The following is a 70,825-nucleotide window of genomic DNA, read 5'->3' on the forward strand; positions in this document are numbered from 1 at the left end:
CCCATAATATGGACTGTGGCAAATCTCACCAGGAATTTTTAGGGGTCAGGATTTCAGAAAATACAGCACAACAGAAGGTGCAGCAGATTGAAAAGCCAACTCATCAACAAAAAAGGCAAATCATAGTATCACAGCATAGCTTGGGTTGGAAGGGACCATTAAAGGTGATATAGTCCAGCCCCCTGCCATAGGCAGAGACACCTTCCCCTAGACCAGGTTACTCCAAGCCCCGTCCACCCTGGCCTTGAATACTTGCAAGGATGGGCCATCCACAGCTTTTCTGGGCAACCTCATACAGTATTCTATCACCCTCATTGTAAAAAAAAATCTCCCCAATATCTAATCTAACCCTGCCCTCTGTTAGTTTAAAACCATTATCCCTTGACTGTGCTAAAAGGCTTGTCCCCACCTTTTTTATAATCCCCACTTAGATACTGAAAGACCACAATAAAGTCTTCCTGGAAACCTTGCTATCCACGTATCTGGGGACAAGGAGGAGAAAAAAATGACCGATGCCCCAACCATCATGATGCCCCCAGTGCCTGGCGACTCCCTGCAGCCGTGGAGGCACAGGGCACGGGAAATCCCAGCCTGGGAGTGAGCGTGCGGCGCACGGAGCCCCCGGCAGCCGCCCAGGGATGCCGCACGGGCCCGGGGCCCCGACGGTGCGGCCCCTCCTGCCGCCAGCCAATCAACACGTCCTCCGCTCCTCTCGCCCCGCCCCTCCTTATTATGCGAGAACCCGCGGCTGTGATTGGCCGAGGGCGCCGCCCGTCCCCCGGGCCCGCGCCCCGCCCCCGCCGCTCTGCCTGTGCTCCCGGCGGCGGGCGCGGAGCGGGCCGGGCGGCAGCGCCGGGCGGCGGCGGCGATGGGGCCGTGCTGAGCCTCCGCGGGTGCCCATGAGGCGCCGGGCAGAGCCGAGCCGAGCCGGGCGGGCTCCAGCCATGCATCCCGGTGCGCCCACGGGCACATGGGGCAGCGCTTGAACCGCTGCCTCGATGTCCCCGTCGCGTTGCCGCCGCTGAGGCGGAGGCTGCTGCTGCTCTTCATCATGCTCTTCCTCTGGCTCTACATGTTCTACTCGTGCGCCGGCTCCTGCGCCGGGCTGACGACCCGCGGGTCACCCGCGCCTCCCCGGGCCGCCCCGCCGCTGCCCCCGCTGCTGCCGGGAGAGCCGGGCGAGGAGAGCAGCCTGGAGGAGCAGCGGGCAGCGCCCGACGCCGGCAGCCCCATCTCCAGCTTCTTCAACGGCTCCGGTACCAAGCGGCTGCCGCAGGCCATCATCATCGGCGTGAAGAAGGGCGGGACGCGGGCGCTGCTGGAGTTCCTGCGGGTGCACCCCGACGTGCGCGCCGTCGGTGCCGAGCCCCACTTCTTCGACCGCAACTACGAGCGGGGACTCGCCTGGTACAGGTACGGGCCGGGCCGGGGCGGCCCCGCAGCGGGACGGGGCTGAACGGGATCCCAGCCGTCCTGCGCTCGCCGCCCCGGTGCGGGGATGCGGCTGCCCCGGGCTCCGGAGCAGGTTGGGGAGCGTCGGAGGCGAAGAGTAAATGCTCCGCTAAATACTTTCCCCCGAAAAATCAACCCCTAAAAATATAATAAAGCCAGAGCGCAACTTGCGGTCTCCGTTAGCCCAGGCGGCGGCGGAGCGTCTGCAGGTTTTGCGCGAGCCAAACCCTATTTAATTTTTTTATAAAGGTTACATATTAATTTAATATTTTTAAACACTCTTATTCCGCTGTACTTCCCGGTCTTTTGCTGGAGCAAAAGTACTTTTCCTCCAGCTCAGGGTGTTGCTGAGGGATGACTGGCGTGTCTCTCGGGTCTGCACGGGCTGGCGGGCGGTGCGCTCAGCGACCGCGTGTTTGCGGGGTTTTTGACCCGTTTGGTTCGGGTTTTTTTTGTTTGTTTGTTTTTTGGGGTTTTTTTTGTACCCATTGGGGTGGGACTTGACCCGTTTTCTCTTTTTCCCTTTTTTGTGTGGGGGAGGCGAGGTGGGGAGGATTTACCCATTTGTGAATTTTTTTGCAAGTTTGGAGGGGATTTGACCCGTTCCGGGAGCGCTGCCTGGGTCTGGCAGGCGGCAGCTCCACGTTCCAGGTAAAACTTCCTCACTCGCTGCCTGCATTCAGTCTCCGTTAACTTTCTCCTTCCCCGTAATCATCTGTGGAGCTGATCGATCGCCCGGCGCTGGACTGCGGGAGCGGTGTGGGGTGTAGCGGGTAACGGGCGCGTCGGGAACGGGATGAACCCTTTGCACTGGGAGAAAATTATAAACTTGTCCTTGTATCCTGTAAGGATGGATGTAATTGTAAGTGATTTTGCGAGGAGCAGCCCGGCCCGGGATGTCTGTGTGCGGGTGGGCTCGGAGGAGAGGGCGGCGGCGGGTGCGGAGGAGAAGCGCGATCGGACACCGAACGAGGGGCGACCCCCGTTTCGGTGCTTTTCTCACCCTTTTCCGACTGAAGTTTCTTTATCAGGGGTGTTTTGAATACGTCTTTCTACTGAGTGTTTACAGGAATGCTAAAGAAGCCGAGATGGAAAGTTTGAAGCTAAATGGGAGCTGTGAAGTTACGAATTGTAACCTCTTTGTAGTCTTGAAACTCCCACCCGACAAGTCCGCTTAGGTTTATGTCTCTTTTTTTTTTTTTTTTTTTTTTTAATGTTGCCATCTCCCAGCAGTTAGTGAAATGAGTGAAGGATAAGATCTAATGAGGAGGAAGTCTTTGAAAGCCGTTTCGTTTTAGGAAATTCTGTCATCCCGGTGGAGTCTGTAGCTGTTGTCCCACAGCAGCCCAAATGAAACCTTTGTAAATTCAGCTGAGTTTAAAAATCTCCCATTTTAAAGAAGAACTTGCATATAACAGAGCAGAAATCCTGTCAGGATTTATCAGCAAAATGGTGTTGTATGTGTTGAACTCTGTTTTTAATTAAGCACCTAAATTAGACCATAAAATGGTTGATTAATCTTTTACAAGTAGGAGGTGGAAGGGGAGAAGGAGAGAATAATCTTTATGATTGAGTTCATCTGTTATCCCAGATGTAGTGGGTGAAAGCCAATATTTAAAGGATATACATTATTTTTAAATTTGGAGAACAGGTATTGTGTTTAGCTTCCTAAAGCTTCACCTTATCAGCTGCTGAATTTTGAGCAGTGTGGGCCCTATCCCTGCAAATATACTGTAGTTTTTCATTAGTATTTTTGCAACAGGGTTGTTTTAGCTGAGGTCTGACGAATGTTGAGGTCTGAATGATGATGCTTTCAAGCAGCAAGACATGCTGGAAGCCTTGAAATTAGTTGTGTGTGATTTACCCCGAAGATGGGAGTGTGTCTGGCTGTCTGTGGGACTGGGGCCTGTGTCAACTGGGGGGGAACTAATTATTGCAAAATACTTGGGAGAGGATGAAAACCAGCAGACAAGTTGTTATATATTGTGCATTCTTTCTAACTTAATTAGAATTAGATACAGAAGTTTGTTCCTATAAATTTAGTCATTAGAAGTCAGATCCTATAGAGTAGTAACTCCAAGCTCTTGCTGACTTCAGTGAATCTCGGCTTCCCAGCACTCCTCAAGAACACGTTTATTTCTCCCAGACCTAATGAGGCTTTTATTTATTATCTTAGTATCAATAAGGAGATGTGTTTGTATCTTCTTGATAGTGTTTCAATACAGTTGGATTAAAGATGCTGTAGAAGGTGTGTGGTGTCAGCATGGTGCAGTGAGCTGGGGAGGCCTTGTCTTTATTTTTCAGATGCTTTTGCTCCAATCTACTCAACTTTGGAACTGGGGGAGTTACTGTGTCCTCAGCACTCAGAGTGCAGTGCAAATCCAATTGCCTGGCTTTGAAAAGATGAAGATAGAATTTTTGACCCATGTCTCATTTGAAGTGTATTTTAGCTAATTGACTAAATCTTTTATGTTTGTTAGGAGTTTTTGTTTGTTTAAGTTGTTCCTGGCATCCAAAAGCTTTTTCAGATTTTCAAGACAGAGGGGCATGAGACTTACTTGTTTAGCTTGATGGATTCTTATTTTTGGGTGATTGTGATTAATTCTGTTTAACTGCTTGTTTCTGCCTGAAGTTTTCATCTATTGAAAATAACTTTAGAAAGAGGAACCACAAACTTGTTCCTTGCTCCATTTTCTGTCAAGTGAAATGAAATCTGTTGGTTTGTTTCCGTAGTGTGGAATGCAGAACAGCATCAAGTGGTGCTGAGTATCGTTCCTGATAAGCAGGGGGGAAACAGGACTAATTAAATGATTTTTTTTCGATAGTGAGATAACTAAAATTTGGTGGAAATAACTTCTGTATGCACATTGCAAGGTTTTCTCCCCCCCGCCCCGTAATGAATACAGCATGTTAACTGCTTCTAGTGAAAATATGTTTTGTGACAGGGGAGGAATGGGATCCAGCCACTATTGCAAACTAATTTTATGAAGTGCCTTGAATTTTTGGGTAGTAGAGAAGTTCCCTCTTTGTGGCAGTAGGGAGTTCAGCTCCACAGCCTGTGTGCATGTGTCTGGCTGAGCAGCCTCAGGGATGTCATTGCTCTCTTTGGGGTTTACTGTAGAGCTTGGTGGAAGTGTTTCTTCCATGCATAGAAAATCAGTTGTTGAATTTCTTTTATGGTTTTCTTCATTTGATTCAACAATGATGCATTTTGAAATGTCCTATGGACTTGAAAGCCTGTTGTCTTCTAATTATTGTAAGAAAAAATGATTGTCATTAGTGTTACGTGTTTTGGTTTTTTTCTTTTTTTGTTCTTATTTTCAGCCCAGTGGACTGTAATGCCCAGTCCCTCCTGTCTTGGGCTGATGTTGTCAGCCCTACTCAGCATCACTGATTTATATTTCAAGTCTGTAGCTCTCTGCTAGGAACATCTCTGCCGCGCCTGTGCCGGCTGTAACTGCGATAGCAGGACGAGGCTGCACTCCTCTGCTTCTAGCAGTGCACCAGGGAGACCTCTTTTTTCTTCTTTTCTTTTATGGAAAATTCTTAAAATGCTCGTGGTTTTTCTTCCCACTACTCCTAGGTTGCCTTAATTCAAGTCCTTGCTGCTACTGGGTGATTTGGATCAGCAGGATCAGGCCCTGTGGTCTGGTGGTGCATGATAAACTGTTTCAAATATGCATTTCTTAGAGCCTGAAATTGTTTGGAATTTAGGGTGCAAAGTGCTGCTTGAAAGCAATTCCTAAATTGTGAGAAACTTCCTTATTTTTCGTATTTTTTCCCATGAGCCTGCTTTGTTTTCCCCCGAGGAATGTGTGGGGGTACAAGCTGGTGCTTGCAATTGGCCTGGCTGTGAGCAAGGGAAGAAAAAGGTTAAAAGTCTGGGGTGAAAGCCCTGATGAACCAAATCTTGAGCAAGGCAGGATTTTGCCCCTGTGTTTGGCCATTGTCTATAATCTCTGCTTTAATGAAGGTTTAATACCTGCTGCTTAATTGCCTTCCCAGTGATGCATGGACCCAGCAGCACAGACAGAACTGTGGTTGGTTTCCACTGAGTGTCACAGGATTTATTGGCCCCAGGAAGTGTGGGAACAGTCCTGATACTCCCAACTGGACTTTGGGTGCAAATGACTGCATCTGAGCAAAGACTGGTTCCTCCACTGCATTCCTGTGAGTTGCGCTGGGTCAGAACAAGCATCTCCTAAAGGACAGTTGTGTTCTCTGGGAAGGTTTTGCCGAACAATTTTGGTAGTGAGATTTTATTTTCTTGATGTGAAAAAAAAAATTAAAACTCAACTATTACCTTGCAACTGGGGACTTTTAGTGGCCCCCTCAGAATGTGCATGGAGTTCAGTGCCTCCTTGGCCACTGCAGCGGCTCCCCACGATGTGTCCTGAGCTGCTGTGTAACGTTGGGAGGAAAATGCCCCCCAAAAGAAGGGCTGGACTGCTATAATCAGTCAGCAAGGCCCTTGTGTTTGCATGGGATCATTCCTTTAGATATGAGGAGGGTTGAGTTGTTCAAACAGATGGCAAAGATTATTCGTGTTGCTGGGGTTTCAGTGCACTGCTCTGTTTCAAGCATGTTGCCCGATATGACGCACGTGACGAGTTCTTCCCAGCACGACGCTGGGGGGATGACATTGTCTGTTGTGATCGGGTTTCATGGCCTCACCTGTTGAGCTGCTGAACTTTTCAAAGTTGACCAAGCGTTGGGGGTGACGGATGCGGATGGTGGATCTGCCTGGCTAATCGTGTTAGTGCAGGACCCCGTGGCCTGCCGGGAGCATTGTGCTCCTTGGCATGAAAATGATGGGAATGAAAACCCACGGGCTCAGCTCTGAGTTTGGGATTTATTACTTTTTTCTTTTCAAGTGGACCATGGCAGGTGTCTGTAACACACCCCGAGCGTCGGATATCTCAAGGCACTTCCAGGCAAGTCTTTGTTTTTAAAAGCATCCAGCAAGCCCTGCATGCAGTGGCTATAGAGACTCTACCCAAACTACTGTTCTTTGGAGCTGTATTTCCAATCTGCTGATGATAAGAATGTCCTGTATTTGGGCCACTCTTGCTGCTGCTCTGTTCACTTGAGCTTGGGTTTGGGGCTATTTAATTAGGAAGAAGTCTAATTTAGTGACCATTCAGCACAGGATTTATGTCTCCTGGTGGTATGACCATGGGTGACCAATGGATTCAGGTGATAATGAATGGGCCAGGGCCACGTGGGATGGGTAACATATGGGTTCAAAGAACAACAAATAGTGGGGCACGTTGTCTCAGTGGTGTAATTAGTGGGTCAGGGGCTATCAGCTACTACCTGTTGTCACCATGTGGTGCATGAGGACAGGCTGGAGAGGCTTCTTCCTTGGTTTGTGGGAAATGACTAAGTGCTGTGCTGGGTCCTGACTTGCTGCTGATGACTGTACTGAGGCTTGCCCTAACCATTGCAATTCCAGGTCTTTCAGCAGCTTGCTGTATGTTTAATTAGCTTTCCAGAAACACCATGTACTTTTTAAAGGTACTCAGCCCAGCAGCAGCCAGAAGGCAACGGAGTAAATGGACCTTATCTTAGCTTTCTTAATGGAAACAAGGGGTCCTGTGACAAAACATATTGATTATCAGCAGGCTCAGAGGAAAGGAGGGGTGAATTCAGGACAGGCATTTGTGGTGGTGTAACTTTGCCTTCAAGGAGCTGCTCCCAGTCTGAAGGTGGTGAGAAGTAGGGCAGAGACAAGTGGGAAAGGGCATCAGATTGTGCCATGGGTCAGATGAGGGGAAGAAATGGAGGTCAGGAGCACAGTCCCTCTGTCTCCACCTAGGGAGAGCAGGGTCTGCTTGGCTGGGATGTGCGGTGTACCTTAGTCCATTCATAATAGTGATCCAGTGGGGACAATCTCTCCTGGTGCCATGCTGGCTTTGCGTATTCCCTGTGGTTGTTTTCCTCCTAGGAATAGCCATGAAGGAGGAGGAAATTACCTCAGTGATGATGATTTAGCATGTGGTGCCCCTGTACTGGGAAAGTCCAGAGATGAGGAGGGGCTTTTGGGAGCTGGCTTGCTTGGCTGCCTGACCTTTCTTCCTGGCCCTGTGGCCTCAGGAATCATTCCGACAAGACCAGAAACTTTGGTGTTTGGGACTTTAGATGATGTTGGTGGGAATGTTAGAGAAAAATAGGTGTACAGGTGGTGCTGGCAGATCTCACACACTGATTTCTGGTAAATGAATAATTTCATTTTTAAAATCTTTCTGTCAAGATATGTGAGCATGGCAGTGTCCTGCCATGTGGTGGCTAGAGAAACTTTATTTAGAGAAAAACAATTCCAGGTTCTGCTCAGTGCTTTACATCTGCGTTAACCTCCTTGGAAACGCCCTGGAACCAGCCTGCTTCTACAGCAGTTTTGTTTTCTTCTCTCCATACAGAAAAGGGAGGGAGGAAGAACATCTCTATAGAGGGATGGTGTGACCTAGCCCTGGCACCAAGGGAGTCATGGCTCTGTTTGGCAGCAGGTCTGACCCAGAGTTTAATTTGCAGCCTGTCTGGGATGCAGAGCAGCGTGGCTGACCCTGCCCTCCATGTGGCTTGTAAGGTGTCACACAGGGAGCCTGGCTTTGCTATCCCTGTGCTGGTGGGTGTCATCCTCCCTTGTCCTGGTCTTATTGTGAGTGTTGTGCTGATAAAATTCCATAGGTCAGAGCTGTAATTTGGCCAGTCCTCTCTGCTGGTACAGGGGATTTCTACGAATACACCAAAGTGGCTGGTTTGTAATAAAAGTGAGCAGTTGTAACCTTTCCCTGGAACTGACACAGACTTTGCATTCCTGTCAATGCAGCAGGCAGCTCTTCCACAAGAGAGGGAGAATTATTGTGCACGGGCTTTCATTTTATGTGCCAATGTACAATATTATAGCTGGATGTGTGCATTTGACAGATCCTTCCTAAAAGTAAACACAAGGCCAAATCCTGCATTGCCACAAATGTGGTCCAACAGTACGGAGTATGACTGTATTCTGCTACACTAATTCCCTTTAAAAATACACTTTTTCATGTGGGAAATTGACTCTGATGAGGAGACGAGTCTTCAGCAGCATGTGGTGACAGAGACTGAACCAGGTTCCCAAACATGACTGTGTCTAATGCAGTCCAGAACTCTGCCTAGAGATGGGCTCCAAGACCAAACCCTTTGTGTGTATCCATGTCACTGTGCAGAAAATGTCCCCACAGAAACCAAAATCTGTTACAATTACTAACTTCAATAAAGTATCTTGACAAGTTTTATATTAAAGCCCCAAGGTTTCAGCCTCTTTTGATTATCAAACGCAAACTTGCGTTAAAGCTTGAAAGTCTTGAAACTTGAAAACTTAAACTTCAAGTGTGGGTGAATGGCACAGGGAGGCATAGGATATCTTTGGAAAAGTGTTCATTTAGTGAAAGAGCAATTGTGCTGGAGTTATGCTCCAGTAATATTTTTGATTTGGAATGGGGTCCAGAGGCTGAGCAGGCTCAGAGCATGGATCCTCTTGTCACTAGGGGGAGGATGAAACCCCAGCATCTTCCTAATAAAGTGCTTTGCTTCTTCACTGAGCTATGAAATATGAAAAGAAAACAACTGGCAAGGCCTGCAGCTTTGGCATGCCTGCCGTTTGTTTTTCTAAAGATGTATTAGACTTGGAAGGAAATCAGGAGGTGTTGGAGTAAACAGGAGGTGTGTCCCAGCCCTTCGGTCCCGGAGTGGCTGTACACGGTCCTCAGCTGTTTGTACACAGGGCCATGAATGCAGTTGCTAAAGATGAATTGCAGAGGGACCCTGTGACTGTGCTGTGCCCCACGTCTCTGCGTGTGGGAACAAAGGTGCTGCCTGCCACTGAGGTGCTGTGCCTCTGCTCTGAACCCCTGCACACACCTCTGGTGCCACGTTCAGTGAATTGTGCTAGATCAGAGCCAGTGTCCCGAGTGCTAGGGGGCTCCATCTTCCACAAGTGGGTTGGAATGGAGCAAGTTCATGAAGGTCTCACCTGTGACCAGTGGGGCAGTGGTAGATGTCTGGGTGGCTCTGAACATCCCTGGGCTCCTGCTCTGACTTTACTATGGCTGGACCAACCAAAGCAAGCTACAAAAAGCCAGGCAGCCTGAGCATTGCCCCTTGTTGAGGACATGCTTAGCAAGGCCCATTTTCCCTTTCCCTGCAGTGCATTGACTTGCTGCAACTTAACACAAAGCTTGTAACACCTTTTTTTCCTCCCCTTTTAATTTTCCTCTTGAGCTGGTCTGGTAACTAATGAGCCTTGGGCTGTCTGCATGGCATTTGGAAAAGCAGAGGGAATAGCTAATACAGGGTGTTGAGCAGGGAAGGAAGCCTTGAGAGGAGATATCAGCCTTGCCAAAGCAGAAGTGGAATAGCCGGTTAGGGTTTCAGCCTGAGTTTGCTGCAAGCCCAAAGGGGCCAGGAGCTGCTGTGTGCCCCGGTAATTGCAGAGGAGCCACCAGGCACACACCGGAGCCTTGGCCAGCTGCCCTGGTGCACTGCCACTGCTGCCTCCCCCTGGAGATGCTTCCAAGGTCAAACTGCTCAATGCAGTGTAACAATTAATTGGGCTATATATAAACAGAAAGCTCATGTGGTCCTAAAGTAGCTTAAGAGCCCGTGGGTTTCCTCTTCTCCTCCTTCCTCCCCACAGTCTTCCTCTTCCGGGGCTCCTCTGCGGGTGAGCCCTGCAGTTGTCGCAGGCTCGGCTGTTCCAGCAGCGCTCGCAGTTGGGTTAAGCAGCTGCACAGCTGGGTCAGAGCCCAGAAATGACGGGGGCAGAGCAATGCCTGCTCTGCCCCACCCAGTTCCCCCACCAAACCCACTGCTGGTGCCGGAGGACAGGGCACATGCCAAGTCTCTGCCTTCCCAGAGCAAATCCCTTCACTCAGTGGTGATGCCTGATGGGGAAGAGCCCCGAGCTGGGAGTAGCTGCTGGCATTTGCCTTCAGTAACAGGTATTCCAAAGCCCCTCTTGCTTTGAGACTCAGTATAGCAAGAGCTAAGCTGGACAGCTTGTTCCCAACATGGGGAAGCTGCAGTGTGGGGTTCAAAACCTCCCTGAAGGCATATTTGTGTGGCATTTGCAGAATGGAGGGGAAGAATAAGATGGGCTAGGTTTCCTGGAACAGCTACGAAAACTTAAGTTTGTAATGAGGCTTGAAGCTAAACCCAAACAATTGCTTGTCTTGTGACTCCTGGGGAGCTGAGATTTGTATGGTATCAAAATTGATAATGCTCTTTTATTCATTTTCTCACGTATTGATATAAAACTGGTTGAAGCTCTCTCCAAACTCCAAATTTAAAAAATTAGGGATAACATTTGTTTAAGCTCTTTGTTATTTCCAATGTATCTGCAGAAACATCTTAGTGAAAATTAAAAATCAGATTTCTTAATCAAGCATTAGTGATTATGTGCTGTCAAGGCAGTTGGAGAAGGGCAGAGCAGCTTCCAGCTCTTCCAGACCAGCCCAGGTTTTACAGCAGGGGCATATACATGCCCTGAACCCATCAGCAAAGTCTGGCCCTTGGTTTTGCACAGGGAAATCCTTGAAAACCAAAGAGACCCCATGTCTGGCTCCAGGACTGGGGCAATGAGCATCGTCACTGCCCGTGTTTGCTCCGGACCCTCTTCTGCTGCTTCCTAGGACGTTTCCTGATGCACATCTAGGTGACTGAGGGCCACCACCAGGGTGAGGACTGGTGGAGGAGATGCTCGGGGTGGTGGGCTCCATGTGAGAGGCTGTGTTTTGGTAGCATACGTTGTTCATCTCCAGCTCCCCGGCTCTCCAAGGCAGAGCTGACTTCTGTCACTTTTCAAGCACCAGGCTGCATCTACATCCTGGAGATGGAGGCAGAGAGAAAGGACTTTGAGAGGCTCACAATGGAATCCCAGAGCAGTTCAGCTGGGTCAGAGGGGGTTGTGCTGTCTCTTTAAGAACCCAAGAGTGTAGAGATCAAAGGTGTGGGTGAGTCAATTACAATTCACATTTGGTTCATCCATATGTTTGGGTATTTGAAAAGCTTCAATAGTCACCCATTTTATATCTCTTATGCCCATTGATTTGTTAATCTGACACTTGGTTTCATCTGAATAATAATAGCTGTCATTCAGAGTCCTCAGTGTTCAGGGAAAAGTCATTTCACTTGGGTTGTGCTCTAAGGCCTTGGCAGACTGGTCCACGGTGCTCTTTATGTACAAGGGCTTGAAGGACCTATGGATAATTCAGCCCCATGGCTGGCTCTGGAAGGAAATTGGCTCTGAATGAAAGCAGGGTGGGATGCTGGAGGGCTTTGGCACGTGTAGTTTTACTCGTAAAGTCCTTCCTGGTTGTCAACATAGCCATGGACCTGCCATGGCAGTGCATGGGGTGTGAGGAGATGGCAGGGTTACACACAAAGACAGCCCAAGCCATCAAAAATGGCAAACAGGCCCTCCTAAATAGTGCCTGAGTGCTCTGGACTAGATCAAATCATTGGTATGGCCATGTGAAGTCTCTAATTATGTGCATACCTTTTTAATGAGAAGCAGTGCTTTGCATCTGTTGTACTTGCAGCAGAGCATCTTCACCAGCTGAGCCTGCTCTTTAAAGAGCTCTTGGCTGGGTGTCATTGACTGTTTATGACCGTGCCAAGATCCCAGGTAATGACTGGGCAGAAAGGCAGTCTGCAGACAGACCTGCTCCTTCATGTTTCCCTAATTGGCACCTGTCTCCCTCCTTCACTGGGAATTTCTCTCCTTCCCAAGGCTGGTTTGGTTCCTTCTGCTTTACCCCGAGTCCTGCTGTGTCATTGGGGGTGCAGGGATCTGGTGGCACCACAAACCTGCAGCCTGATTGCCTCAATGGGCATGCTGGATTTTAGTCCTGGAAATTAATTGTGTTTTCTCTTTGGATGCTTGATGTGAGGTGTCAAAGGGAGGGGAGAATCAGGAGGTTCATCCTGGCCTGACTAGAGATGTTGGTGGAATAAATCTTATTTTGGACAGATGTCTCACTTCCCTGTTTGCCACAGAGAGATCTTGATTTCCAGCACTACTCCTTTATGAGAGCAAATCACAAATCCATTAACAAATGAGTTGAGGTGACAATCCCATTTGTGCTAAAATGCATTTAGGGATCAGTACTGAGAGGATCACCGGTGTATTAATTTGCCAGGCCTTTTGTTCCAGTGGGTGGCAAAATTAGCTCATCCCAATGAGGATCACACTGACCTGGTCAGTGCCCAGATTAGTGATGGTTGGGGTTGGTGCCACCCCTCCCTTCTGAGAAGGAAGCAGGAGACTTTCAGAACTTAATAAGGTGTTTCAGCTGAGAATAAAGTCAAAACCAATTTTAAATTCTTGACCCACTCAATGAGATGCTAAGGGTAGTGAGCAGCTGGTGAGTACAGGACATGCTTGGTTGGTTGAGCACCCTCCTGGTTTTCCTCTGATGGATTTGTTCTTCCCTGCTGTTACTGGCCACGGGAAAGGTCCTCTGATGGTCAGAGGGGGACCCCCTTCCCTCTCCCATAGCTGAGGAGAAGCCTCAGTGCTGCACAGTTTCAAGGCTGGTTTGGGTGTTGCTGAAGAGGCAGGTGGAGTCGTGCAGCTGAGGGTTGACAGAACCTCGTTGGCATTACTTGGCCTGTGAACATATGTAGATGATCAGAAAGGGCAGGAAAAACCATAACTTTCTTTCTTCATAATGAAAATGGAAAGCTGACTGTTTTCTGTGCTGTTGTTTTGAAGTTCTTTCTCTTCAGGTGGTGTTGGATGCCTGTTGGATCCCTTTTGGTGCAGAAAGTGAATTCCTGGAGATTCTGCATGGCTTTTTCATAAAACTGTAGATGTGAATGTGTCTCAAGATTTGTTTCAAGCCTGGTCTGGCCCTGGCCACCCTGTGAGATCCCTTCCCACATGCTGTGGAAGAGCAAGTGGTCTCTGGTTCAGATGTGATATGGAAGTTGTTCCAGAGCATGTCAATGCACAAAGTGCTGCTGGGTGAATAAAGTGTCCCTGCTCCCCCTCCCTGCTTTGTTATGTCCATGCTGAGGAAGAGGAGCAGGAGCAGAGCTGCCACCAGTCCCTTTTTGGGGCTCTAACTCAGCACTGTGTTTCAAGCCTGACTTAGGCATGATGTCTTACTGCAAGGGTAGACAAATCAGGGGGGATACTCGCCCAGCATGAGTTATGATCCAAAGGGTGAGAGCTGGGGTATCACTCAGGTCTCCAGAGTCTATCAGGAGGCTTTTTTCTCTAATCATGGCTGTAAAGACCCAGAGCAGGAAGGCTGGGCTTAATTAGGAGAGATGTGTGTCAAGGTGGCAAACAAAGTCCTCCCTGTGCAAATGCTGGGCCACTCGTGCAGGTGTTTTACAAAAGGCAACATTATCAGTGTAACTCATTACCTGCCCGTGCAGGCACACAGATTAGGGCATTTGTTTCTGTGTTGGGGAAAATACAAAAGACCTTTCAGCAGGGCTGTGATTTATGGACATTGCATTAGGGGAACATGGTCTTACCTGTATCTTGCTGGAGTGGCTGTTGACTTGTATTTCCTTTTGGAGCTGGGTCTTTGCTGTGTGGGTTGAGGTTTTTTTCTCTCTTTCTAGCAGAGTTGGAGCAGGTGAAATGTGGTGGCTTGGCAGTGCCCCAGAGGAGAGGCAAAGCCTGGGAAGTTCATCTCCTTGTAGTGCTCTCCTGGGTAGAAATTTGTCAGGTGTTTCTGAGTGTCAGCAGGGCTGGACCAGGGTTTGCCACTCACATTCAGCTGCTTTTTTGGTGGCTGGAGAGAGGCTGCTGCCATGGTCACTACAGGGTTACTTAACCAGAAAGTTGATTTATGAGTGTGTGCCATAGAAATCTATATCCATATAACTGACATGGACCTGCACCCCAGAATGGCCCAAACCAGAGGTGGTTTCTGTTGAACCAGCTCCTTTTCTGGGAAACTGGCAAAGTTCCCTATTGCAGCAGGGCTACAGAAGCAGTGTGGCAGCGTGTTGCTGCCGTACAGATGACTGGGGGGTAGGAGATGTGACCATCTCCCCACATTGATTACACCAGATGTGCTCTCTGGGTCCAGATCGAGGTGTACCCTGCTAGCTGGGCTCCCCACCTCCAGCATGCAGCAAAATGAGTCACTGGAACAGGGCCTGGAAGAGGAGGCACTGTAGGGATGAGGCTGGTGGGATAACCTCCTGGGGGCCACCTGGATTGGGAATACCTGCAGGTGTCCTAGCCAGGGGCAGGAGGAGCCTCAGAGTGCTCTGGTGTCACAGGTGGAATGAGCCAGGAGGATGTGCTGGTCCATGTGCAGTGGTGGGTAGTTCGACCCTTGGATGAGTTCTGGTGCCACTTGGTTTGGGCATCTAATTCCTGAAACACCTGGTGCTCCTGGGACAGAATGCCAACAGGCTGCACTCTTTCTGCAGTGCCAACTCTGTGTGTCTCAGTACCCACTTCTGCCTCCCCCAAATCCCAGATCCTCACATCTCTGGGGCTTAACCGGATTATATTGCTCCCTTAACTGCAAGAAATTATTTTCCCAAGACCTAGGAGGAAGAGAGATGTCTTGAAGACCTGTAAGGAGCAGTGCCCCGGGTGGTTTAAGACTTTGAGAGGATTAGTGCTGTTGCTACAATTAAGAGAGCAAATTGGTGGGTGTGGGAGCAGTTTGGGGCTGTGGAGTCGATGGCTGAATGTACCACCAGTACTGGCTGGTGCTCCTGCCACACTGGGGATTTGTGCCTGAGCCTTGGTGGCAGGGAAGGGGTGAGAGGGAAGAAGCTGTGGTGCGAGCAGTGGGCATTGGTGCCTCTTGGACATGTCTGAGTGGCTGCTGTGGGGCAAGAAAGCTGGCAGCGAGGTGTAGGCTTTGGCTGGGACTTGTGGGGACAGCCCAGTTATTCTCCTGATGGAGCTGAAGCCAAAGCCCTGAGATCAGAGTCTCTGTGTTCACGTGGACTGGATTAGCCCACATCCTCTGCTGCAGGAGACCTTCCTGTCACCTGGGTACCATGGATGTGTTTTGGATATCCCACCCTTATGATTTCTACATATGCTTTTAAGCCTCTTCCAAGCCAGGCTTCCTTTGCTTTCTTTGCACAGGCCTACTCTGAGCGAGCAAACGCCTTGCAAGATCTGTGGGGTTTTTGTCTTTTTTGTCTCCACAATTAAGCCAATAACTCCAGACCCTGACTCTCTTACTTTGCTGGCTTTTCTCTGGACAAGGACATTCTGTGCTTGTAGGTGCTTACCCAGTCCAGATGCTGGTTTCAGCTTCTCATGAGGGCAGGATTGGTGCTACTTAGGTAAAGCTGAGTTCAAGAATTTATGTCTCTGGTGCAAGGATGTGTTGAACTAGCACTCTTCAAGAGCAGAACTTTGTCTTGCAATGAGTCTGTAAGTGGATCTATCAAATCTTTACATAGTAGGAGGTTGGTACACATAATGTTAACTCTAGGCTATAAATTCTGGAGGGAGGAGAAGTTGCTGGTCTTTCTGGTTGCAAAAGAGTAAGAGGCAGAGGCAATCCAGAGAATTTATTTTTTACCAGGAATGAGTTGTAAGCACTGAAATCTCTCTGGATGCCTAAAATTCTTCCTCTTTCCTCCCTTTCAGGCTGTCTGTTTAATTTATTGAGAAAAATGTTTCTACAGCTTTGCAATAAACTCTCGCACACTGTGACAGTAATCTTGGCTTGTTTCAAGTCTGCAACTTGGAGCAGTTGCTGATTTCCCAGAGCGAGCAGAGCCAAGCTGGCTGCTTCTGGTGCAGGGGCTGGGGACTCACACGGTGCCCTCCAGGTGCCACAAGAGAGGGAAGAGGATTACACCGGGGCAGCTGAGGCACTCCTGCAGGGATAAATTCCAGTTAAACACTCCAACGGGGTGTATGAAGAGCTGACATGGAGCAGGAATAAAACACACCGTTTGCTGTAGACGGTTGGTGCTGCGATCTGCCGATAAAGGGGCTTTAGTCCCAGTTTGTCAGTTAGCTCAGTCATATTTCCTGCTGAGTTTAGGGGATTTTTCCCCCTTAAATCATGAGTTTCACAGAACTTCCCTCTCCCTGCTCTGCTTTTAAACAAAACCGGTCTTTTTGTCCTTTTTGGGGGAAATGGAGACAGATTAGAGTTATCTCACATGACTTGAGCGGTGGGCAGCACAGCCCGGCGATGCTGGGCAATATTCTAAAGAACTCACCCATGAACAGCAATTAGCTTTTAATTGTGGCACTGCCGCCTGCCCGGGGCTGCCGGAACAGCACCGGGAGCTCTTTGTGGCCGGAGCGGCACCAAGGGGACCCTGGGCCATGAAAGGGGAGCGGCGGTGGCCGAAAGGGATAAGATGCTCATTTCAGCCCCACCCCCTTACTGCGCTCAAAAGCTCTTATTTTCAGAGCAAAGCACTATTGAAGCATCGGGACAATGGAGCCCAAATCCTGCTGGGGGAAGGGAGATGCTGGCAATTGCACCTTTTGTTGCTTTTCCTTCTTTATTTGCCTATGGCCTCCCCCATCCCACCCCTCCAAGAAATCCACATAGATGCTCGCTAGATGATAATGAAATCACTTTCTTGGGACCTTGCTAATAGGATTATAATTATTACTGGAGATGAACTGGAGTGAATAGAATATTTACCATTTCATCTTAAATTATTGTAAATCCCTCCAAAGCAGCCCTTTGATATGTAAAGTGCTGCTCCTCTCCCCCCCGGTGAAGATAATTATTTAGTGGAAGTTCAGAGCTTTTAAGTATGGTGAGGAGTAGAAAGAGGCTTCCGTGTTTACATAAAGAGAAGAGGAGGGCCTGTGTAATGAACTGGGGACGTTGATGAATATCTTGCCTGGCTCCAGCAAAGGAGGAGGGAAAGTTCTTGCTTAGCAGTTGTAACATCTTGCGCTGTTATTTGGGCAAGAGGTAAAAAAATAATTGGAAATTTAGCTCTTCCTAATCCACATCCCTGCAGCCTGTGTTCAGTTAGTGCATCACCTACCCAGTGACAGTGGCAACATTCTGAGTTTGTTCTGTAGAGCTGGAGGAATTTCTGTCGGAGGAATGACCAAGTAGCCTGGGCATCCTCAGCCTGGCAGAGAAATTCCTTGGGGGAAGGTATGGTGCTTGCCAGACTTGGAGCTAGGCTGGAGATGGAGGGAGGGGTGGACTGGTAAGATGGTGCAAGGACTGGGGCTATGGTGTGAGGGCAGGGGCTGGTGAAAATGGGCAAAGCAAGGAGCTTCGCCTTGGATGGGCTGTGCATGCAGAGGTTCAGGAGAAATCATAGAATGTCCTGGGTTGGAAGGGACCTTGAATATCCCCTCATGTCATTCCCCTGCAGGGATACCACCCACTAGACCATATTTCTTAGGGCCCCATCCAACCTGGCCTTGAACACTTACAGGAATGGGGCAGCCACCTAGACAAGGGGTTGGAAGAGAGTTCAGCTGAGGATTGTTAGGTGGATGAAGTGCATCAGGCAAAAGAAGGCCTCTGGAGCTGAATTTGGATGGAGGCTGAGAAAGCAGTAGGGGACAGCATGCTGCTTGCCCCATTCCTGCTCTGCCCTTTCCCTCCTCTGGCTAGGGCTGGAGATCCCCAGGCCACAGGAGAGAGGGCCACAAGGAGAGGACTGCACCCTGTGGGCACATTCATGTTAGTGTCTGCAAGGAGGGTGCCCTTCTCTCAGCTTTCTCTCGGCTCCTTGAACCCTTCCTCCCAGGGGCTGCCCTGCATGGAGCGTGAGCTCAGGTAGGAAGGGGGATTGCCCCAATCAGCCACCTCCAAGGCCGCCTTCATGCCCTTGCATCCTTTGCCAAGGAGCTGGCATGTCCCAGGAGCGATGGTGACATCACCCCTCCATGGCCCAGGAGTCCTTGTGGAACCTGGGCTTCTCTGTTGTGCTTCCTGGTGGAAGCACAAGCCTGCTCTGTGCAGACAAGGCTCCCACCAGGTGTTTCTGCTGATCTAAGTTATTCCTGCTCTGTAAGTTGCAGCTATATGGTACACCGTATGTGGCACTTTGATATAGAAGGCAGCAGCCCTGCAAGGGATGGCATGTCATATCTTGGTTATGAGACTGCTTCTAATTGACCCATTTCATCTCATGCAGTAGGGAAGGCATGTGGGTGAGAGTTGTGCTTTGTCTGGCACAGGGTGGGAGGCTGCCTTTGCAGCAGAGGCTCATGGAGCTTGTTGTACCCATCGCTGTTCCCAGAGGCACAAACCCTCCATGGATCAGGCCCTGCTTTGTCTAGGTTGGTGCTCAGATGCTGCTGCAAACTGTCTGTTCAGCTCTGTGGCTGGGTTAGCTCCTCATGTCCCAGCATAGAGAGGGTCAAGCCTCTGTGGTGGCTCCTAGGTCTGATTTGAAGGCAGTGACTTTTGAAGAGGTGAATAAAGTCTTTTATTTAAAAAAAAAAGCAAACAAACCTAAACCCCAAAAATATCCTAAGCCATGATATTTGCTGTGGTGAGTTGCCCCCTCCTTGGGGCACTTCTTGCTTTGATTTGCCAGGGCCGTTTGGTGCGTCCCGGCTGTGCCACGTGCAGTGGGACGAAAGGGCCATCTGCCACTGCCCTGCACCTCCCCACTCCCCAGACCTTTGATGGAGTTTTTCATCAGCATCAAAGGAGCTTAGATCAGGCTCCACAGCCAGACCTGAGCCTGTTCCTCTGGGGCACATCTTGATGCCACCCATGGCCACCAGCTCTTTGGTCCCATTGAAGTCCCAGAGCACCTTCATCATGGGTGCTCTTCACATGCAATTACTGTCCTCTCCCTTCTTTGATCCCCAAAATTCCCCAGCAAGTGAAGGGCAACTAGCAGATCTGGGGACAGGGAGCACGGAGGGTGAGAAAAACATTAATTTCAGGCCGACGTATTTTTTCCCCCTTTCCCTCCTTCTTCACTTACTCCTTCCTCACCCCCAAAGTTCATTAATTCCCATCATCTGGTTTGTGTAATCATCGTGGCAAGTGTTCGACGGAGCTGGATAGAGTTACATCCATTTCAAAAAGGCCGAGGCTGGTTCCCAGCCGTTCCCTTTTATTGTTGTATAATTTGCCAACCCAAACAACAGACTCCTGCTTGAGACAAAGGCACACATGTTGCTCTTACCACTGGTCATAAAAAAGCAGAGACTGCCTGCTACTGTACAGGTCTGTGGTGCAACAGCAGCTGAAGCCAAGGAAAATTTTTTGTAAGATGATGTATCAAATAATAAAGCAGCAAGCACTCACACCCCCAAAGAGGAATTTGCTGTTGCTTCTCTCTCTACTTCTTCCTCTTCCTCCACCTCCCTCATTGCCCTTTCCCATTGCTGTCACCAGAAAGCAGAGTCAAAGCCAAGCAGGTAATTTTGAAGCCAGTTGACCTGTGTGCTGGTGGCAGGGTTTGTGATGCAATTAAAACTATTTTATTTTATTTCTTTATTTTGTATTATTTATTTTCTTTATATTACTTTAACATTCTTTCCCAGAGCTGGTTAGGTCCTTGCTTTTAAGGAGTGTTCTTGGGATCCAATGGTTTTGTGATCAGCCATGCAGGCAAGGGGGCCTGACAGGGTCAGGAGGGGACCAGTGTGGTGGCCTCAGGAGCTGAGCTGGTGATGCTTTGGGGTTTTGATTGATGAGCATCTGAGCTCTTGCTCGTGGTCAGGTGCCAGTATGTGCTCCAGCTGTGTGGTTTGGATCCAGCCCCTGGCTGCTCTTACCAGCACTGTACATTTTTCCTGCTTTCTGACAGCAACATGCTGCCTTGCAAGCTGGGAGCAACTGGGTATCACCTTGGCAGAGGGGATGAGTGTAAGGCAAAGCTACCACCAATGGAGGTACCACCCCATCCTTCCCTGGGTGTCTACAGCTCTTTTCCAAGATATTAGAATTAACTCACTCTGCCTAAATTTATTTATTGATATGGGGAGGAGAGAAAAGGCAGAGAAGCAGCAGGAACTAGAGTGAGAATTGGCTGTTGCAGTAAAGCCCTCCTAAAAATGTTTCGCTTAAGATGACAGATGGACAGATCGAGTGCAGTGTGAAATGAGCGCTTTGGCTTTGGTGGGATCCTGACCAGAGCAAAGCTGAACAGGACCATGCTGAGGTGGGAACAGGGTACCAAACTGCCCTGGGGTAGGGACAAGGCAGAGGGAGATGCAGCATGCTGGAAAGAATCAGCTTCTGAGGGGATGCAGCTTTAATCTCCCTCATCTTCTGCACTTGGTTCCTCAGAGCTGTTCCAAGACTGAACAGGCCACTGCTGAGCCTGTTTGCTTTCCAACCTGTAAATTAAAAATACAGAAAAAAATCTTCAATTCATCATGTGCATTAAGTTGTACCATGTTCTGGGTTGTTCTGTCACTGGCTGTACTTTAGCTTGGTGTCATCTTGGGTTTTCAAACCCTCTGTCATTACTCTGCAGGCTAAAAAATCTGTTTTCCCCTAGCATAGGAGAAGAACTTTGTTGTTTACCTTTTGTATTTCTATTCACCTTCTCACCATAACTTTTCAATCTAATTTATGCAGTTTCTTGGGAGGATCTGGGGGGCACTTTCCCATGAAAAAATCAGATTGTCAAAATTAGGTTTTCTGAAAAGGAATCACTTTTTGCCTTCTTGAAACATCAGTGAGGAATGGGACAGAAACTGGTCAGAGATAGGTAAGATGCTTTGTGTGTGCAGTGCTGGGCTGCAAAGCAAATGGTTGTGGGTTACAGACATTAATTTGGCATAAATGTGGCTGATGTCCCAAATAATTTGACTTGCTTTTCCTCACATTTCCCATGTTTTCCTTGCTTCTAGGGAACAGCTATGGGGGGAAACTCTAGAAATTCTGTGCTAAAGTGTTCTTGCTGTATTTGCTGGCAGAGCTGCTGTGGGGACTGCTGTGAGTGCACTCCATCTCCCCCAGGAGAGTTTTATCACCTTTGCCGAGGGAAACTGAGGAAGCACAGAGGATTGAGGAAGTGTGGTGGTGTGGAGCAGAGAGGTTGGAGACTGGAAGGTGCCATTGCTGCAGCTGCATCACAGGACACCCCGGTTTTAAGACTTACCTGTGGGACTTATTACTTGAATTTGTTGGAGCAGGGGGAACATCTCCCAGAGTGGTGCTGGGCAGCTCCAGGGGCTGGATAGGAATGGACGCAGCATGAAACCACCTCAGAAAGAAAAGCCCATCGCTCAGCTCTGGAGCTCCTGCTGGGCAGCAGGACACCTGAGCGAGCTGGGCCTTGGCTGGGCAGCCTGGGGGTGGCCCCAGGGCAGACGGTCCTGGCTGCAGCCCGGGTGAGCCCTGCCCTGGCTCCGGCAGAGCACGAGGGTTTATCCCAGCAGGGGCTGGCTGTGGCAGGAGGTGCATGGGGGGCCAACAGACGTCCCCAGGGATAAAACCAGACACCACAGCTGTGCTCTGCCCTGCACTGGGCTGTCCTACCTGTGGCAAATAATGCAGCAACAGGTTGTGGGGGTCCTCTCACCCCCTGGCATGGTCCTCCTTGAAAAGTAGCAGCAGATTAGCCTGGAGCCCCTCTGTGCAGACAAAACCTGCCACAAAGGGCATTAGACTTCAGGATTGGATTACCATGTGGCCACCTGTCATCCCCACTTTGTAAATTTATCTCACTCTGGGTCTGATTTTCACATTGGAGAAGTTTGCGCTTAAAAACCCCCCCGCCCAGTGCCTTTCCAAGCAACAGCCCGGCTGAGTTCATCTTAGTATCCCTTCTTATTCCAGGCTTCAGAGCTGCATGGGGCTGGGGATTAGGGCTGTTTGAATGAAGAGAGCCTTTATTACATTAGTTTAAGTGGTTAATAGGTAAAGTAGGCCAATCCATCTTTAGACTAAGCCTATCACTTCGCCTACGAAGGGTGCAGGCTTCACCGAGGAAATGTTCATTAAAGGAAAAGCTTTTCCTCTGTCCCTCTTGACATGTTAATAGCTCAGGGTTAGGGGCTTGCTCTTTGCCTGTGCAAAATTCATAGCTGTGCAAAATTCATAGCTGTGCTCATGCAGCAGCTTCCTCCCTTGCTGGGACCCAGATACTGGCAGCTCTGCCCTAGTCAGCAGTGCCTTCTGGCTGGGCTGGGTGGGGAATGAAGGATGCTGGGAGTCTGCTGGTGCTCCTCATCCTCATTTCCTTCTTCCATGCTCAATAAGCAGGTGCCTCATCCCTTCCCAAGCAGGGAAGTGGGGATGGAGTTCAAATGACAGGTAGAGGCAGTGCTTTGGTGCTGGGACTCTCTGCTGTGGGATGTTCTCAAGGCCAGAAGTATTTGTGGGTTTGAAAGGATTAGACAGTTCATAGTCACTATGAAATAGGATGATTTGGATGCAGATGCTGTCTCCAGAGGTCTTTGAACTCCGGGTTGCCAGAAGGCAGGAGGATAACAAGGCAGGAGGGATGGCTTGCCAAGGTTTTCATGCTGTATTTTCTACTCCAGTTTCCACTATGGCCCTCAGTGGTGTCTCTATCCAGCCCTGGGGCTCAGTTGAGCTCTCTATTTCCCACAGCCTGGTTCCCTCTCTCATCTCCCTTTGCTCTCCTGTATGGACAGCAGTGGTAGCTGCACCTCTGCCTTTCTCACCTTGTGTCAGGCAGTGCTGGCAGGAGCTGCCCATGTCTCCATGGTGCCTGAGAATCCTCCATGGAAAAAGAGGCTCCACAGTGGTCACAAGCTGCCTTGGGTGATCTGTATCCACCTGACCTGAAAGCAGGTTTCTGCTGGACCCCAGTCCTTTCTCCCAAGGGGCTGCATCCCGCCAGGGCATTGTGGCTCCTCACCATCACAGCTCCTCTTTCCCCTCCCAAAGCAGCAGCTGTAGTTTAGCATGGCCCTTGCTGTCTTGGAGCCCCAGGAGTAGCTATGCTCAGCTCTGGATCTGGTCCTCCTCCCACCAAAGTGTATGTCCAGTGTGTTGTGTTGGAGCTGCAGGGCTCTGCTGGGCCAAGTTGCCCTTCTCCAGCTGTGGCTTGAATGTGAATAAATTCTTCTTCTTTCCACCACTATGAGTTCAGACCAGCCAATGTACCAGTTCCTTCTGTCCCTGAGGCTCTGCTGTCTCTGGCTGCCAGGATGATGGATGGTGCCTCTGTGGGAGATTATGGAAACCATGGGAAAGCTCCCACAACTGACATGCCCATGCAGTAAAACTTTGCTTTCCTGGATGTGGTGTTGTCAGAGGTTCAAACAACCTCTATGGGCCACAATATTTGGCTTCTCTTGCAGCTGTCTTTCTTTCATGCAGCCACTTTACAAACAAAGCAGAGTCTGAGACAATCTTGAGGGTGTCAGTTTTGGGCTGTGCCTGGCACCCATGCGGTCCAATGAAGGGAGAGCACGAGCAGGGGCCCGAGGGCTGTTTTTGGTGGATCCAGGCCTTGTACATGGGATGAAGGTTCTGCTTCTACCTCTGCTCACCTCAGCCCATGCTGGCCAACCTGAGGGCAGTAGGTGTGTCAATGTGCCTTGTTCTGCTTTGCTTGCTGTGATAGGTCACCAGCAAAATGTTCTTAAATTGCCAGGAATTTAGGCCCTCTCCAAAAATAACAGTCTGGGAGGTTTGGGCTTGCCCAGAACTGAATACTTTCAGCCACAAGTGCAGTGTGGGCCCAGGAGATGAACTGCTCTGCAAAGGGGCTGATGCCAGGCCAGTGGATGCCTCTTAGGTAAAGAGTTACTCCCTGCTTTCTTCCACTTATGGTGAGCTCCTCTGTATTTGCTGAAATGCTAATTAAGAACCTGTGTTTCCCAACTGAATCAACTGACTTGGCACTCCATCCCCAGCAATTTCCTCCTGTTTCACAGCCCTGCCCAGTGCCTTTCTTGTGCAAGGAGGGGAAAAATAAACCTTGCATCATTCCCATGAGACTGATAAATGCTGGCTGTAGTAGTCCTGGGGGAGAAATCAGTCCCAAAATGCAGAGCCCCATACAACCAGCAATCCAATGAACCTGACCTAAAGCTGAAGGGCTTCAGTGGAACACAGGCAACCTGAGAATATTTTGGGAAGCTTTCTCCTCTCTAGGCAGGTCCCAGGCCGTTAAGGACTTCATGGCTGGAAAACAACCTCTTAAATCAAGCTGAAAACCAGTTGGTGGCCAGTGCAGGATATAGAACTCGGGTTTAATGTGGCCATAAAAGGGGACACCACTTAATGAGCAAATGTTGAAATCTACCTCAGCCCACGACAAATTTAAGAGTTGCTCTGAGTGTTATTGACTGGCCCTATTCTGTGACAGCATGGGGTTCCAGAGTTGGCCAGAAAGGCGAAGGATTAGTCAGAGTTTTATTCTGGTTGCTGGTTTTGGCACACATACTAGCTCCTGCCTTCCAGAAGCTCTCACATCCCAGGTATCTGGTAGACCAGCGTGATTTTTATCTGCATGTGAAACTCCACTTGTGTGGACTTGAAATCCCAGCCTTCAGGGCTGCCACCACCTCTGGCCATGACTGGAGGTTCCACAAGCTGATATCCCCTTCCTCCACAGTCCACCTCGTCCATTACCACTCCTACCCGAGTGCCATGCAGGTCTGGCACAGGGATTGTCTCCCACCTTGGGACTGTGGAGAAGGGGCTTTCTGGGCAGCCTGTAGGCACAGCTCACAGGAGGATGGAGGTGCAGCCCCTGGGTGCCCCTTGCCAGTAAACACATTGCACAAAGGCAATGCCAGAGGCTGGTGAAGTAAAATACCAGGTACAGTGTGAGCTCACCAATGGTTGCATAAGCAGCTACTGACTAAATTTCATAGACATGGGATGATTTTCGATGCAAACAGACCTCTCATTCCTGGATCCCCTGTTATTTGCCCTCAGAACAGACTGGTCAGCTTTCTTCCCTTGCGTTCTTAATAAGGGCAACCATTGGCTTTAGCACAAATTATCAGTGGCTGTTTTAATTGCAAGAGCCCTGGTGATTTTTGCTGTGGAAGCATGAAAGCAGTCAGGGAGGAGATGGCTGTTGGGAGCAGCCTCTGTGTGGTGTCCTCTTGCTGAGGGAAGCACAGCTTCAGGCTTGCAGATCACACGCTGGCTGCTTATTTCTCTGTGCTGGGTGGATGCTTTGAAAACTTAATCAAGTTTTATAACTTTAATTTCGTACTTGACTCCCCTTTTGCCTTTTCTTTTCAACTGTCTCTCAACCCAGAGCAAATGAGTCCATTAGGGCTATAAAGGGAAAGAACTGGCAAATGGTCTAAAATATTTTAGCTTGCCTAGTGAATAATAGGAAAAAATTACTCTTCCTGCTTCATGCCACTTCCATCAATTCTGCAAGCTCCCTACTCTTTCCCCATGTGGTTAATTAGGAATAGGCAGGGAATAAGGTGGAATTGCTGGAAGCTTTAAGTTTTAAAAGTACTTTGTGAAGGAACGTCCTGCCCATGTACTGAGGCTGTGTTCTCCACAGTTGTACCCCATATCCTGGCCTGCTGTAGCCCGTGGGGCAGTGCTGGAGTGGGGTTGTCCTCATTGTCTCTTGGACTGGGATGTGCTGAAGATGCCATGGGCAGCTCTTGATGCCCTTTCTTGCTCATGTGAGGAAACAAGTGATAGGGAATAGGAAAGCAGGGGGAGAAACTGGATGCAAGAGGACACCTGTGAGTGAAGTCCTGCTGTTGGCAAGCCAGAGAAAAATTGCGCCCTCTTGCCTGAATTGGGAAAAGTTTTGCATTTGAAATGCTGAGGGAAAATGAGGTGGACTTACTCTAGTGATCTCCTGCTTTTCTGCTGTACCATCCTCTCATTCCCATGGGGAAATGAGCTCTGGACTGGGGCTGAGGTCTCAGTGGTGCAGTCATGAGCCAAAACAGCCACCTCAGGTGCAGCTCAGAACCCATCCTGACCAGTCTAGAGCTGGTGTGGTACATTCAGCCATGGTCCAAGCACAGAGTGTAGCTCAGCTAATCCACTCATGAATAACTGGGGGATTACTCAACTGGATTTCTAATACAGTGGCCTTTAATAATAATCCTCCCTTAATCCCTAAATCAATGGGAAATGGATTTGTCTGTATGATCCAAATGGCCTGTGAAGGCATTCTAGGGAGAAGAATTCTTGTGTATCTATGTGTGAACATACCTGTAAATGCATATGGATGTTTTTGTTCCTCTTCCTTGCCCTTCTGACCCATGTCTGTGTGTTTTGCTGGCAGGGAGCTGATGCCCAGGACACTGGAGGGGCAGATCACCATGGAGAAGACCCCCAGCTACTTTGTCACCAAGGAGGCCCCAGCCCGCATCTCGTCCATGAGCAAGGGCACCAAGCTGATCGTGGTGGTGCGGGACCCCGTGACCAGAGCCATCTCGGACTACACCCAGACCCTCTCCAAGAAGCCTGACATCCCCACCTTTGAGAGCCTGACCTTCAAAAACAGGACTACAGGCCTCATAGACACCTCGTGGAGCGCCATCCAGATTGGCATCTACGCCAAGCACCTGGAGAACTGGCTGCTGCACTTCCCCATCGGGCAGATCCTCTTTGTCAGCGGGGAGAGGCTGATCAGGGACCCCGCGGGGGAGCTGGGCAGGGTCCAGGACTTTCTGGGCCTCAAGAGGATCATCACGGACAAACACTTCTACTTCAACAAAACCAAGGGCTTCCCGTGCCTGAAGAAGGCGGAGGGCAGCAGCAAACCCCACTGCCTGGGCAAGACAAAAGGCAGGACCCACCCTGACATCGACCAGGAGGTGGTGCAGAGGCTGAGGGACTTCTACAGGCCCTTCAACATGAAGTTCTACCAGATGACAGGGCAGGACTTCGGCTGGGACTGAGCTTGGCATGGGAAAGTCCCCTGTTATTACTTGCCCAACACGGTTTGCTTATATAAAGAGATATATATGTATGTAAAATGTACAGAAATCTATTTTATAATAATTTATTTTTAATTCCTAAGCAATTAATTCACTAAGCTGCCTAACCGCACTGGCTAGAACGGTAGCCTGTAACCTGTTTAACATTCCACAGTGTTTAATTCTAATGTCTCTCCTTTCCTTGTTTTTTTTTCCTTCTTCTTTCTGTTTGGTTTGGTTTGTAACAGACAGTGCTTCCACTTTTCCTAAACAAAATTTGTATTTAAAAATCAAAAGGAGGGAGGGAGGGAAAGCACAAGTTTATTTTTGTTACGGGTATCTGGCCTTTATAAACGGTTGCTTTCCCTATTCCAGTGTCCCAGTCTCTGCTCCGCTGTTGTGCTCCCTCATCCCACATTTTTCTGGCTAGTTCCATGGCCCGGGGGGGTGTTTCTCTGGGGTGGGTGGGAGGAAGGCTGGGCATCCCTGCACCCCACATACCTCTGCTGAGCAGCAGCATGTTTTCCCAGTGGGTGTAAGCCTGGGAACACCAAGCCAAGGGCTCCTGCTCAGGATTGCCAGGAGGGCAATGTGCTCTTCTTCCAGCAGAGAAGCTGCAGAGCTGGTTGCAAAGGCAAAGCTCTCAGTTTTCCTTCCTGCTTTTTGTCCAGGAGGTTCTTTCCCACAATCCCTCTATGCATTTAAAATCTTTACTGCAGGACAAATGTAAAATGCTGTGTCTGTGTGTGACATGTGTGGTGCTGGTCAGAGCGACTTGCAGAAAGTGTTGCTCCAGGGACACCCATGCACACCAGGCACTGCTGGGAGATAGCAGTGCCTGCAGCATGTGGAGCACCCTCCACCCACCAAAGACACCAGCAGAACCACTGGGAAAACCTCAGGTGCCTGCGTGGCATCATGGCCAGCATGGAGTGTGTCCCAGCACATGGCACAGGCACTGTTACCTCCAGCCCACGGCCACCGCAGCACACCCAGTACGTGAGACTGGGGAACATCACCCTTAGCCCTCTTAATTCTAGCTGTGGTCTCTCCCAAGGAGCAGTGTTTGCTTAGAGCCAGGGAGAAGCGCTGCTTCACCAACAAGGGTGAATCTGTAGGAAGGCAGGGGGGAATCTGGGCACGCTGGGGTTGGGGTACTCCTGGCAGTCCCTGGGTGCTCTGGCTGGCCAATGCAGCCTGACTTCAGAGGGTTCAGGTGGGATGAGGGACCTGCTGGGCTCTGCAGGCTGACAGCCCCTGCTTTCCCTCTGTCCTACAAAATCCAGCTGCAGGCCTGAGCAGCTGGGTGGATCTATGCACTTTTGAGGGGTTTGGCTTCAGCTCCAGCCAGATCCCTGGCTCTGTTTCCTGCTGCCAGGACAGGTGATGAGTGCAGGAGTGTGTCTGCTTTATCCCAGACCCTGCCACTGTTGGGTGACTGAGGGGAAGGAGCTGCAGGCACTAAGAAAATGCTTCCTGGTGGAAAAACAAGTGATTTTTGGTTCTCAAAACCTCAGTCTTCCTTCTAGCAGCTTATGCAATGCCTGGAAAGAAGCTTGACCTCTGCACTTGGCCCTTGGGTGAGCTCCCACCTCCCAGTGTTTCACTGGTGGAGCCTCCAGGACCTTTGTGCTGGCATGGGCTCCTTCCCAGGTGCTTCCCTCCGGAGTCTCTGCCGGCTGCTCAATGCCTGGAGAGTTCTGCATCCCCCTGCAAGTCTTCCTTGCTTTCCTGCAAACAAGTTTTTAATATCCCAATGCCTTCCTCAGCTGTACAGCAGAGTGTGGGCTTAATTTGTATAATCGAGCCCTGCTGCGAAGAACTCTTGTGGAGCAAACTTGTTGGAGAGTGGAAATACAGAGAGTGAGGAATAACACTTCTAACCATAAGAAAATTGTCTCAATATCCTTCATAATGAAGTCTGCAGTAGACTTTTAATGCAAAAAAGCCTTACCTAACAAATATGACAATGAAGGTGAATTCTCTGTGGTGTTCATCTGGTTGCTAATATTGGAATCCACGCATTTTTTTTAAATACCCCCCTTATTTCTTTTAAATTAAGCTTGGAGGTGTGATTAGAAGTTTGATCAGTTGGTATTTTTTTTCCCATTGTAACTTTAATTTATGGCTGAGTTTCATTCAGTCCTGTATTCAGAAGTGCAGTATAGCTATTAGTGATGTGTTGTCTGTAACATGGTTCTATAGTCCAGTAGCCAATTTGTAAAAAAAAAAAAAGTACAAAATAGAAAGGAAAACAAACAAAAAAAGCCACAAAAAAGAAAATATAAAAAAAAAAGTATATGGAGTATTTTGTGGTATGTACAACACAAATTAATTTTACACAGAGAAAGATGTTTCTAGGAAAATGAAATTCTGATAATTCATACTATTTGTATGAACAAATAAAAGCTCTATTTTCCGAAGCGACAGGCACGGCTGTGTTTATTCGGGAGGGTTGGATGTGCTGTCCCTGCCAGGACTGTCCGTGCAGCCGTGCTGGCCCAGGGGCCCCTGGGGAGCCTGGGGAGAGGGACACGGTCCTGGGCCAGGGCTCCCTGGGGCTGCTCTGGGGCCAGGGGCTGTCCTGGGGCACCCAGAGGTGTCCCAGGGCTGCCCAGGCAGGGTCTGGGGGATTGCCCCTGGTCCTGCTGGACACACCCAGCTGGGCACCCCCTGCTGCACCCAGCACCAGCTCAGGGTCTGGGGGCTGCCCCTGGCCCTGCTGCGAGCACTGGATGGGCTCAGGAACGCTCCAGGACAAACTCAGTCCTTCACAGCTGCAATGGGGAACCTCTCCGGTGCCAAGTTCCTTTTCCAAAGCTTTATTCTCACTGTAGTGATGCTGATCCAGCCTCCTGGGTCAGTGGTTACTGCTGCTCCCTCAGCATTTTTCGGCATAAAACTTCATTACCATGAAATTCAGAAGGTCCCAGGCCAGTGCTATACAATGCAGCACCTGAAGAATTAGATTTATATAATGTACCAAATGCCACTAAAAATGAATTTAAATAATTTCATTTTTCTTTGCAAGCCTTGCATCTGGTGCAGAGTAATTGATGGTACTCTTTCAGATTGTCCATTTTTCAGAGACCTTCTAGAGAAGGAGTCAGGACAGAGCACAAGATTTAATTTAGCCATTTAGGAAGAATTTAACCTGGAAACCTCCAGCTGGTCAGGGGTGTAATTAGCTGTTCCCAAACTCTGGCAATGCTTAAACTCTATAGGTGTCTCATTTTTAAAATATGTAGATTTTACTTTAACATTCCCATGTAACTTTCAAGCAGCACAGCTGGATGACCTCAGCTTGATGGAGCTGAGCTGTTCCTTACCTCATTCTCACCTCCCCTTGATTTCATTCCAAACCAGGTGTGAATGCCCCAGCAGATGTCAGTCCTGGAGGCAGCCTGGATCTGAGTTCACCCTGATTTTACAGCAGCTCATGGACCCCTGTCCCTCATTTCTGTATTTTATGTGAGCTGCTCAGTTCTGGGTTGGAAAGCATGTGGGTGCTGTTCCTTCACAGGTAGATTGGTGCTGCAGAGGAAAGGGAAGGGGATTCCTGGAGTCCTTGTGGGGTTCAGCATCTGCCCTGTCCTCTATATAGCCCTGAAAACTGTTCCCAGTTGTACCTGGGCTTGTGGATATTGTGGATTCATTCCCCAGTTTGGTTTGGGGACCGTTCTCAGGTGCTGTTTGGTAAGAGCATCCAGAAGACAAGGATAAGGATGTCTGTGGCTCATGGGGGCCTGCATCCAGAGAAGGGTTTGCTCTGAAGAAGATGGGCTGAAGGGTGTCCTTGTAGATCTGGAACCTCAGCTGAAGGAGGAAGTTCCTGAAGGCAAATGGACTGATGAAGGGGTAGGTGAGACTGTTGTAACACTGCTGCTAAGCATGGTGATAACCAAGGTGGATTTACTTTTTCTCTTGGCTCATACAGGAAAGATGAGAAACAATTTCTTTAACATAGAAATCAAACAGGTCTCCAGGTTGTGCAAGTGAATGTGGCATTTCTAGGGGAGATGCTTGGGCTGATGGCAGCATCCCAGAGAAGCATCACCTTGCTGGGATGAGAATACACAGAGCAGAATCCACCTGAAAGGGTACAGCCAGGAATCTCTGTGTGGCACTCAGGGAGCGTTGAGACCTCCCTGAGGAAGGTGAGGGAAGGGTGAAATGGCAAAGGATAATCTGGAGAGCATGTAAGCACCAGGGAAAGATCTGGGGAGGATCTGTGAGGGCAAGAAGTGCTGGTAAATCTTGGAGTTGAGTCCATGCTAACAAAGACATTGAAAAAGTTGGTAGATTCCATAGGTAGAATTGCATTTATTGAGCTTTGGGCCAAAATGATTAATTTAAAAGCACCTTGAAGTTTGAGGTTTTTACTGGGGCCTTTTTCAGGAAGATATCTTTATTGTATATGTGTATTCTCCTTGTGCCCAGTGTTCAAATGTCTCAGAGTTTGTGCTGTTGGTAGTCCCAGATCCCCAACCACCAGGGCATTGCAGTTTTTGTTATTTTTTTCTCCTCTTCAAAAATGTTACCCAGCCGCTAAATCTGTCTGTAAATTGCTTTATTTGAAGCTAAACTATTATCCTCCAATTTCTCTCTGTGGTTAAGAATCATGGTGTTAAAACTTTTCCTAATGCATATATTTAGAAAGGTAGTGGCTAATTGGTTATAAATCATTCAAACATTTCTGTGCAAGGCAATTGTTCAGCACCTTGTTAAATGGCTTTTTTATTAGAGAGAGGAATTTCTGTGTCAAATGATAGGGCTGGTACCTTCAGCTGGGGTAATACCATATGACCATTGCAAGTCCTCAGACCTTTCTGTAAATTAGGATATCCCCACCCCTTTATTTACAGATTAAAATTAATTTCTTTAAGACACCTGATTGTTGCAGGGTCCTACAGCCTAATTCACTGTGAGAGCAGGTGGTCCCAAACACTCACTAGGTTGGCTGGTCTCACTGTCTCTGAGCTCTTCTCACCAAGATTTTTACTCTCTTTTCCTCCTGCTGCTTTCCCTGATTTTCCAGCAGTCCTGCAGGACTTTTAGATCTTGACTTCTGCTTCTGCAGTTTACTCTTTCCCCCTGAGAAGGGTCTTACAAATAGGATTGCAAGAATCAGCCACTCTCACTGGAGCAATTTGCTTAAGAACTGGAGAGCATCGTCCTCCAGGAATGCTATTTGCAACTATTTATAGAGTCAGCTCTAAATGTGAGGCTTAATTCATGCTCATTAAGTCGTCTGAGATGCTTGATGAGCAGCACTGCAGCAGTGCTAAGGGTTCCTGGCTATTTGAGCTGCTCACAGCAGTGAAAGCATCACCGTTTTTCTTGCCTTGATCTTTTCCCCATCCCACCAGGGACTGGTAGGGAGAATATCTGTATCAGCTACCTCAGGAAAAAATCTGGATATTGGTCTTTTGCCAGAAATTACAGGCCATGTGCTGGTAGCCACCAAAATCCTGAACAAAGGGATGAATTTTCAAACTAATATGCTCTAAAAATGGCTTGGCAGAGAAGATCCAACTGACTGCTTTGACATTGAGGTTATTTAGCTGGGAATTGATGTGTCAAAACCTTAAAAGCTACACCAAAGAAAATTTAAGAAAGCACCATGATTCCAGCTAATTAAGTAATGTCAGCCAAATATAATTTATTTCTCACCATCACTCATGTCTACAACAGAATTATCTCATTTTTGATTTCTAATGACTTACTCTCTGTCATTAATCTGGCCATGAATTATTTTTATATAACTTTTTGGCATTGAAACAAAGAATTTTTTTTCTTTTTAATAAAGAGAGAATCCCTAGATAATTCTGCATCACCCTTGAAAGGGGGCAGGGAGTGTAGCTTAGGTTTCATGGCACAGCTCCAGCCTCCCTTGCCAGAAACTCTGGTAGGCTCTATCCCAGGTTTACCCAGGACTTCAGCTTATCCTTGCTCCCTGTGAAATTCCCTTTAGTATCACCCTGCATATTCAGGCTCTGGTTTGGGCTTTTAGTCTACCAAAAAAGAGGCCTTTTCCTGCACTTCTCAGGGAATTTTTTCAAGTGCTTTTCATTGAGCATTAGTGGCTTTTCAGTTTCTCCCAGGATCCCTGGCTCTTCTCATAGGTACAGGGGGTTGCTGAGGTTTAAAATTTGGCTCCTTCACTTGGATCATGTGCAGTTCTGTCTCAGGCATGTGTGTCCTGGTTATTGGAAGTGTTTGTATTCCTGCTTTACTGCTTTGGTTTGTGTGTTTGTGTTTCCTAATGGTTTGTTTCTTCAAGTTCAGCTTGTTTCCAAGTCCCTGGAGCAAGCCCCAAGGATGCTCCCAGGCAGGACTGTTTTTTTCATCCCGTTCCCCACCTCTGATCCCAGATAGCTCCAAGAGCAAGGAGATGAACCTTTGTTTCCTGCTGCTCATGGGTGAAGAGGGTGAACCTGTAATGTGGAGGTCTGTGCTCTGCTGGGGTTTCTGTTGCAGTGAAGCCCTTGAGCATAACCTAAAGACACCAGCACATACCCTTTGTGTGAAAGGGCCAGTCCCAGCTACAGAGCAAAGAAACTCTGGTGGTTTAGGAGGGCAAGAAAGTGTTGGATGCTTTACAAACATTGGCCTGACCTCCAGAAAAATCCCATTGTTTCCAAGCACTTGAGAAGCAGAGCCTGCTCCCCTCAGCCCCCAAGAGCTCTGCATGTCCCACGGGAGGAGCTGCCACTGCCAGCCAGCCCGGGCTGCTGCAAGGGAGCCTGGCTAGCAGTGACCCGGGCAGACAGCAAGAGAGAGCAGCAGCAGCACAGCCAGGAGTGCCAGGCAGGCCGAGTCTCAGCTGGCAGAGATCTGCTGCCTTCAAAGGGCGAGCTGGGAGGGAGCTGCAGGCAGGAGCAGATGGCTGGAGGGGAGTGTGGAGAGCGGAAAGGGAGCACCACACAGGGACAAACATTGCTTTGCTGTGTCCTCTGCATGGGCTGGGGCTGCTTAGAGCAATCTTATATGTAAGAGCATTTCTGAAACTCAGGGGGTCATGCCCACCTTGACAACAGAAGTGTAATTCAAGTTGGAAATGGCTGAGTGGCCACAGGTCGTGGAACTCACACCAGGAGTGAAATTGGGATGAGTCACCTACAGTTCAGCATTTCCCTGGTGCTTCACCAACATCTTTCAAGGGCTATGTGGTTACAGCGGGCTTTGTGCCCCCTCAGCCTCCTAAGCAGGGGGATGGAGTGGGGTGGACAGCAGAAAAGGCCCTGACTTTGTGCCAGCCCTGCTCAGCAGTAGGGGAAACATCCCTGGCTTATCAATGATGTTTCCAGCACAAATGAAAATCACAGCCCTGTAACAGCTACTATAAAGAAAATTAACTCTATCCCAGCCCAAACCAGCATATTTTTTTTACCTGTGCCTTCCTGGATGACCAGGCTCCGGTGCTGAATTTCTAAAGGGAGGAACAAGGGGAAAGTGAGCAGGTAAATCAAATTCATATTGTTGCAGCCCAGAAGGCTGGAGGACTCTGGTTGCTCCATGATCTGTCTCTGCTGAGGACTGGGAGAGGCTCTGGCAAAGCTGCTCTCAGTCCAGGATCCCACATCTCAGTGGCAAAGGACAGACCATGTTTACATCCTGCTGTAGGAGATGCAGAGCTGCTCTACTCTATGTCCCCTCTCCCTTCCTCCTAAGCCAAAACAAAACTTGAAAATCAAAAACCCAAACAAGGAAAATGCCTCTAAAATCCAAAGGAGTTTTTGACTCATTTCTGCTTCCCAGAATTTCATTATTTCCTATGGAAAATCTACTTCACCCACAAAAACCTGCTTTGCAGAAACTTCCATGTAGTTAAAAACTAAGAAAACATCTTTTTGGAAAATGGAGTGGCACTAACACTTGTGCTGATTCTGGCCCGAAGGCAGGCAGATGGGACAGTGGGGAGCCGGGGGTGAGGACCTTGGCAGTGGGATGTGTCTGCAGCAGAGGCAGGGAAAAGCCCAATATCCCAGCTGATACCTGAGCAGACCTGCAGGTGGGTTCTGTCAGGCACACAGGGAGATGTGCTGAAGCCACTGGGCTGTTCTGGTGTCCAAACCCTCCTGAAGTGCTGCTCAGTTATGGGCTAACACAGGAGGGGCTGCAGAACTGTCAGACAGCCCTTGGCTTGCTTTGGTCAGGAGAATGATGGCAAGAGTAAAGTTCAGGGCAGGTGCTGCTCTGCCAGGGGGAAGCTCCAAAGCACAAATCTCCTGGGGCCCATCAGCACCAAGAAAGCGCAGGCATGGCATCCCTGCTGAAGTGCAGTGCAGGATTTAGCAGATAGCTACACAAAACCTGGGCTCACAGTCATGTGGGTAGGGGGGTAATGGCTTCAAAGTGAAGGAAGGCACATTTACACTGAGCATTAGCAAGAAATTCTTCCCTGTGAGAGTGGTGCGGCCCTGGAACAGGGTGCCCAGAGAAGCTGTGGCTGCCCCATCCCTGGAAATGTCCAAGGCCAGGTTGGATGGGGCTCTGCACAAGCTGGGCTCTGCACAAGGTGTCTCTGCTCATGGCAGGGAATTTGGAACCAGGTGATCTTTGAGGTCCCTTCCAATCCAAACCATTTCATGATTCTACATGTTGCATCTGCAGCATGGGCTGTGGTCTGCTCAGGTGATCCTCACACAGGGACATGGAACAATACTGCATTGTTTTTCAAGCCTTTGTATCAAATTCCAATGTGGAGGGCCAAATCCTCAGTTTGGTATAAATCAGCCCCATTTCACATGCTGCGGCTGAAGTTGCCTGAGTAATTTCAGTGGTTCCTGTGGGGTTTATGGCATCTGGTGGGACCTGCACTTATGGAGCTTCTAAGCTCAAAACACAGCAGCAAAAAATACCTTATCCAGAATTGTTAATTCTGAAGCAGCACTTGGATACTACAGATGGATCCATGCATATCTTTTTTTGCTGTTCACCACTTTCACTCTCCTGTTTTAAAGTTTAAATAATTATGTAATCTGGGAATAAACAGTAAATTCAGGAACAGCTTATAGTTGAGCAAAGATTGACTAATTCTTGTCAAGGGCAAGCTGGCATAGCTGCGTTGACTTCAAGGGAGCAGAATTGATTGATGTTAACAATGTGCCTGGCCCTGTTTCTCCAGATGTTCTGGTGAATGCCTGCAGATAATGAATCCTGTCTGGAAATCTGCTGAAATTTATGAATATTTGTGGGATAAAGATGTTGTTATATGGATTACTGTGACCTGCTCCAGGCATGGCTCAGTGCAGGGCAAGAAGCAGCCCTGCTTGCTGAGGCATAAATGCTGCCAGAGACCCCAATCCAGCTGTGGAGGACAAAGCTGTTGCAAGCACTGCTGAAAGTGGATTTATCAAGTGAGCGATCGTAGCTCGCTCTGTGTGTGTGTGTGTGACATAAACGTCTATTATATTCATTTGTAAAACTTCTCCTTGGCTTACCTCAGGGCAGATACTTCTGAGAGCTCAATTACAGGCAGTTATAGCTGCTTGACAACACTTCTGGCACAGTGCAGGGCTGTGTCCCCGGCAGGGGCAGATCTCTGTTTATTAATGTACTGACATCAAGCAGTGCCTACAGTCAGCTGGGAAACTGCTGAGCTTCCCACAGGGATGGGAAGAGATGAAGCCTGGAGTGTGAGGTCCTTGCGGCTGTTGCAGGAATTTCCAAGAGGTCTTTGATCACCTTGAATCCCACTGGGCTGGAAGGACAGCTTCCCTGTGGAACGGTCAGCGCCAGCCTCCAAAGGCATTGCCCCTCAGGCAGGAGATATCCCATCCCTGCACCACCAAAGGGATTCACCCAAGGACGGGCAGGGAGCCTGAGGCAGTGCCTGCAGTCAAAGGTGGATTCTTGGCTCTCAGCCCACAGCTCTTTAAAGCATTTAAGCAGATACGAATCCCATCTGAGGATTGGGCCCCTGCTCTCCGGAGGGATTAGAGAGCAGAAACTGTCTGGGAGTCAGAGCCACCCACTGAAACTGTCCCTGTGGAGCTTGAGGGGTGATCCCTGCTGTCCTTCCCCAGGGTCTCCCCACCCAGAGGGGCTCTGAGGTGAGGAAGGATCTCTGGAGCTTTCTAGCACCCAAATTTCTAGCATTTCATAATTTCTAGCACCCAAATGATGCCTTTTGAAAGAGCTGTTTAGCAGCCTCCTGCTCTGCTAGCTGGCACAATGAGGGTAGGAAGGGGCTAGGAGTCTCCTGAGAGTGGCCTGGGATCTTTTAAAGGCTTATTTTTAAAAATACTTTCATTCTCCTTGTAAAAGCTGGTGGAAGGTGCTTGCACATGGTCAAATGACAGCTCCAGTGACCAATCAGGTCTTTCACATGACCAACATCCTGCAGCAGTGAAGGTTCACAAGCAAACACAGCCTATTATTACATGATCATCATCCATCATTACATGACGAAATTGTAATTATAGGAGGGAAACATGGCACAACACTTCCACATCAGACACCCCAGAGCTTCACACTTTGCTGGCAACTCTGACCAATTCACTGAAGTATTCAATGAAGATGCTTCCTTCCCCTCTTCCCTCCCTGCCAGCCCCCCTGTCCTGATTCAGGAGGAAACCAGGAGAGGGAAAAATGTGGGAAGAGTTCATTGCACCAAAACTCCTCAGAGCAAATCCCTTGTGTCCTTACTGCTCCTCAGTACCTTCAAAACGTCAATGACAGAGCCAGACGTAAATGTCTACAGCTGTGGAGTCTCAAATCCATCTGTGGGCTCCCTCAGCAGTCAGCAGAAAACTGGGAATACTCCCAAACTGTGGCTGAGATGAGCTGTCTGTGGGAGCAGAGCCCTCAGTGTTGGCCCTGACACATTCAGGCCAGAGTTAATTATCTCAAAAAGAGTAATTCTGTTGGGTGTAAGTGACTTACTGTTTCACTTGCATTTGCATGCTGTCTGAGATGATTTGTCAACAATCCTCTGTAATTTGATCTTGATTTAGGCTAATCAGGACATGTCTAACTCAAGGTGTGTATTTAAACCCCCATTGAACGTAATAGGGCATAAGTGCATGCTGAGGAAATATTAAATATTTTCACAAAAAGACTGAACTGAAATACTCAGCTTTTTGTTGTTTAAACCATTCTTTCCACATGCAAGAAAAAAAAAATCCATTATTCTAATATCATGAGCTGTCCCCAATTATTTTGCCAAGCTGGAAAATTTGTGAAAATTCCACTCTGGAAATTTGAAAGCAAAACATGCCAGTACATTAAAGTGTTTTAAAGCCACTGCTGAAAAAGTGGTGACATAATGGCTTTGTTCCAGTTTTCTATCTGTTTTTGTTTTTTCTTGTGTCCCTACAGAAATTTCAGGACTGAGTCAATTTTGTAAAAGTCACTTGGATTCCACGAGGACTGCATTTGCAGCCTTGCTAATGTAATTAATGTCTATTAAGCGAGCACGTGCCCCAAGCAGCTTAATAGGAAAATCTAATAATGTTTCCTATTGGAATGTTCCCTGTTAAATTGTCAAAGTGCTTTAGTGTATGTTTTCTGTAGGCAGCACTGTATAATGGAAATGTTACACAAATTAGTATTAGGCCCTTGGTGAAATGGGATCTTTTAATTAATTTGATTTTACAGCCAGGATGCAAAGTGATTGCTGCTTTGGCCTCACCAGCACGTGGCCAGGCAGAATCAGGTTTTGCAGGGACCTCCTTTGAATGACTCCTGCACAGCCCTTGCCTACGGAGTGGCTGGGGCTTGTTTTTAAATGGCATTAGTGATGTCCTTGTGGAGCAATAGCATGGCAGGATGGGCTCCATAAAAACACGAATCCAGCACTGCCTGACCAGTGTTGTGTTTTTTTTTTTTTTAGGTGGGTAATAGAAGAACATGGAAAGCTCGTGCCTTTGTTTCTGTTTGGTAGCAGAGCTGCAGTGTCTGAAGGAAGCCTCCCCTGTCCCTCAGGCGTGGCTGCTGCCCCATTTGCTGGAGCCCCACCGGGTTCCCTCAGGGGCTTAGTGGTGGTTAATGGAGCAGGGACGGGCAGAGCCTCACGCCCAGTTCTGTCCCTGACCTCTCCATGTGCTGGGATGGCAGAGACCAGCGGGGTCTCCCCCTGGGAAGGGACAGAGAGAGCACGGGCACTGCTCTGCTCGTGCGGTGCCAGCCACGAGTGCCCACAGCTGGGCAAGGTCTCCGTCCTCCCTGCCCTGCTCCTGGGAGAGCTGAGTCGTGAGGAGGGCAGTGCTCCCATCCCCTTGAACCTGGGAGATGGTGAAACCCCAAAGGAGCTGCTTCTCTTCTCATTAACTACGCAGTAACCTTGGTCAGTCAGCAGTAAATGCCCGCATTAAACTCTTCCCTCCAAAATCAGAGTGGCAAACGTTCCTGCTGCATGAGGGAGAGGCTGGGCTGGCTCACTCTGGGCTGGTGCAGCTCTGAGAATAGAGTCTCAGCAAAATATTAACTGAAAATTAACTGAGATCTGTTCCTCTTTTAGTTGTTTCTGTTCTGGAGAGGGGAAGGGATGAACATCCCTCTGGATTTTAGGGGAACAAAGAGGGCGATTTGTTGAGGAAACTCTCTGAGATGGGCAGTGCATCTGCTGTTAATATGTAAGGGGAAAGTTTGCCTCTCTCTTCAGGCTGCTGCTTTAACTCACCCCAGGAGGAAACCACCAGGCCAGGGGTTCTTTAATTTTTCATCAGGCAAAGCTGTTTCCTTCCCTAGAATGGAGAATTTCTTCTTCAGAGCAGACCGATTCATTCTGTCCTATGCACCATCTTGTACTTGGGGCTTGCAGCACAGCTCTGCAGCATCAGGCACTTCTCAGATACCTCTGAAGTCAGGATCTCCTCCAGGAGCAGCTCTGGGTGTAAGCTGGGCTGACTCTGCTTCGGGAATATCAAATTATGGAAGACTTTGCTGAGCAGCCCCCTTGAGCTCTGCCTCCCTTGGAGCCCCTGGGCTGCCCAGCCAGTGTCCAAGTGTCCCTGAGCCTGAAACAGCCAGCTTTGGTTTGGATTTAATGGCAATTTTTCTCAAAACACTGCCCAGAAATTCACACATAAATTTTAGCAACCTGGTCTAGTGGAAGGTGTCCCTGCCCGTGGGAGAGTTGGAATGAGATGGGAAACCACGGATGGAAACCACGTTGGGATTCTGTGTCTGAGGTTCACTGGGTCTCCCTGTCTTCCTGAAAAGCACCATGATCATGGCAGAAGCTTCCCTGGATACAAATCCTCTCCCAAGCCATGAACTGTGAGCTGCTGTCGTGATCCAAAAGAAAACAAGAAAACTGGACTTTCCAAAAACATTGACAGACATCATTCTGACAGAGTTTTCCTGCTGTCTTTCAATGGCATTTAAACAAAGCTGGAGCTGAACTGATAGTGCTGGTGTACAAGGGCTGGGGAGCAGGGAAGGGGGATGGAGAGGGGAAATTGTTTGGGCAGTTCTCAATGGAAAATGATTTTAACAATGACAAACCCATTCTGTCTGCTTGTAAAACAATGAACTTAAAATCCTTGTGTCCTCTAAGTGAAAAGTCCCTAGGCAGGGACAACTTTGACCAAAATCATTAAAAGGGAAACCTACACTTCTTGTGTGTTCCCATTACCAGCTGCAAGAGCCTGAGAGTGTCTTTATAGATTTCTGCTGTTGCAAAGGAAAAAAAGAGTTCTTGTTTCCTCATACTGATGAGTCTGTAAAACCTTTGCTTGGCTTTTTTGGCTTAGTTTTCTTTTTTGGTGGGGGGAGAGTTTAATGTTGTTGGGTTTTTCTTTTATTTCCTCATGAAAGCAGTTCTCAGAAGTTGGCTGGGTTCACTTTCACTTATAATTAGAGAAACTGAGGCAAAAATGGGGCTGTACCTTGCCCAAAATCATAGAATGACAACATTTGGGGTAGAACCCTAATTTTTCCTGGTTCCAGCTGGCTGTGCAGAGACGCAAGAGGGCTTCCCTGGAAGCAGGTCAGAACCATTTCCCTCACCTCTGAGCCAGGCTCTCTCCTAGCAGCAGAGCCATACACCCCACTTTGTACCATTTAGCTACTGACTTTTGTCATCACTGGAATGCCTTAGACACAGGCAGAGCTGGCACTAATGGTACTTGATAAAATCCTTCCATTTTCTTGGTTTGGTAACTGATGTCAGGAGCTCCATGCCTGCATGAAGCATCAGCATGAACCATGTGGAAATGATTGATGAGATGTTTGGTCCATGGCAGGAGAAGGAGCAAAAGCTGCCTTTCTCTTGAAGCATTTGGCTTTTATTAGCTACCTGTAAATGCAAACAGTCATATTGGGACTTCCCTGGCCAGGAACCACTTGGTTTAGGTGCAGAATAGAGAGAGACCTTTTTTGTGCCTGTGGTGTTGCTGTCTTGGGTCCCCACCCGTTATGATTTTCTTAGTTTAATATTGCTGCTCAGCTAAATTTTAATTAATTTCTATCTTATGGGGCACTGTACTCCCTGAGAGAAAGTTTGTGTTCTGGGTGTCCTGGGTGAAACAGGGATGTAGGTCCAAGGAGAGGGCAGTGGCAGTGTCTGTGTCCTCTGGTGCCACCTGGGCCAACCTGTCCTGGCCTCACATCTCCTGGAGGCAAGAGATGGCTACAGAAACATGACCTCTATGAGACCTTGGAGTCTATTCCGTGCATTTGAGAGAAAAACATTGCTGTCAGAAGGAAAAGTACCAGAAGCTGCTGTCTGGGCTGGTGGGACACAATGTCCCAGCAGATTCTGGCCATGGCACATGTTGTGGCCATGGGTCAGGCTCTCCAGGGAGGTGCTGGTGGTTTTTGTCCTTTAGAGCTGGCAGCTGAACTTCCTGAAGCTTTGGAAGCTTCCATGGTTTGAGTCTTCTTGTGGACTGGGGCAGTGAAACTGAATGTGGTGGAGTGAAAAAAGGGGATGAAAGGTGGAAAAGGAGAGACAAAGTGGAATATTGTGCTAGGTTTTGTCTGCAACCAACCCCCAGTCTGTGTGTGCTGTTTGACTTTGTCAGATGTTCTTGTCACAAAGACCATTTTCTGCAGGGACAGTGTCTGGGTGATGCTGATATGAGCAGGAGTCTGGGATTTGTGATGGACTATCTGGTTTGAATCAAATAAAGAATCACTCTGAATCCCTGCCCAAAGCACAAATGAAGCCTGCAGCATGTTAACAAGATGAGAAAGTCTGGCCAACTCACTTAATCTATTCCAGGCTCCTCTTGGCTTCCAGGTGTTCGTCCTGGATCACAAGCCAAAACATCCTGGGAGAGGCTCTTGCTGTCATATTGCCAGCCCATCTGACAAGGCTCTTGCCTTCCAGCCGGCATGCTGCTGCAGGATTCCCACTCTGTCCTAGCCAGGGATGTCAGCTTAGGGCTTTGAGGCCACGTACAAACTGTAAATAGAAAAATAGAGGATTTATTGTCCAAACGCCTCACCAGCTGTATGCCATTGACCTCAGAGCTCCCCTCTGGGACATGTACTTATTTTCTTGTCCAGTGTCCTGTCAGATCCTCACGGCACTTTGCTCTGTTTTAAAGGGTGTGCAGGGGACTGGGCAATGATGGTTGATCTAAATAAGGTCCAAGCTCACTTCTGTCCCCAGACAAATCCACCTGACAGCCACATGCTACCTTGTTGACAGGACATGCTAGGACATGTTGGCTGTGCCTAGGCTTCCAGATGGGTTAAAGGAAGCAGGGAGAGCCCCGTGCTGCTGTGGGAATGGGTTTGGGGCTGGTGATGGTCATGCACTTCATATACATTCACAGTTCAGGGCTTTAGACTCAGACTTCCTTGCTCTTCCTTGGCTCCCTGGGCTCTGCCTTGCTTTGCAAAGAGCAGGGTAGGTTTTGACGGGACTCAGTGTCCCATGGTGGAAGGACAGAGCCCCTGAGCTGTGCCCATGACCAGCCTCCTCTGAGGAACCTGCTGAATGCAGGGGGAGCAGGGGAAGAAAGAAGGGGGAAAGACTCACCCCTGATGATTTTCCCAAGCACCTTGATGGGCGTTGGACAAGGCTAAAACTCAACCCAAGGACTTTGCCACAAACCCCTGGCTTTTCCATAGTTATATGAACAATGCTTCAGACTGACTTTTCAGTGTTTCTCTGAATTATCTGTGTGTTCTCCTACCAAACATTACAAGTACTTGCAATTTTTTTCCCCCAAAGAGCTGAATCTAGTCACTTTTTTCCTCTAGGCTTCAGAGGAAATGGAAAGGTACTTAACTTATGTTTTATTCATTGCAGTCACTATCTCTTGTTAATTTACTTACATTATTTACAGAATTTTAAAGTATTTTGTGTGTCAGGCAGCATCCCAGGTCCTATAAAATGCTAATTTGCAAACTGTATCAGAGGCAAACATCTTTCCTAGGCCTCTAGGTAGACAAAGGGTCATCCCCATTCCTAATTTATTTTTTATGATTCTATATTTAAATGCAATAAAGCCTGCTTGAATGGCAGATCTCAGGCAACCCACTTCTCTGTGTGGTTAAATTTTATGAAGATCCATTGTGGTTGTGCTACTGGTACAATAAATTTAATTTTTGATCTAGTGCCCTTAATTAGTAAGGATGACTGAACCTGGTTTATGTAGAGGAATAACTATCTTGGATCTTTGCCCTCAACGAGAATGAACATAAGGTTCCGAAAGTTCAAGTGACTTTCTGAAAAGAAACGAAGTTTTATTTCCACAATTGCTTCTTTGCACTTCCTGATTCCAATGAGAGAGGAAGTGGGGGAAAACTCAAACCCCAGAAGGGCCTTAATGTTTTAGGTTTTAATCTCATGTCTGTGAGCTCTCAGCAAATTGGTCCAGTTCCCAGCCTTGGGGTGTTGGAGTCTTCTGAAGTGCTGGAGCAGTTGACACCATAAAACTGGGCAACACACGAAGATTTAGGGACATTTCAAGACAGTCTAAATCACTGTGACATGCCTGAACTGTGTGTTTCCTGCTGCTCAGTTGCCTCTCAAGGTTTCAGTCCTGAGGAAGTTTTAGGTGTGACTGGTAAAGTTCTCATGAGGCTGGTTGTTGCTCCAACACAGGTTTTTGGAGGGAGCAGCTGTGGTGTTTCCAGCTGTTATGATATCTCTTTTCGAAAAATGACAGATGCTTTTCTTGGAAATGACTGGTAAACCTTGGGGCTTTTCCACTGCTGGAAGCCAGGGTCTTGTGTGGCTGTTACACTCTTCCAGGGCTCACCATGAAAAGAAGCAACTAAAGAAACACTGTCCACTAGACACCGTGGTCCTGGCCGCCATCCCCAAGGGAGCACAAAATCCTTCTGTAACTTTGAAGTTCTCTAGTCCATGTGTTCATGGTGGACACTCACAGGACAAGCTGCTCCATCCTGCTGGACTCCAAGGGGAGCTGGGTGAAGTGCAAGGCTGTGCAAGACTGAGGAATCTGCTAAGCACAGCTAGCTCAGGTTTTGGGTTGTGTCCTTGATGCTAGACTTTGTTTTGGGGGAAGGTATTCTAAGTCAGCAACCTGTACACATGGCATTATGCTGCTCAGAATTTCCTTGTGTGTGCACTGTAGCCAGAAGGAATACACTTAACATACAAAAGCTGTCATTCAACTAAGAGGAAAAAAAAATCCCATTTACAAGCTTGTTTGAAAGATTTCCTCCCCCCTTCATCTTAACCAAGAAATTGGCATGTTAATAAATGCAAGCCCCAGGAATCTGAATGCTGCTCAGACACTGTGCACTGTGAGGCTCCCTGGGAGCCGAGCGATGCTCACCCAGCCCAGCAGCACAGCCTGCTCCAGAGCTGGTTCTGCCACCTCCAGCCAAGTCAGGGACACAGCCCTGCCTTAGCATGTGTTAGATTTATGTGCAAAGCACAGCTGATAGTGCACGAACTTTGATAGGAATTAAGAATATGATAATTTTGCAAGTCATTCTTTATGATGTCCTTATGAAGTGGGGAAAGGCATCAAAAGTTGCCCATTGTAAATTACTGGCAGCTAAATTTAAATACGTTCCTCTTCCATTCACAATCTTGTCCCCATCTTGCTGCTGTGTTCCAGTGGGCCCATGGGTCTAGATCACCTTCTTTCCACCATGAATAAGGCCACAAATTCCTCCAAGCATTCTCTTCATGTTGACTTGAATATGCATTGCTAAATATTCTTCCTTTTTCCAGACCTTGGTTAGTCTCTCTATGAGGTGAGAAATTCCTTCCTGATAGTTTCATAAGCACACATGAGGTGTCATTTACCAACATTGGTTAAATCTAAATAAATCCATTTGTTCCCCAAAAAAACCCATTTCTTCTGTGATGTCCAAGCCTGGCCTTGGTGACATCATTATTCATCACAGGAAAGCCCCAGGAAATTACTGGCTACAGCAGTCAGGAGCCAGTTACTGAATGCAGGAAGAAAAATATTCTCTTCAGATAAGAGCATAGGAAAAGAAAGAATGGAAATTTAGGACAGGTTAAAGGATCTTTTGATGTGCAGAATGTAATCTTCCCCTCTGTGTGGCAGAGATTAATTCTTTTTTTGCAAGGTAAAGAACCTCCAAGGAAATACATTCTAAACAGGCTGATGTATCCAGATACAACAGGAAGAGAATGGTACAATTCTGAATCTGTGTACCTGGAGATAAATGAAAAGGGGCTGTTCTTCCTCTGAGGGCTACACTGGAATGCTTCCTGATCTCAGAAACCTCCTTCATGCACAAGACAGCTAAGATATTCCAAGCTGGATCTTCCACTGATAATTTCCAGTGCATTTTCTGCAGTGCATTATACATCCAGGATGTAGTTTGCTTTGGTGAAATTGTCATTTTTAGTCCTAAATAGCTGATGACCACTGGGCTAAAGACAACTCTCCAGAAGTGACCTTGAAGATCACACACCATTACTGACTCCTTGTTTAAATTGCAGAGAAATGCTGGGGCTGCATAATAAGATGTTGATTGTCAGGCTGAGCAAGCAAACGGAGGTGAAAATGATGTTGGGAAGAACTGCTGCTTTACATCTCTGCCTGCACTGTTCAAAATGCTTTTCTTGATTCTCTGTTCATCCACTATCTTCCTTCAGCAAACTTCCTGGAGATAAGTTTCTGCTCTTCTTGGACAAATATTTTTCAGAATAAACAGGGAGGCAGAGGGAAAGTGTTTGTTTTATACCTTGGTGAAGTGATAAAAAAATCTCCATGTTCTGCAGCCCTTGAACCATTGTTCCTTTGTGCTTTTGGCAGAAATGTTTGGGCTGTATTGATTTCTTGTGAAATGAAATGTTAACAAATGTGTAGCAACAATGGAAGTTGTTTCCTTCTCTTTCTTGTGAATTTTCTGAGCCTGGAGGATTTTTTGACCTTTATTCCCTAAGCTCCTGGTTGGAAATTGAATGAGGTTCATGGGAAAACAGTATAACAATTAGTGGTGTGTTCAGCTGGCTTCTCTCTCCCTGTACTGTCTGTGCCACATGAACCTGTCTGAGGTGTCAAAAATAACAACAGTTAAATATCCATGAAACATTGGACATGAGGCAGCATACAAATAATGTTGCTAACTTTTTAAAATTATTATTTGAAATTTTAATAATTAATATTCTCTTGGAGGGGGGAAGCTCCTTGTCAAGTAAATCTCATTCCTGGCTTAGCCCTGGGTTTTCTGCAGTGCTCTGAGCCCATACAAGCTTTACAGTGCCCTACAAGCTGAGGCAGCTGCTGACAACAGCCTAGGAGCAAAGCTGGTCCCACACCAGCTCCAGAGGTGGCAGCAGCTGTGGGGGAGAAAACCTGAACCTTACTGTACTATTTTCCATCTCTTAACAGAAAAAAAAAGGCTACCAAGGGGAAATTAATGGGGATCAGCTCCTCCTGGAACTCCCACTGCACTGTTGGTTTTAATCTGCAGATTTTATCTAAATCTCGTCAAGGCACATCCAAGCCCTGGGCTTTGTGTTGTAGCACCCTGAGCTGCCCTCGTGCACTGCTGGATGTTCCTGCTCTGATGAATCAATCCCATAACATCCCACTCCTCTGTGTGTGACCTCCCTGCACTGTAGGGCTGTTTGCAGGGTTATCCAGGTGCGCTGCTCCGAGTACAAGCTCCCAACACTCCCTCCCTCCTGTAGTTTATAGCTCTCACTGTTCTGGCAGGGAACAAAAGGATCTGACCTTCCTGAGGGCAAGCAGGGAAGTTACTAAATAACAGAGTTCTCCTTTCCCCAAAAGGCTGTAAATTGTGCTGAAATAGTGGTTTCACGATATGCCAGATGAGGAGCTGCTCTCGGCCACCAAATGATTTTTAATTGAACGTGAACCAGAGGAAATGCTTTACCCTGGAAAACTCCCACCTTCTCTCCCCTGCAGAGCACACATGTGCTGCCTGCCCCTGTCTCCACCTGATGGAAGCACTGGCAGCATCCCAGGGTCAGGGGAGGTTCTGGTCTGCCCCCAGAAAGGACCCAGAGGTACCACCCAGCCTTCAAACCGCTGCTGGCATCTCCTTGGAGTGCTCAGGGACAGCTCATGGCCTTTGGACTTGCTGAAGATTTGGACACGTGCTGGGGTCAGGCAGGGCAGTGCTGGAAAGCCCAGAGCACTGTGTGGGTTTGGGTTGCTTGCTTTGTTTTGGGGACAGCCTGGAAGGGGCATTGAGCAGCCTGCTCTAGTGGGAGGCATCCCCAGCCAAGGCAGGGAGATGGAACTAGGTGCTCCTGCAGGCCCCTTCAAACTCAGACTTTTCTGGGATCGTGTGGCAGGTCCACTGTGCCAGAGGGATGAGAAAAAATAGTGGGAATGGCTCTGCTCTGTTGAGAAAACTTTCATTAATGGTGGAAAACAAGGTCCCAAAACCAGAAGGTGAATGAACTGGATTTGTGCCACCTGTCCTCCAGCTGCAACTTATATTTCTGAAGAAGGCAAGACAACAAGTGCCACAAGACACTTCTTTTTTTTTGCCTGTGCAACTTCTATTGAACACCCTAAAAGTATTCCCTTTTTAGAATTTAATCCTTAAAAAAATGGCTCTTACACACTTTTTCTCCTCCTCTTGGTTATTTCCTCTCATGCTTTGATATTATTATTTGAAGGACATTACTGAGCCCCAAAGTGTGGAAGAAATGGTTCAGAGCCAAAAAGTTCTGCTGGAAAAAAATTTTAAAAAGTGTTTCCATGGCTCCTCTAAATGCAGCCAACTTGGTTTTCAGTGGCTCCAGTTTTATAGGAGAGATTTCTGAAGTTCTACCCTGAGGTCACCAACTTGTGGGAAAGTACTTGTGATTTCTCCCTCCCCAGCCAATAGGTATCAGTGCTACTTTTCACACTATTGCAGAATGACCCTAATTAGGCTTATTAAAGTTAGTTCTGTACTAATGTTGTAGCCATGATCCTGCAAACACCTCTGCATATGTACAGACATTATTGATGTTGAGTTCCTGCTAAAGGCAGTGAGGCTGGATCTGTGCTGAAAACTGCATGTCAGGGATGGTGAGAACAAAAGCTGCGGCCAGCTGCATTTTGTTCTAAGAGAAGACTTTCTGATCACTGCTGAAATGTTTAACATAAGTTGTCTACAGATGGAAGCAAGAGTTTTACATAAAATAAGATCTGAACCGATCATTTCCTCAAATTAAAGCAGAATCCTGAGGGCTGGGGTTTTTCCTGTCAAGGAAAAGATGAGTTTAAAGTTTTCATAGCATGTTATTGTGACTGAGCACTGCACTGGTGTTGTCCTTCCTCCCTACCAAGTGTTGCTGCTGCTGCACCAGCTGCAGTTTCCTCATGAGCATCTTCCTCTCCAGGGCAGTTTCCCAGCCCAGGCAGGGGCAGCGCTGCTCCCAGGGAGCCCCCAAGGCCAGCTGGTGCCTCATGCAGCTTTAGCACCCAGAAATGCTGTTCCTGCCCACCCCGGTACCCCCAAAGTGAGCAGTAGCTGCAGGAGCTGACCAGAGGCTTGAGGCTGTGCCAAGCCCGGGTGCACCCAGCTGACCTGCAAGTGACACTGACCCTGCACCCTCCAGGGCTGGCTCTCTGTCTTGGCTTGGGATCAGCTCTCCCCAGGGATGACAGCAGCCCAGGGATGACAGCAGCCTGTCTCTCACTCATGCTCCAGTAATACAGAGCACTTCTTCCTCATGCAATTTTGAGCATTCTCCTTATCAGGTCTCTGCTGCTGGGTTGTGATTTCCAGGAAAGGCCTCCAGGTGTCTGCCTTTGTTTTTTGGTTAATTGGTGCCTCGGGAAGGAGATGTGCATGGTGGACACGAGCGTGCCCAGGTCTGATTCATTGCAGCAGGTCCTATTGAGAAGTTCTCAAGCTTCACCACTGCTGTGACTCACTGTGTGTTTTCTCCTCTGGGCTTTGGTTCATTAAGTAATGAAGCAAACTTACTGCACCTTGGACAGAGGCTACATGAGAACTTCCCGTTGAGTTTCTTAAGAATTCTTGGTTTTGGTGATTCTGAGCTATTCAGAAGCCTAGTGTTGAATGTGTTAAAATAGATGGAAAGAGTTCAATTGATTTTGGGGGAAGTTTGCTTTAGCCCATTCACAAAGAAGAAAGGACACCACCTAAAGATGTTCCCTCAAAGTATTTCTCCTTCCCACTAATTTCCCAAGAGCTGAGGAAGTGGGCAGTCAATTATGCAGAAGAGCCACCACAGGTCAAGGGAAGCCCTCAGCCCTTGCCCAGACCCAGTGGGCAGCTGCATATGAACAGTGGCTGCTCTCACAAATCCATTGCTACCCTTTGCTGTGGAGATCCCTAATTAGACAGGAGCGCTGGAACCTTTCCAACACGTCTCCCCTGCTGGCTGCCCTCCCATTTGGTCATGCTAAACGAGTAGGTAAATAGGCCTTTCATGAAATCTAACACCCGCCCTACCTAATCCCCCCTGCCTTCAAACTGTGGGGCTAATCAGTTGTTTTGACATAACTGGGATCCAAATTCTATAAGGAATATTGCCAAGAAAAGTTCAAATCCGAGACCAAGATTAATGAGAACTTCAAAGAAATTTGCCACCAAATGTTACTAATTTAGTACACCCTCTGTTTGAAACCAATGACCTAATTGGAAACTATATTCTTTCAAAGCCTTTATGTTCCAGCTCTTTAGTATTCAGGAGGTGACTTCTGAGATCAGAGTGGGTTTATGTCATTCGGTGGGACAGGACTGTTGATTTCCACTCCCACCTCCCTAAAACTGGGATAAAATATCCAGCATTAGGTGATTGTGCTCTTAATGCACAATAAATAACAGGTTTGTAATCAGACAAACAATTTCCTCCTGTTCTCCAATAACTGAGTATAATGTTACAAATCCCTTAAAGCTGGTTAGAGAAATGAAAGGTCTGACTGACTTTGCTCCTTCACGTGTTGCCAAAAAATCAGCACATCAAACAAAATTATACTTAGTGTAATAATGCACGTTGTTTCACAGAGCTGTTGGTACTACCTGTGCCTTCCCAGAGTTTCACCAGGGTCTCAATGACGTTATACTCTGCACTTGGCTATGGATTTGGGAAGAAAACCTGAGGAGAACATCAGGTCATTGATGCCTTTAGCAAAGATCAATCAACCTGCTGTGGAGATCAGGCATGCTGTCATCATTACCTCAGGTGCTTCTCTGTGTCTTGTGTTCTTCCTAGAGCTCCACAGAGCTCCACGCTTTCCTGACAGGGTCCTGCTGTCACCTGTGATGGGGCTGTTTGTCCTGCATCTGACTGTGCTGATCCTCACCCTGGGGCCAGGACAGAGGCAAACTCATCTGGAGACCCTGCAGGCTTTTCCCAGCAAATGAACTTCAACAGAATGAGGTCAAGGTGGGACTTGTCGTGCCTGCTGCTGCGGGTGAAGGTTTTGTGTAGATGTACATTCTAAATCACTGCTTTCTGTATATTAGGAGGAGGAAAATTTCTCCAGTTCAGGCCTCTACTTTAGTGTGAACTGCACCATCCTCTGGCACTGGCTGTTTCTCTGCTCTGATTGCAGGGAGACTGCATGACAGCTCAGGGCTGTATCTTCATGTCCTGAGCATCAGTGAATCACAGAATCCCAGAAGGGTTTGGGTTGGGAGGGACCTCAAAGCCCACCCAGTGCCACCCCTGCCATGGCAGGGACACCTCCACTGTCCCAGGGACACCTTCCACTGTCCCAGGTGCTCCAGCCCCAGTGTCCAGCCTGGCCTTGGGCACTGCAAGGGATCCAGGGGCAGCCCCAGCCGCTCTGGGCACCTGTGCCAGGGCCTGCCCACCCTTATCCCATCTAATCCTACTCTCTGTCAGTGTGAAGCCATCCCCCCTGTCCTGGCACTCCAGTTCCTTATAAACAGTCTCTCTCCATCTTTCCTGTGGGTTCCCTTCAGGCGCTGGAAGGCCACAATGAGGGCACCCCAAAGCCTTCTCTTCTGCAGGCTGAACAATCCCAATCCTCTCAGCCTTTCCTCCCAGCACAGCTGTTCCAACCCCCTGTGACAGGATGCAGCTATAAAGCAAATTCTTTTCAAAAAATTCTCATTGGTTTCTGGGCAGAACAGCTCTGGAAGGATCTGCAGAGAAGATTTTGGTCCATAGCCCTGAATAACCTGTAAGTGAATTATTTGGGATGTACGGCAGCTCATTTCAGACACTAGAGGACCTGGGATACCTAATTTGCCAACACTGCCATCTCCCATGGAGTCTGTACACAGCTTCCATGTGCTGAGGTGACAAACACACTGCAGAAGTAATGCCAGATTTTGACATAAAACCAGGCTTGCACTTCTTACCTGCCACTGCACAGTGGAATGAGAACCTTCTCTGGAGCAAGGGAACACAGCATTCAGACCTTACACACTCTGAGGATTTTCTAGTAATTTGGACATAAAAGTTATTTTTTAATGAAGGTTAAATGATCTCTCAGGCTGAGAGCTGGTGTTTTCCATTCCTAAATCAAAGTGGAATTCCCCCATTCTGCATAAATTAAAATTCAGAGAGTAGTTACCAGTTTAAAAATGAATAGAGGAATGGCAAGAAAGAAAGGGCTGGAGCACTTTGGCTACATTCAACCTTTAAGAAAGATTCCTTGTTTTCACATCAGTGATATTTTGCCAGTAACAGCTTAGTGAACATCAAGGAAGGTTTTTCTTGGATTGTTTTCAGAAAACAGTTTTTAAAAAAATTAAAAAGCCTAAACAGAATGGGGTCCTTTGCTGGCTGAGGAGCTGATTCCTGCAGGGTGTGCGTTACCTGCTGCAGGCTGGACACTCAGCCTGCTGGTCATGGGTGAGCAAGTGCAGCTCAATGATTCTGCCCCACCAAAGGTGAGGTTTCTGTGCACGTCCAGTGCTGCCAAACTCATTTATTAGGCATTTATCAGTTTCTGCTCGATGAGGATCCCTCCCCAGTGCAGTGAGGGCAGTGCTCAGGGCTGTGTTAGCAATCCTGCATCTGCTGAGGGGAGCTGGAAATTGCAGTGATTTCCTCTTCAGCCCTTACAGGCCTTGCGGGGTTCGTGCCACCTCAGGAGTCTGGGCAGAGTTTGAAAGGCTTAAGTGCGGGACAGACCAAATTTCCCAGAAAAGGGAGATTTGTGTTTTATAAGCCCCGCAGTACCCATTTTGCTCACATCCATTTTATGATTATAATTACTTAGATCACTTTTTAGATTAAGAAAAACAATAATGAAAGAGTAACTAAATAAAAAAGCTCAGAAAAAAAAAGAGGGGAAACACTGTGGTTTCTGTTCAGAAATTTTAACCCTTCAGCAAGCAGGAAGGCTGGATTTTTAGAGGTGAGGGAAAAGGCTGGCTTGTAGCTACATATATTCCACTATTTCAACCTGCTCTTTTCTTTATTCCTGCCCTTAAAGAAAGGTGATTCTCCATGCTTTTTCTGTGCTTAGACGAGTTGTGACTCTCCAGATGTCTGCAACAAAATTGGGCATTATAAATACATATACATATAATAAATATTAGATATGTGCACACACATGATAAATACACATGTATAATGCAGTTCAAGTGAGTTTAGAGGGCAGGTCCAAGCTCCAGAAGATCCTTTGTACCTTTACGTCTGTGTAATGGGCTCTAGAAAAAGTTTACCCATGGGCTCTGTCCTTCTGGTTGCTCCATCACTGGGAATATGGTTGCTCCATAGCTGCTGCTGGGAATTTCCAGGAGGCTTGTGGGAATAAGCCCTGGAATCTAATTCCCAGAGCAATGCCTATTGCAGAGACACCCAGTGTGTCCGTCCCTGCTGGGGTGCGCTGAGAGGGGAGCACTGGAGCTCAGCCCAGGAGAAAGGGGACTGGCAAGGGGATGGGAGCTGCAGCACATCAGCTCTGGGGCTGACAGAATACTGATGGATCATGCCAAGAGTTGGAGCAGCTGTGTCCAGCCCTGGCTCATCTTGTCTGAATTTCTGCAGGGCTCACTGACCGATGTTCTGTGTGAGGCAGCACCAAATCTCTGTGACCCCCTGCCCGAGTTCCCTGTAGGGCTCTGAGTCTGAATGAGGCTTTTCAGCCTCAAACAAGTGTTTTTATGTGAACTAGGTAAATAATTAGGATAATAATCAGTCTGTTGGTGTTTCAGGCCCCATTTCAGATTCCAGCAGGGAGATTATAATCCTGTAAGTGCTTTGGAGTGTGATGATTTCCAAAATAAGTGAAATTTCAAACCAGGAACTGATGATTGCTGGAGACCCTGTGTCCTCATAAAGACCTCCCATCCCTTTTCCTGTTCTCTCTGGTGGAAGCTGCTCTTCCTTCTTGTGTAATTCCTAAAACCCCACAACATTTGGGAGCTTGTTCTTTCCAGGGGCTTCCACTGCCCTGGGCTGCGCCTGTTTGAGATGCCCAGAGGTCAGAACACCACAGGCATTGCCTGAGTCAGGTTTGCTGAATTTTATTGATTTTTTCTGGGTGCTTAACCCAAAAAAAGGACACAGCATCCTTTTCTGGATCATGAGCCCTGGGAAGCAGATGCCATGAACCTTTACACCCACTGCAAAGTGCATGGCAGGCTGCAAGGAAAGCAAGCACACGTATTGGTTTCTCTGCAGTGGCAATCAGGAAGGGAATTAAAATTATGACATGTTGCCATGGTAATGAAGTCCCAGGATTTGGCTAGGAGGAAAAGTGAGGTTGTAGTTAGTTGCTCATGAATTCCTCAGTAGGCTTTTCAATACTCTGTTTCCTTTAAATGAAATTGGAGAAAGACTTGCAGTTCATAGTGGGGATAAAAATTTTATGAAGCTAAATCTAGGCAGTGTTTTAGTGTCAGTCAGCATTAACCCACAGCATGAACACATAAATAATTGAAATTTCAAATACCCCTGGATTAGAGCACTGGCAACACTCGAGGGCCAGTGTTCCAAGGGTATCCCAGAACCTCTCCAGCCTCCTCCTCAGCATCCTGGGATGAAAGCTCCACTCCTGCCTCCTGCCCTGCCCCACCTCTTAGAGCACAGACTCCTGGGCGTGCTCCCTCTGCCTGGAATCAATGGTCTGCAGATGCTCAGGGATGCAAAAGGGGGCAAGGGTGCTCAGTTAAAACAGCTTTTCTTTTTACTGCTATGTTTGAATGACTTCTAGTGCTGGTAGGAAACAGAAAATCACTATGAGGTGATCTGTGATGAGAATCTCCTGTGTAAATTTTTTATCTTCTGTAAACCTCCAAATTTGGCTTGTTTTATTTAAATTTAAAAATCATAAATGCCCCCATGAACCTGCTTACTTTTTTCCTCATTGTTTTTAAATAATATTTCTCAATAACAGCTTAGATACAGTTTCCATTTTCAATACAGACTTGAATATCAGAATAAATTTGAACAGTACAAACAGAATCAGTTGTGACAGGCAAATTTACAAGGTGCTGATCCTGGACAGAGATTTTTGAAAACTCTTTCATTTGAAAGGTTTGTCATTCAAATGTTGCTAAGTCAAAGCTGACAGTCATAAATCTCTAGAAGCATGTTCAAGAAAGGTGTGTTAATAAATCTGAGGTTGGGATTGCCTCCAATTTCCTGCCAGCAACCATGCTGCAGAAACTAAATAAAATAAACAGGGAGAAGTAAAATCTGAGCAGGACTATAGTGTTATTTAAGAGCAATTTTTACTTAGGCATAAGTCTTCCAAAACTTTTAATGGCCTTTTGTGATAAAAGCTCCCATTTAGGTAAGTTTCTCTCAAACGTTTTTTCAAAACAGTAAAATTACACTGTTAAAACCCCAGGGGTAACAACGTGCCACTTCAGCCAAAACAACTAAAGCTTCCAGCTTAAAAACAAACTGTATTTTACAGGGAGAATGAAAACTTCCAAAGGAAATATGAACTGCTTCTTCAGGAAAAGTGGGAAATGGGAAGACCCCCCACCTACTGAATGTGTTCTTCCGGCAAAAGCGCTCTAAAACAAATTCCCATTTCCCACGAGAAACGTGCACATCTCCTATCAGCTGAAAAACATTGTGTTTTGGCATTAAAAGTAGTTGCTAAAAGATCTTAACCAGAACCAGGAGGTGGATTGGATCAAGGGGAGCCTCCATGGGATGTGTGTGGCTTCCCACTTGCTGGGGTGTCCAGAAGGGTCTGCCTGGGCGTGGAGGGCTGCTGGGCTTAATGAGGAAAGCTGGTACACAAACACAGGTCTCTCATGGCAAGCCTGCCAGTGTCAAATCTTATTACACTCATCTCAGGGGTGCTCATTTTCATCAGTGCCCGGATGGTCAGATCAGGTCTGTTCGCTCTCTTTTGTGAAATCTCTGCAATTCAGCATTAGTGCAGGTCTAATTTTAGTGTTATTGTTACAGAAGGTATTACAAGCCCCAGAATACTGGCAAGGAAATAAACTTTTGAGGTCCATGCCAGTGGTCAGTTTTCTGAACTAGTTAATTTACTAACTGGCAAATGAGATCAAACAAAACTTTGACTTTCAGCTCAAACAGAGCCATCACCCATTTCCACAGAGTCCTCCCCAATGCTTTTTAATTATACTTCTGTTCTTCACAGTTCTCTGGCAAGAGAACCTCGCTGAAAGGGAGGGACCACAGCTCCTTGTGGGACCATCAGTGCTGATAAGACCTGGGAAGCAACAGAAAGTTCAAAATGCCACATCTTCAGCCAGAGGGCTGTAATGACCTTGAGCCCAGAGCCTTGCTTTTGACTGTGCTCACTGGAGCTCTCCTTGCTTGTCTCTTGGCAGCCACATTTCCATAGAATCATAGAAAGGCCTGGCTTGGAAAGGACCTTAAAGCACATCTCATTCCAGCCCTGCCATGGCAGGGACACCTTCTATTGCCCCGTGTTCTCCAAGCCCCAAACAACCTGGCCTTGAACCAGGACTGGGACAGCCAAGCTCCTCTGGGGAACCTGTGCTGAGTCCTCACATCCCTCCCACCACAAAATCGTGTGTGATGTGGGCACAGGGCACTGTCCCACTGCTCCTATCTCCTGCCAAGGTGTCTTTGTCCTGGCTACCCCTGATCCATGTCTGGCTGCACCTGGAGATGGGTGGGCTCTTCCTCCAGTGATGTCTCCATCTTCCCAGGGGCACTACCACAGAGAAAATAAGAGGAAAACCTTTTTGCAGTGGGCCCTGCAAAGGTGTTCTGGTGATGGCTGAGTTGGTCCAGGTGAAGGTGGGACTTGGGCTCAGTGGGCGTCAGGATGGGTGGTGGTAAGTCCTGGGGTTAATGGTGGTGGTTGCCAACAGAAAGTCCCATCTCCCTTTCTCTTGTGGGGAGTCTGCATTGAAATAGAACAGACATGGCCAATGCTTCTTGAAAATTTTCTTCATGCTGTGCTTACATCTCTTTATTTCTTCTCCAAGTCTGTCCTTATTTTAAGAGGAGGTACCAAGGTGAATCCAGGCATAACATCCTGGGCATCCTGTTTCTCCAGAGCCCACTGTGTGTTTGATTTGGCTAATGTTTCTTTCTCAAGATCGATGAATGCCCATCCTGTTTGCCTTTCTCTGAAGAAAAAACAGATAAAATAACCTCCCTCCCAGTCCTCCTGGGATTAGATTCCAGATCTGGGCAGCCCAGCTATGACAAAGGACAGGTGTGGGTCTGCAGGCAGGACAGGGCACCGGGGTGTCCCTGCGAGCGCTGCTCTTGCAAGAGGAACTGTCTTCCTGACCATTCCAATTAGGAAGGGCCTCTGCTCCCTGTCCTGACCCGCAGGCTCCGTGTGTTTGTGGAGAAAAGTTAGATGAAGGGTTGAAAGGCATTACTGTTTGGGGGAAGTGTGGAGGGGAGAGTAATAGATGTGAGGAAGGAGGGGAAAAAGACAAGAAAATATTCCAAGAGTTGCATTAGGAATGGACAAACTGATAGTGTGCAGTGTGAGGCAGGCAGGGTTTCTCATTTTGGTGCTGCGCTTATTTCTCTAAAGCCCCTGATTTCTCTTGCTTGTGTTAAGTCCTGTGCCTGTTGGGAAGGGTCTGGGAAGCAGAGGATGCCCGTGGCTCTGCAGTGTCCCCGGGAAGCCGAGCACAACTCACTGGGGCTGAATAAGTGGCAGAGTTACACCCATGGAGCAGCCATGGTCCAACAGGTACAGCCTGACCCAGACCTGGCCTTACCCCTTCACTTATCCAGGCTGAGACAAAGCCCAGCACTGCTTGTGGCAGCCAGGGAAAAATCCAGAGCTGAGCTGGGAGCAGCTCTTCTTGCAGCTGTGTGGAGCAGGATGCTCTCTTGCCCTCTTGCCAAAATGAATCTCTGTTCCCAGTGCCAGCACAGAGTCTTGCAACAAGGCTGAGCACAAACCCTTACACTGAAAGATTTTGGTGCAACAGATGTGACTTGTTTCTTCCTGCACTGCTGCTTAGTTTATGTGCCATTATAGAAGTCCCTGCTGTGGTCTAACACCAACAATGCTGTGAAGACAAAAAAAAAACCCAAAAATGCAAATTCCCTTGACCAGTTATGTTTGGAGGAAGGCAGAGAAAGCAGAGAGAAACTGCAGAATTTAACCTAGGTTAACTAAACAGACTCTTAAACTCTGTTTCAACATAAGGCTTCTAACATTACCTGCTTGGCATGTCACAGACAGGAATAAGAGCCACCACCCTGTGCACAGCTAATCACAGAGCCAGCTGCCCCCAGATTCTCAGGGACATAAAGGTTGTGAGGCAGAAAGGGGGGAGCTTTTTCTCTGACATCATGACACAAGGAGAAAAATGAATAAAGGATGGGAAATCTCACATGACAAGGCAGGCACCAGTCACTGAATGGAGCTGAAGTGCAAATCCTTCTACAGAATGTCTTGTGCCATAAAGTCTGGTGGGTTTTTTTCCCCCTTTGTTTTTTTTTTTCTCTGACTTTGTATAGCAGTGTAAAGGGTAGCCATGAACTTGGTGCTTCACTTCTTTCAATTCTGCACAAGATAGGTCCCACTGTCTTTTTAATGTGTCAGTCTTTATTGGGAATGTGGAACTAAACCAGGCGTATCCTTGTGCTATCACTGGCACACTGAAGGCAGATCAATTTTAACTCTTGCATCATCTCATCCTGCCCTACATTTTTCTAGCTTTTATTTCTTGGAGAGTTAAGTCTTGACCACCAGTTCCCATTTTTTTCTGTTAATATGGACATTGAGGAGCAGCTCTGGGGCTGCTTTTCTCGACTTGTGTGTTCTGAGTAGTGGAGTCCAGACTTGCCAGTTTGGGTCTCTGCTTTGGGACTCAGCTCTGGTGAAACTTCTGCTGTTTCTGCCATGTCCCTTTCAGAAGTTCCTCTTGGAAACCAAGCCTCTCTGAATGTCTGCACTGATTCCTTACAGCCTCCTTTTCTGGGCATCTCTGCAGGGACCTAAATGAAACGCTGGAGGAAATACCAGCTTTTTTTGGACAGCTTCATGGTTAAAGACACTTGACAGAGACTTGAGAGTGTTTTTTCCCCATCTCTGTGTCACTGACCTCCAGCAAACCATTTTATCTCCCCGTTTCCTATCTGTGACGATGATAGAAATGTTCCCTTTCTTTCTCCCTTTGTCTGTCTTATCTATTTATATTTTAAGGTCTTTGGGGCAAGGACTGTCTCTTGACTGTACAAAGGCTGACAGACAAAGGCATTGACCTTGCTTGGGATCTCTAAGTGTTAATGTGATAACAGCACCAGAACAGTGGATGAATGCTAAATAGTAGCACAGCCTATTTTGGAAAAGAAAGCAAAGTATTTTCCCTTCCTTCTAATAGCTTTTCTAATAGCAATAATTAAGGCATCAAATAGAAAGTACATAGGGCTACATGAAAAACTGCACGTTCTACAAAACACCCTGAACGAAACAGTTTTGTCAACACTGAGGTTATCTTCTCCAGTTTTCTAGGGGTTTTGTTTATTTGTTTGTTTTGTTTTGTTTTGTTTTGTTTGTTTTGTTTTGTTTTTAAAGCAAAATCCACTCTCTGAGAAGGGGAACACTTGTAGCTTGCTAAAGCTTTTGGGTCACTTTGGGCATTGCAGACTCTGAGACAGCAGCTTTGTTTGTCACTGAAGAAAGCTTTTGGGAGTCCACAACCCCCTCGCTGGGCAGGTGAAGTGTGGTGGCTCTTTCCTGGCACTGCAGAAATGGCTCACACCATTTTCAACCATATAAACATGTTTTGGAATTTACTCATAGAGGAGGTTTTTCTTCTGTTGCAATGCTGAGAAAAAACTTCCAAATTTTTCTAGAAAATTGAGTTCTTCCCCTTGAGAGGGAAAATCATCCGTCCTCTCATCTCCACACATAACCCGTATTTTCACACCACCAGGAGAAAAGTGTTAATGCACTGCTCATTAGGAATCTAAAATTTCTGCTATCCTCTCCTGCATCCTAATCTAAACACATTTCATCTCTTTCTTAAACAGAGATCCAAACAAAAATTAAAATGTTGGTGTTAAAAGTAAACTCAGCAGGAAATCCAGTTTTTCTCTTCAGCTGTAGATGTGGCTTCAACCTCCTAAAATGTGACTTTTTGTGTTAATTTAATACTAAATTCCCATCAGATTAAGCACAATCTGAAGACACAACAGGAGAATGGCAGAGGAGGGGAAGCCAAGCAGCACTTAATGTCATCTTTACTTGTGTTTCCTGCTGAAAGATCAGATCAGGTAGTGAATTATTAATGCTGCAGTCTGGCACAATCCTGGGCGTGCAGCCTGCCAAAATGTAAAAAGTCCATTGCAAAGGCAGGATATTGGATCCCATCGGTGCAAACAGGCATGCTTCCATGTTTGAAAGTTCACAGTGGGAGAATTCAAATCAACCTCTGAGGTTGGCTGCAGATTAAACTCCTCTATTTTTAATTAGATGCCATGCAAAGGACCTCAAGTCAGGAAAAAAGTAACACTAAACCCATGGAAATATCCGTAATAATTGTCCTACAGACTCAGTCATTGTCGGTGGGGTGAAACATTAACATCCTTTTATTGTGCTTAAGCATTTGCTTGGTTTGGGTGTTTTTTCTGCAGTCCAACAACTTTAAAGCCTAATGAGTTAAGAATTGCCCAGGATGATAATGGGGCTACTCAGAGGCTTTAATAATTGGCATGGCTCAGGAAGGGGAGAAACAAAACTGGAGGAGGCTCCCTGGGGAAGGGGGTAAGGCCACAAAGGGTTGAGTGGGCAACGTGGAGAAAAGGGCTATTGCTTTCACACTACTTGGTGCTTGAAGGAAGACAAACCCTGGCCACAGCTGACTAATTTTAGCTAATTGGAACCTGCCTAGAGGCCTTGCTCCTGTTAGGTCAGGGCAGCATCCATCCCTGGGCTCTCCACAGCCTGCGACAGCAGTCATGAGATGGCAAATGGGTGGAAAATTATTCCTTGAGGAAGCTCCTGTCCCACCCATTTGTCTTTGCTTTCCCATAGCTGCCATGGACCAAACTCGTGGCTGTCCTGGCTTTTACAGGGCCATGCAGTGACAGGATGAAGGGGAATGGACTCACACCTGAGCTGAGAGCAGGTTTAGATTGGAGATTATGAAAAATTCTTCCCTCTGAGCATGGGCAGGCACAGGTGCCCAGAGCAGCTGTGGCTGCCCCTGGATCCCTGGCAGTGCCCAAGGCCAGGCTGGAGGGGGCTTGGGGCAGGCTGGGACAGTGGAAGGAGTCCCTGCCATGGCAGTGGGTAGAACAGGATGCTGCTAAGGTCCCTTCCAAAGCCATTCAATGATTCCTCCTGCTTCAGGGCCAGCAGATCACTGTGGAGCCTCCCTTCTCTGATGATTAATCAGTTGCCACTCACCCACTGCTCCTCTGCTGCTGAAATCCTCATTAAAAGCCTTCAGGTGATGCTGGTGGGTTTTGGTCCTTGGCAGGGGTTGCTCCAGTCCAGGGCTCCATCCTGGGAGTGGAGCTGAGTGACTCAAACTGCCTGTTTGCATTTTTGCTTCCAAACTGTGAGGAAAAGAGCCTTTCTTATGTAACAGCATTTCCATAAATATGGACTCCCCCTACAAAAGGGTGGAGGCTTGAGTGGGGTCAGCTATGGGGAGAGCTGGGTGTGTGCCTGCTCACTCCTGCAGCGTGAGGACTGGCCTGGTTTGGGGCAGTGATTTTCGCTCAAATACATTAGTCCTAAAATATCTCAGGGAAAAATATAATTTTGATGATATCTCTGCTCAGTCACCTTTTCACTGCCAAAAAATTATCACACTCTGCACTTGTTTGGTAGAATTCATGTTTCTGGTAAACACGGTGAATTTCTTGGACACATTAAAGCCTGTTATGTGTTATAATTAATAATAACATTTTCACTGAGGTGCAGGACAGAGGAGGAAGGATTGTTCAGGTATTTCCAATATAAATTTCGTGGTGACCTGAGAATTATGGCTAACAAAGAGCTTCCCTCTGTCTTTTTCAAATGCTACTGAAGTGTTAGTTTAGGGCGATTTTGTCATTGTTAGTAGGGGTCTTGTACTTGTTTTGGCTTTTTAAAGGAAATACCAGATGGACCTGTGAATCTTTCTAACAAACTTTAAATCAAATCCACTTCCGTGCTCCATTTTTTGTATAACTCAAGACAAGGGGGAGGCTGTCAGATAGTCTGGGGTGTCAAAAGAGTAGATTTTTGAAAATCTATGTTAATGTTTCCACCAGCCACTTGCTGGTATTCAGTACTTCAAGGGATTGGGCAGTGATACTAAATCAGAGCTTTTCTTCAAAGTAACCATGAATATGAAGTAAAGCTAGAAGAATTTGGATGGGGGATGTAGGACCATTTCAGATGTTATTGGTCCCTGCTGTTTCCCTTTTCAGCACTCGGTTTCTGCTACAGTGTTGTTGCCCTTTGACATTTGCTCAAACCAGCGAGTGGAGGAAATGGCACTGTGGTATTTATTAACCTGCAGATGCTGAGCAGAGGAGGTTTCTCTGAGAGCAGGATGGAGCTGCTCTGTGAGAAACAGTCCTTTGGAGCTTACCTGGATGACAAATACAGCAAAACAGCCTCATTATGAAAATAGCACTGGGCTGCCCTGGAGTTGTGTTTGCAGCACATTGCAGCATTTGTCCCCTGAGCCCAGCACTGAGGATGTGCCAGCACAGTCCCTGTGTCCCCTTGGCAGCACACGTGGCCAAATTGCACTTTGGCCACTCATCTTCTAAAATAGCTCCACAATGAGGTAAAATTAATCCTGTGAAGACCATGGTGTACCTGGAGAAGGTGCTGCAGTAAAATGGGGATGGAAAAGTTGCTTCCTGTGGCCATGAGTTCAGTTTGGAGAGGAGAATGCTGAAATGCAGTGTGGGAGAGGCTGGCAAGGTGATGAAGGTGGCAAATCAGCAGATTCAAAGGGGCATTTTTAGAAGTCATACAGGAGTGGTCGGGCTCATTTCTCTGAACAGCATCTCCTGCTGCCACTGTCAGACCGATGATTGTCCAGGGCAAGGGAGCTTGAGCCAGTACGGCATTTTTATGTGAAATAAAGCAGCTTTAGAAATTGTGGAGTAGTGAAACAAATCTGTGTTTAGGACCTATGCTAAAGGCAAAGATTTGCTGGCAAATCTAGTTTAGCTCAGCCCAAACTCCTTTGCTGCAGAGCAGCTCAGAGATGGCAAGTAGATCTCTTTTCCATATGGAAAGCTGGAGGGAAAGGGCAGATGTCAGGCTGGTGTCAAGTGTTTTATACATTTGGAAACATTCAGGTTTTATATTGAATCCCAACTTTAATTGGCTGGGTTTTAATCACGTTGAACACTTGGAAAGAAATGCCTTTTTATTAGATTGGCTTTTGTAATTTCTCAGCCCTACTTGAAGCAGGGAAACCTGCAACATTGCTTTAGTCTTTCAAATCCACCAGCTCTCCTTACACAGCCAGAAAATCTGTGCTGTGTATTCACTGATTCAGGAGCTGAAGTCGCTAAAAGAGGAAAAGAGTGAAGCAGAGCCTTAAGGTTTGTCATTTATCTGAGGAGATGCACATTTCTCTGCTCTCTAGAAGTAGCAGTATTTTAAAAGACTCTAAGCATGAAATGATTAATCAAACAGAAAGAAAAGGGTGTTTCAGAGAATTTTGGCAAGGCATACTTGAGAAACTATTTTCCATCCATTGAAATGTAAATACTCAGAAGCACAGTCCCTTTAAAAGCCCAGCTTCTTTTCCTGGAGATCCTTGTTATGTGGTTATTACCCTTTTTTCTGTGATCCCAAGCTAGGTAGGGAGTGTTTCTGTCTAAGCATGGCAGCAAGAGAATTAAATTAATGTCACACCACCAGAGACACTATGGCTCAATTTAAAAATGATTTGGCTCCTTATCACGAAGGTTTGCATGTTATGTCTCTTTTTGCAGACCCAGCCTTCTGCCACCAAAGTGGCAAAATCCATTTCAGATGTGACAGCTGTAAACAGCCTGGAGTCAAAATGATTTCATTTTGTAGACACATTTAAAGAAGAGGAAAGCCTTGGACTGTGCTATGGGGCTTTCCCTCCCCACCCTGGAGCATCCCCTGTGCAGTGACCCTGGAAAGGCTGGCCCGGGGTGGGGGCTCAGCAGCTGAGCTTTGGCAGGAGCCACAGCGGCTCCCAGGGCAGGGCCTTGCGCTGCTGCTCTGGGAGGTGGGAAAGGGGGAGAGGGAGACCAAGGCCAGCACTGCTGGGCCAGGAGGGCTTGCAGAATGAATGTCACCCCCTCGTGCAGTCTTTGTGCAAATTAGCTCAGCGAGAAATCCTGGGTCCCCAAAACCTTAGGGTCAAACGTGTTGTGGAGCACACAGTTCCAGGCAGAATGGAACAGGGGCAATTATTTCTCTCCTGTTGCACTACTGTCTGTGTCCCTAGTCTGGGTTTTGGCTTTAGTGGGACTTGCTAAAGCTGAATTGGGTTGGCGTGAACTTTTTTGGGTATGGAAAGAGGGAAATTACAATGAGTTTGATTGTTTTTTTTTTTCATTTGACCATCTGATTATGAGTAACACAGTAAATATTCTGTTGGGTTTAAGTTTTCCATTCTTTTGAATTCTTTCTATAAATAAAGATTGTTCTCACTTCAAAAACAGAGGCACCATTTCAAAAGAAAACTGAAGTATTTTGCTTTACAAACACCAATAATTTTATTTTATGGATTTTTTTTTTCCTCAAGCAAGATATATTTGAGATATAAACAATTTGAGTTTGCAGAAAAGTGTGCTTTTTTGATGGATAATACATGCATTGGGAATGCTTGCCCAGCTCCAGATGGCAAATAACACCTCTGGGAGGTAGCTGGGATGATGTACCTTGAAACCACCCTCAGCTGGCACGGGGGAGCTGGGGGCATTCGGGTATCCAGCACTGAGGGCTGACATATGGCCAGGGGACCAGGGGGGCCAGGTGTGGGCACGTGTGATTTACTGCCTTGCCTGGGGAGATGGGCCCAACCGGGGCTCTGCTTCTGCAGCAGGGGCCAAATTAAAATCTTTTGTCATGAGGACTCTGAGTTTGCTGCCAGGCAGCAGCAGATCCCCATTCTTGCCTCTGACTCTGAGCTGCCTTTTTCCCCCCGCCACTTAATTTTGGAGCCTTTCTACATGTGGGTAGGCTTTAGTCCCAAACAAGATTTTATTTCTCTGGGTAAAAGGCCAAAATTAATACAGTTTTGTAATAATTTACAGCGGCGCAGGGAGGTCCATCATGCCAAAGGCAACATTCACCCACTAAACAACCTCAAGTGAGACCCCGGTCCCACTCCTGGGAGTGGCTGTGGTCCTGTAGCTTTATGGGGTCGTGTGTTCACCCTGCTGCTCCATGAATGAAACTGGGGATCAGCAAAGGAGCTAATTCTGGCATTAGCAGTGAGACTTTTGGGTGCTCCTCCCTGTACTATTTAGGAAGCCTTGATTTGTAAGTTTCTCAATGACTGTTCTTAGCACAAACACAAACTTTGTGTTTTATTGCCAGTTTAAATGATAGTAGGCTCCTTTATTCTTTTTTTTTTTCTTTTTTTTTCCTTTTTCTTTCTTCTTAGAAAAAAATGCAACTGCGTAAATTCTGCTTGCTTAGAAATCTTCCTGCAAGCAAAACCCTGAGGTGGACTGTAGGGTTTTGATCAACAAGAAATTGCATATAAAAAGGCTGGTAATCCAAAGATCTGGGTGGCAATGCTAATTCTCTTGTAGGATTTCTGTGAGGTATTAGGTAAAGCACTGAAGGACTGTCTCCCTCTTTTTCTACAGCTAAGAAACCGAGATGGATAATGCTCAGCCTGTCCACACAAGGGATCTGAGGCTGGATTGTACAATGTTTACAAAGCTCCTGGAAACCCTTGGGTCTGGATGGTCCTCGGGTGCTCCTGTACCATGAGCCTGGGCCAGAGCTGTCTCTGGGGTGCTGGCTAAGGCAGATGCTCACCCTGGGCTGGCTGCAGGGGGAGGACGAGGAGGAGAGGCCAGGGCTTCTCTGCCAGCATGGGGCTGTGAAATGGCAATTTGAGCACTTGTTTCAATGGGCTCGTGTTCAGCTTTGTCTGGAGGGCGCTTCTGCCTCTTGTCCTGCCCAGGAGCAGCGGGTGCTGCCTTCCTCTGCAGGGAAATGCTTGGAGGAGAGGTGGCACTGGCAAATTCTGTGCCTGGTCCTGCTGCGCAGGCACGGAGCTCATGTCCATAGTCTCACTTTCACATCAATGCTGGGCCCTTGCAAACAGAGCTGGGGATGCAATAACAGCAAAACATGCTCCTTTAACCTCCTCAGCACCAGCGTGTGAAATAATACCCCAGACAGGTACCCTGAATGCTTTTATAATTTATTCATTCAACAATTTCTTTTGATGTAGTTAATGTTGTATTTCCCTGGCCAGGGCTGGCACATGAAGCGTGAGAAATCCTTATGGACAGATTGCTTTGCCTTTCAGAAAACAAACCCGTGTTCTCTGCCGAGTGGCCTAAGTGAGCCGATTCCTCTGGGATGTGCTGCCAGGCCAGGGGGAGGCACGGGAGTGTTCAGGCTCACCTTGAACCAGGGAAGGGCCAAAAGAGACCAGCTTCCAGGGAATTCTGATCTGTTTTATCCACTCTGGGCAGCACCTAAGCTGTTTCTTCTCTCCTCCAGAATTTTAAATTTATGTAAATACCAATAAATGGGGAAAAAGCACAGTCCATGTCCCCAGTGCACAAATGTGCACCAGCTTCTATCCATGAAAACCTTCCTTTTCTCCCATTTCTTTTCCTCACTAAGAGACTTCCTTGTACAAAACTGCACCTTTATCCTTGTTTTATCCTTATCCTTCTGTCATGTTTTGTGCTGCCTTGGTCCTCCTGCAGCAGTGAGTGGTTTACTCCTCTTGAATCTGAGGAAGTAGATTTCCATGGCCTAATCTTTAAAATGTCAAGACAGAGGAATCAAAGAAGATGAATGTATGTCAATGGTTTTCTTTAAAAGGGAGATTTTTTTTTTTTTTTTTTGCTTTTCACAGCCTGTCCATCCTAGTCCACTGAAGAAACTGGAGGTATTTTTAAACAGAGGGGTCCCTGAAGCTGTATTTTACCCCCAGAGTGAGAACTCCAAGGCTAAGTGTTAATCTCAATCTGATTTCATGTGCAAAACAGCTGCTTGTATCTCTTGCCCTGCATCTGTCTCAGATAGGGCTGGTTTCAACCACTATGGTTAGTGCAGCCAGAAAGTTAATTTAGTGCATATTGGGAAATTCCTCAAACACCATGAGACTTAACACCATTTTTTCCATCAAACCCTTGAAGTTTGTGTTGATATTTAGAGGTGTGAGACTGCAGGGCTGGGGAGTGGAATGTTTCACTAATTTATTGGAGGGAGTCGATCTGGGGTGTTATCTCCACAGACCAAGCTGTTATTGTTTCACTTACAGGCTAAGTGCAATATAACTCAAAGTCACAAAGTGTTCCCTGTAATGCAAGCCCTGTAACACTCTCCTGTGGCTGACACCTGAGGTAAAGAATGTGTCTGCCAGCCTCCTTGAATAGCTTGCCAGTGTATTCTAATTGGGTTTACACGAGGCCCAAGTTTATTTATAGATAAGCTTTCGAGCACATTCTCCAGTGGTGAGGGTGCTGCTTTGGGAATGGTGAGATGGGAGCTCTTGGGCTGACTTTGCTCCTGCCTCTGCTGTGATTTTGGGTGGCTGTTTGATGGCCCATCTGTCTGTGGGCCCTTCCTGAGTCTCACAGCCTGAGCAGCTGAGCATGACCCAGCGCAGTGCCCAGTGCAGACGGTGGGAAATGCCAGGAACATAATCAGAATTACAGAAACGTCAGTGTTCCTTCAAGGGAGAGGCCTGAGACGTCTGCCTGTGAGAGAAGCACTCTCTTCAGCTCACAAGAGGAAACAAGGGTCAGAAAGCACAGGGCTGCTGCTTTGGCGTTCCCAGGGCTCTGTGCAGGGGAGGTTTCCAGGAGCTTGGCAGAAGGGAGAGGGGACCCATCTGGCGCTGTGAGAAAACAAGGCTTGTTTGGAGAACCTGATAACAGCTCAGTGCAGCACAAGAGCAGGAGCTGGGTCATTTTGGTCGCCTGACCAGCTCTTCAGGGAGACAGAATTCAAGCTCAGGTCACTTGTGGCAGTGCCAGGGCTCCCCACGGCAGTCAGTTTTCAGGCACTGTCTGGCTCTGTGTGAGGAAGGGCTGCAGAGAACGAGCAGCAGTCCATGGAGGGGTGGAGGGCACCAGTGGTTGTGGCACATCAGTGTCTCTGCTACGGCTAATCCCTAAAAATGATGGTTATTACAGAGAGGAAGAACATGGCAGGAGGTGACCTGGAGGAGACAGCAGATGGGAAAGCAGCAGGAGAAGGAGCAGCTGTGCCCCAGGAGGGGCTGCTGGACAGGGGCAGGCTCTGCTACTGCAGCAGCGCAGGGCCCTCTGCAGTGGGTTCACAGTGGTTGGGAAATGCTCCTGTGGTAAATAGGCACACCAGGTCCCTGATCAGGGCTGTGCCTGGGGCACGGCAGAGGGCAGGGATGGGCTGGGAGGTTATGTACACCTTCCCACCCTGCTGCTGGCCCAGTCAGCAGCTGCACAGTGCCTCATTATCGCCCGGATCATCCAACCCATCCAACCACCGTGGGCTGGGAGCAGCTCTGACCTCAGGGCTGTTAGCTAGGATATCTTGTGCCAGCAGCACAATGGCATGTATACATGTGTTGTTATTTTCTCCTTCCCTCTACACTTCCCTCTCTTCAGGGCGGTTCTGCTTTTGTTTGGAGAAAACCCAAAACCAATCCTGACTTGTTTTCCCATTTTCCAGGCAGCATGGAGCAGGTTTAACACACCCAAAAATGGGTGGGCTTGGGTGTTTCAGGGGCACTTTTACTCCTGCCCTCTACAGCACAATCTCAGCTCCCTTTATCTTGGGACCCAAAAGCTGTTTTGGAGCTCAGTCCTACCAAAACCCTGCTCTGAGGATAGCTGATAGGCTGAGAACAAGCAAGCTGTGGAGACACAAAACGGAGCCTCAGGATCCTGACTTACATAGTTTATATGCAGATTTTTTTTTTTAAAAAGAAGAAAAAAGCTCAATCCCACTCACAGCTTTTTATGGGGATGGAGGAGGTTATTCAGTAACCCGCACGTTCACAAAGGCACTTTTGTTCCTAATAGGGCCTGAAATGTTACGACCTAATGTGTAACTTCCCCATTTACTCATGTACAGCACCGGGGTTACTCTGTAAGGACACGGAATAGCTGCTCCTAGGGACCCTGCAGGGCAGCACCTGTGGGGACGGGGCTGTGCCACCCTGGGCATGCCAACAGCAGCTCCCTGGGCAGGGCACAGCCATGGCCATCATCATCCTCCTCATCAGCGGGGCTGGCTGCTCAAAAACCTGCTCTGAGCACGGGCTGGGGCAGAGCAGCTCAGCACCCAAAAAGCTGGGATGTGAAGCCACCTGGCCATGCCTGGGAGTTGTGATGAATGGGAACCAGCCTCTCCCTGCAGCCAGAGGCGGTGGCTTGTTCAGGAAAATGCAAGCTCCTTACACTTCTAAGGTCCTTTAGGTTTTTCAGCAGTTGGCTTTAAGGAAAGGTGAGGCATCCCCACTAGAGACAGGAGAAAAGAGTCTGGGACAACTAAAACAGTCCATTGGAGAAGTGAGTGCAAAACTAATGCTTTATCTCCTTCCCCAGCCTGTGCCTGAGCCCTCCTTATTACCTGAAGTTGTAACTGTCACTGAAACAGAGATATTGTTTGCTTTTCTAATCCCAGCAGGGGATTAGTTTGAATCACAGGGACCAGGAGCCTTCATAATATGAGACCTAGGCAGTGAAACTGCAGCTGATGCTGTTATTCAACTCAGTAACTGGGTCTTTGAGGAATTATTCTGCATTATTTGCTTCTCTTGTATCGCATGGCAGGAAGCGCCACAGGATAATTACTCACATTAGAAATGCTTCCTTTGGTCTGTTTTGAGCACTTCATGTCTCATCTTTCCGGGTGCCCTGTGTCAGAGAAGGGTTCCAGGGGCTGCTGGGCTCTTCTGGGGTTACCATGGAGGGGCTTCTGGTCTGTTGCTGGATTTTGCACTTGCTTGTATTTTACTGATAATGTCTCATAATAGACACAGCTTTTCACACCTTTATGGGGGAAAATTACTTTGTTAAAGAAAGTGAACAGGGGCAGGAGGGCACAAAACTGCAGAAAAATTAATTTTGGGGGCTTTGTTTTCTGTCTTTTCCTGGGCATACTTTCAGTGGCTTTTATCAGGATGCCTCATCCCTGGAAGTGTCCAAGGCCAGGTTGGATGGGTGTTGGAGTAGCCTGGCCTGGTGGAAGGTGTCCTTGCCCACAGCAGGAGGTGGAACTGGATGAGTTTTACATCCTTTCCTCTAACTCTTCTATGATTCTATCATTTTATTTTATCAAATCCAAGTTTAGAGGAAAAGCAAATTTTCTTAGGTAATTCGTACTGCCCAAGGGCCTGTCAAGGACCTCTGGGGCACCATCTGCAGTGCGTGGTCCCTTCTGTGGCCCTGGGTGTCTGGAGATGTGTCCTCAATTCCACAAAGCCTGCTCATCCCTAAGGCAAATTCCTGAATAGCTGCAAGCATCAACTTACCCCCAAGTGCAACCTACAGCAGTGGGATGGGTGAACACCCCCTTCCTGGCAGCAGCAGCAGCAGCTTCCAGTCCCACATCCATGGCTTTGCTTCACACAGACACTCTGACTTTGTTTACTCTTTCCTTTATCTGCCTGGCCTTTCTGCAAATATTATTGCATTCGTTGGAATAGACCAATTAAGTGGCCAGAGCCCTTAATGAA

At 47.6% G+C, this 70,825-nt stretch overlaps 1 protein-coding gene across 1 annotated transcript; it reads left to right on the top strand.

Moving 5' to 3' along the window:
- Positions 1 to 830: 830 nt before the first annotated feature.
- On the top strand, positions 831 to 29,666 carry LOC139602720 (heparan sulfate glucosamine 3-O-sulfotransferase 3B1-like). Its single transcript, XM_071452809.1, has 2 exons — positions 831 to 1,413; positions 26,602 to 29,666. The coding sequence occupies exons 1-2, from the start codon at positions 971 to 973 to the stop codon at positions 27,218 to 27,220; spliced, it is 1,062 nt and encodes a 353-aa protein (XP_071308910.1). The 5' UTR covers positions 831 to 970; the 3' UTR covers positions 27,221 to 29,666.
- The last annotated feature ends 41,159 nt before the right edge of the window (positions 29,667 to 70,825 follow it).

Source organism: Agelaius tricolor, unplaced genomic scaffold (genome assembly GCF_023055355.1).
Source record: "Agelaius tricolor isolate 1412-34295 unplaced genomic scaffold, bAgeTri1.0.p SCAF_35, whole genome shotgun sequence".
Classification (NCBI taxonomy): domain Eukaryota; kingdom Metazoa; phylum Chordata; class Aves; order Passeriformes; family Icteridae; genus Agelaius; species Agelaius tricolor.

Excerpts from the sequence above, each read along its gene's own strand:
- LOC139602720 (XM_071452809.1), top strand. The coding sequence starts at position 971 with ATGGGGCAGCGCTTGAACCGCTGCCTCGATGTCCCCGTCGCGTTGCCG. Across the intron at positions 1,414-26,601 it reads CGGGGACTCGCCTGGTACAG|GGAGCTGATGCCCAGGACAC; the intron begins GTACGGGCCGGG and ends TTTTGCTGGCAG.